At 39.8% G+C, this 72,089-nt stretch overlaps 1 protein-coding gene across 4 annotated transcripts; it reads left to right on the plus strand.

Moving 5' to 3' along the window:
* The first annotated feature begins 14,772 nt into the window (after positions 1-14,772).
* Positions 14,773-59,173, plus strand: FBXO25 (F-box protein 25). Of its 4 annotated transcripts, XM_067544839.1 has the most exons (11): positions 14,773-14,818; positions 20,221-20,366; positions 32,104-32,207; positions 33,320-33,369; positions 36,377-36,469; positions 38,061-38,154; positions 38,958-39,142; positions 44,550-44,732; positions 46,384-46,527; positions 52,751-52,777; positions 57,491-59,173. In XM_067544839.1, exons 2-11 carry the CDS (start codon positions 20,227-20,229, stop codon positions 57,578-57,580), a joined length of 1,110 nt encoding a protein of 369 aa, XP_067400940.1. In that variant the 5' UTR covers positions 14,773-14,818; positions 20,221-20,226; the 3' UTR covers positions 57,581-59,173. The 4 variants fall into 4 exon arrangements, with proteins under 4 accessions (XP_067400940.1, XP_067400941.1, XP_067400943.1 ...); XM_067544840.1 differs by lacking the exon at positions 52,751-52,777; XM_067544842.1 differs by lacking the exons at positions 14,773-14,818; positions 20,221-20,366 and having other exon boundaries at positions 32,121-32,207; positions 36,379-36,469.
* The last annotated feature ends 12,916 nt before the right edge of the window (positions 59,174-72,089 follow it).

The raw sequence follows: 72,089 nt of genomic DNA on the forward strand, positions 1-72,089 counted from the left end.
CTGTGGCCTGCGTTGTGCAGAAGGTCAGACTAGATGATCATATTGGTCCCTTCTGACCTTAAAGTCTATGAGTCTAAAAAAAAAGAGAAGACGGAAGGATGAAGTTGGGGTACTATTGCAGTTGAGATGGAAAGGAGTTTAAAGATAATCTATGTATGGCCCCAAAACTAAATGAATACTTTGTCACAGTTTTCAGTAATGAAGATGATATGGAACATATGCAGGAAGGCAGTACAGCTGATGGAAATGAGTGCCTAGAAATAGAAATTATCACATCTGTGGTAGAAGAAAAACTTAAAGAGCTTAATGCGCTCAGATCGGGAGGACTGCATAATTTTCATCCCAGACTGCTGAACAAACAGGCATATGTGATTCCTAGTCTGATAGCAAGGATTTTAATGAATCTATCTTTTGGGAGTAGTATGATATGACTGGAGAATGGCTAATATTGTACCTACATGTAGGAAATGGAAAAAAGAAGTGATCCCAGGCAGTAACAGATCTATTAGTCTGGTCTCAGTAGTAATGCAAGGTTTTAGAACAAACTATGATGGAAAGAATAATTAAATTCATAGAGGTAATTGGTAAAGAGAATGTAATGCAACATGGATTTGCCAAAGGTAGATCAGAACAAATTAACCTGATCTCCTTCTTTGAAAAAAAAACCCTATTTTTTTTAGATAAGGGAGATGCAGTAGATCTAATATGTTTGGACTTCAGTAAAGCGGTTGACATGGTAATACATGGGAAATTGTAGTTAAATTAGGGAAGTTGGGGATCGATACAAGCACTGTAAGGTGGGGAAGGATTTGGATAAAGGGGAGTAGGCAAGAGGTTGGGCTGCAAGATGAATTATTGGACTAAAAGGAGGTTACTAGTGGAGTGCCTCAAGGATTGGTCTTATTCAATATTTTTATTAATGACCTTGGACAAAAAAGTAGGGTTGTGTTAATGAAATTTGTTGATAAAAAGTTGGGAGGCACCATCAAGACAGAGGAGGATCGGAATATTACATAGAAAGATCTGGATGACATTGAAGATTGCAGTGACAGAAATGGAATGAAATTGAATAGTACAAATGCAAGATCACCTACTTATGGTGTAATAATAAGAATTTCTGGAACAGGCTAGGGACTCATCAGTTGGAAGCAACAGAGGAGGAGAGAGACCTGGGTGTGTGGGTTGATCACAGGATGACTATGAGCCACCAATGTGATGTGGCTATGAAAAAGGCAAATATGATCCTAGGATCATTAGGTGAGGCATTTCCAACACAGTAGTGTTAATGCCATTGTACAAGGCATTGGTAAGACCTCATTTGGAATACTGTGTACAATTCTGGTCACCCATATTTGGGAAAGATGAATTTAAAACTTGAACAGGTGCAAAAAAGAGCTACTAGAATGATCAGGGGAATGGAGGGCCTATCTTATGAGAGGACACTGGAAGAGGTTGGCTTGTTAATTTAAGAAAAAGAAGGATGAGAAGAGATATTACCGCTCTCTATAAATACCAGGAGTAAATACCAGGGAGGGTGAAGCCAATTTAAACTATTTAAGTTAAAGGACAGTGCCAGCACAAGAACAAATGGATATAAACTGGCAATGAACAAATTCAGCCAGGAAATTAGAAGATGGTTTCTAATCACCAGAGAGATGAGATTCTGGAACAGTCTCCCAATAGGAGTTGTGGAGGAAAACAATCTAATTAATTTTAAGATAGAGCTGGAAAAATGTATGGGTCCAATTGAATTATGGGGTTTTTGTGATGGTAGGCAGAAGGATTCAGTAGCCCTGGGGCTAACTTCTGGTTTATGTCTTATGTTCCTAAAACTCATGCTTCAGGGTTTCAACCAGCCACTGCAGGGGTCAAGAAGGGATTTTCCCCCCAATATATTCAGGGTTTTTTTTTATCTCCTTCCTCTGAAGCATCAGGATGGCCTTGGTTGGAATTGGAACACTGGACGGGGGGACCAGGCCTCTGAGGTGGCACTGAGCATTCCTTCTCTAAGGTGCTTGGCTGGCTGGCTCTTGCTCACATACTCAGGATTTAGCTGACCGCTGTATGTGAGATTAGGAAGGAATTTTCCTCAAGGTCATCTTGGCAGTGACCTTGTGCATTTTTCACCTTCCTCTACAATGTGTGGGTTCAGGTTACTTACCAGGATTATCTGTTTCTCACTTAATCATTCCCCTGCCATTATTGAGGTCTCCAACACCTCCTATTCTCTGGCTATGGCACACAACATAATCTCCTGTGGATTGTAATATTTTGGCCTCATTTTGATGTCAGGTGTAGTGTGTGTATGCTGGGCGGTGTTGGTGGCTTGTGATATACAGGAGGTCAGATTGGATGATTTAGTGGTCCCTTTTGGTCTTAAACTCAATGACTCCTGATCTCTGGTAGCTCTCACCTGCCAATCTCTCCCCTTTAGGGCCCAGGTGTCCTCTTTGAAGCTCAGCTGGCAATTAGCTGATCAGTCACATGTGCACTAGCCTCTTCTCTCTGAAAGGGTCAGTGTCATCCTTATTGTTTTCTTAATGTGTATGACCAGGAAATATTATGCTATCGTAATTGTAGCAGATAAGTAACATAGCATGTTCTGACAATGAAGAAATGGGCAAAATGATCTTTGGTAGAGGGTGCTGATGGGAAGTATTTGAAAAACTAACGCCAACAGTGAAGAAAAGTTCTGAGGAGCTGGTGTGATAGGTTGGAAAGTGTACAAAAAATAATCTTCAGGACAGTAAGGCTTTTATCCAAGCTTTGTTCTTGTACTAGTTTGAGATTTTTCCTGAAAATAAATAACCATCTGTGCCAACAAATCTCCAATTCCTTGGAAAAATGAAATCTTCCTGGATTGGCCATCTTTTTCCAACTTTCCCAGTAAATCCTATGATATCTGTCTTTATTACGGCCATGGGCTCTCTGCTGTTGTTTCCTGTTTTCTTGCTGCTCTATCACTTCCTTGTTTCTCACCAATTATAAACATCTCCCCTCTTTGTGATGTCATCATCAATTCCCTGGAGTTTGGATTTAGTCCAGTTGCTAAGTAACCAGATCAGCTCCATGTTATTTTCTGCAATTTCTCCCCTTATTTAAATATAAACAGAGGTGAGTCAACAGAATCCTTATAATATCAGAGGTGACTGTCTCAAAAGCAGTGAGGCTCAGTTAGAAATATCCCAGGGGTGTCCACCATTGTCCTCATTCTCAGAAGGCCGCTCACAAAAATTGAAAGTGAGGGCTGGTGAGCACGGTGCATATTTCAATACCAGGCAGCTTGGGGATCTGATTGCTGGTGGAAAACTGCTACAGGATCACCAAGAGGTCACTCCTGAGCCACATTGAACACCAAAAATAGCTTGATCATATGCCTTTCAACTGGGGGAAAGCACATGAGGAGTTCATTTCTAGCCCTCGGTTATTAGTTGGAGATTGAAATTCAAGTATCTAGAACAAGAAATGGAAGACGTGGACTTTGGTACTGCTCCTACGTGTTTTGATCACTGAATTTCATGCTAATATGTCAAAGCTGTAACAATAAGCAATCTATAGAATTACTCTGACTGTTTCATCAAAAAGTAGGGTGGCTATCCATCTCAATAAATCAGCAGTCAGCCTAGTTTTAATGTAATCCTACACTCTTCTCCAATCCAGCACAAACAAGGGCTCTCACACTAACAGATCCATTGGCTCAGCATTCCCCACTATAAGCAACGAGCACTCATTCAGTGAAACCCTAGTCCCAAATGTTTTAAGATTTGATTAAATATGATGAGTACCAGGAGAAGCCACAGAAGTGTGGGGCAGAACAGCAAAGGTTGGCACAAATGTGCTGGCCAGAGAGGGACTTGGGGAATAGTGGTTGAAAGAGGGTTGGAGTCTTTCTGTACCTTCCCCAATACAGTATACAGAACCTTCAGCACACCTTAGGAGCTTCATGGTGTTGTTAAGTGCTGAGGAATGTTGTTGCCATGAGGTGTTGTTACTGTTCTTAGAGTGCCGACGTCAGCTGCACTAGCAGACAGTGCAGCATGTTAATTCAGCAGACTTCAATGTTATTCATAAGAAAGACCAAAGAACCAGTTCAGCGGCGAAGGCACTCGGCAAGGTTTATTGTTGACAAAGCCCAATACTAGCACCTCATAGGAGCTACAGGTATACTAACTCATGTATGCCTGCAACAATGGCACCAGCTCAGTCAGCCCACCAGGACACTGCCCCCGAGGCTGGCCAAAGGTGCCCCTCCTCTGACTTCTCCTTTTATACATTGATACAAACAAGTTACATAGCACACTCCTGACATGGTTAGTTACCAACCTTACACCTTGTATCTGCTAGCGCGAACAAAACATCCTTATCCATTATCCTGTCATCCCACATCTATCTTATGAGCTGTCGGCGTTGTCCTGTACCATCTCTTAAGAATGCTTTTATGTAGTTACTTAAGAATTCTGGGTGTTCTTGTACCATCCTCTCCAGTCAGGAATGTGTTTACTCGGTTAGCCAATACCTAGTGTGTTGTTATTTTGGCAAGGCCAGGCCTACTCTAGTTCACAGCTTTGGTTCACACTGTTAGTTATGCCTAGGGCTCCAGCAAGGCCTACACATGCTTGCTTCTATGGTATTTGGGAAGAAGGGGAAAGAGGAGGAGGAGAGCCAAGAAGAGGCTGGAGTAGCAGTCACCTAAGTTAGGAAACTGGTCAAAGTGAAGACAAGGGCCAAAAGCTATTCTCTGATATCCAGAATACTGTGGAATTCCTAAGGTGAACAGAAAGCCTTCAGAGGAAGTTCCATTCCTGAAAACTTTAGGAAGTCTATGATAGGACCACTACACTCCTGCAGACCACAGGAAGTCCACTAGAGACCATCCCACTTCTGAGAACTTTAGGAGATTTGCAGAAACAAAGTCTTTCTTCGTAGATCTGTGAAGTCCTGGAGGTTAAACCCACACCTGCAGACTTGAAATGGTTCACAGAAGGAGAAAACTTTCCTTGGGCAACTCTGAACCTTAACAGAAGAATAGTCACCTAAGTCCTTTGGCGTTAGGAGCTACCGGATGATCCCTCTCTCCAGCATGCCCCAAACTTCTGTATTGTCTAGCTCTTTTTGGGGCTATCCTGTATCCCCTGCTCACCTGTCTCAACCTAACTCTCATGTGGATTTTAGGAAGGACACTATATCTAAGCCAGATGATTGGTAAATATTATCAGGAATCAGGCAAATTTCATAATGCTGTTTGGAGCCCTCTTAATAATTCTTCAAATTCCAATATGCTATTTTTATGTTCCCAATCTTAAAATGAATGACTTATTAAATTTGCTTTTCTACATCTCAAACTTCGTGTTCTACATTTTGCCAAGGTCTTTAAAATAAATCTTGTTTGAAGACTCTCAGACAAATTGTTTTGTAGCTAGGAGCTGGCAAAAAAAGTACTAGAATTTCAAACATCAACATGATTATCACCTTTTTTTCTGTCTTATGTCACAAAAATGACTTTTCTGAAGAATGTCAAATGTAGTCAAAATATTGTCAGGTGGTCATAGAATCACATGCCAAATTTGAAGCTGAAAAGACTTTTATTGGTGTACACAGAGTGCCAAAATTATCCTTAAAATGGAAAGGATGTCTCAACACTGACTATGGTGTTGGCAACAGTCATTCTCTAGTAAGTACATTTATTTGGCAAAAGTTTTTGATCCATTTGGATTAAAATGCTGGACACACAAAAGGTTAAAATTATGATAACTGTCCCAAACAACTAACATTCTTGCACTAGAACCAATATAATTACCAAAAGAGGCATGTTGTTATAATTCCTACAAATGTATAACTAAGGTAAGCAGGCTGAAGACAAGGGAAAAATACTGTAATAGTTGGCTACAAGTCAAACTTCTTAATTATTGTCTACAGTCATGGAGGAAGGGGGTTGGCACATATGCGTCACTCCAGCAACTTAACAATTAGTAGCAACCACAAACATATTCATTCAACAACTGTCAAAGGAGAAAAGGAAAGCATAAAGCATATTATCCTATAAACAATACCAATTGCCTGCTTATATTCAAAAGTTAAAACATTATTTACTTGGGTCACTCACAGTTCTGCCAAGATTACAACAAAGATATAAGTAATAGCTTGTTCCAGATAATTAAAAAGATAGCATTCAGTGTGCGCAAGATATTATATTCCTGCTCCCATCATAGTTATTGGATGAAGCATAAAACTACAAAGAGTGCAAACATCTACCTTCCACTCTACCGGTTATTTGGGGTATTTGTTTATTTAGGTTATGACTGTGAAGTTTGACTAGAAAAGGTTTGACTCTAGCAGCTTTTCAAAGTTTTCATCTGCATTATATCTACTCAAAAGATTCTTCTGGACACAAAAATTAATTGTACAAAAAATTAATGGTAGCTTACTGTGACACACTGTACTCCATGTGACACTATCCCACGTTCACCCCATTATAAGATTATGACATATTTTGTGCAAAGCATGCCTTGTGAGGTATCATTTGAAAATGCATAATCTACTGAACATCTTTCTCCTGTTAAAATGTGTGCATCAACACTGCATGTGAAGCTTTGAGATTTTACTTTTGATTGTTATTGAAATATGCTGTAGTTCTGGGTAATGCCCTCAGACCATATTCTCAACGACAAAGGCACACTGGGATGCCAGCTGGGTACCAAAAGGCCATTAGCAATTTAATCGGAGAGTTATAAATAAAGTATTTACAATTCACCTGAAGGACAGCTGGCAGAGCATGTACGCAACGGAACTGCTGATCCCATTACCCAGCAAAGACTTTTCCAGTACAAAAGGTCAGAATATAAGAAGGGTGACCTAGACAAACTGGAGGATTGGGCCAAAAGAAATCTGATAAGGTTCAACAAGGGCGAGTGCAGGGTCCTGCACTTAGGACAGAAGAATCCCATGCACAGCTACAGACAAGCTAGGCAGCAGTTCTGCAGAAAAGGACCTGGGAATTACAGTGGATAAGAAGCTGGAGAGGAGTCAGCAGTGTGCCCTCGTTGCCAAGAAGGCTAATAGCATATTGGGCTGCATTAGTAGGAGCATTGCCAGTAGATTGAGGGAAGTGATTATTCCCCTCTATGCGGCATTGATGAGGCTGCATTTGGTGTATTATGTCCAGTTTTGGGCCCCCCACTACAAAAAGGATGTGGACAAGTTGGAGAGAGTCCAGAGGAGGGCAACAAAAATGATTAGGGGGCTGGAGCACAAGACTTATGAGGAGAGGCTGAGGGAACTAGGCTTGTTTGGTCTGCAAAAGAGAAGAATGAGGAGGGATTTGACAGCAGCCTTTAACTACCCGAAAGTGGGTTCCAGGGAGGATGGAGCTAGGCTGTTCTCAATGGTAGTAGATGACAGAACTAGGAGCAATGGTCTCAAGTTGCAGTGGAGGAGGTCTAAGTTGGATATTAGGAAAAAGTTTTTCACTAGGAGTGTGGTGAAGCACTGGAATGGGTTACATAGGGAGGTGGTGGAATCTCCATCTTTAGAGGTTTCTAAGTTGCGGCTTGACAAAACCCTGGCTGGGATGATTTAGCTGGGGTTAGTCCTGCTTTGAGCAGGGGGTTGGACTAGATGACCCCCTGAGGTTCCTTCCAACTCTAATATTCTATGATTCTATGATTCTATAAAAAAAGGCCTCTGGCCACCTCTCCTCCCCCATCTCTACTCATGGCAACAAGATCTCTTAAAAGACATAGAAGCTTCTTTGAACAGCTGGGAGTGGTCCTAGCTGGAAGGCTTTCCAGTTAGTATGGACTGCTGAAGGTTTTGGGATGAGAGAAACCTTTTTGCTTTCAAATCTTATTTAGCTTGGTGAAGTTCAGGAATTAGATTGTGGTTTTATTATTTTATTTCTTTTGTAATCAGCTCTGATTTTTATGCTTTAATACTTGTAATCACTTAACATCTATCCTTCTCTAGTTAATAAACTTGTTTTATTGTTTTATCTAAACGAGTGTGTTTAAATGAAATGTTTGGGAAAGCTCTACTCAGGTTAACAAAGATGATGCATAATCATTTCCTTTGCTGAAATGACAGACTATTAATGAGTTTGCATTGTTCAGTAGTGCATTGGACAGTGCAAGACGTACATTTCTAGTGTGCAAGGCTGGGACTAAGAATTTGCAGGAGTTTTCCTAAATTTAGTTCATGAATGGCTGGCATTCATATAACTTAGCTGGGAGTGACTTTGCATACTAATGGCTCTGAGTAATCAGAGCCTGGAGAGGTCTGCTTTTCACTAGCAAAGCACTGTAAAAGGCACCCTGGGCTGGAGAGTTAAAGGGACACAGCGGTTCAACAGTCCAAATTGTATCCTTGGGGATGTCACACTTACAAACAAGAGATCATGACTTGATCACATTTACAATGTGCAAGCAGAATAAAATCAAGACCAGTAGTAAATATATTTGGTGCTTTAATAGGGCCAGCTGCACAAAGCTGAAAATGACTATGTGCCAAATCAGCTTGGAGGAAGATTTGAATCAGAAAAATATGAATAATTGGGAAATGTTTAAGAACACTTTACTAGAAGCCCAAAAAGCCACAATCCCAGAATCGAGGAAGAAGGTTGTGCTGGTTAAAAAATTGACCTGGTTTAGAGGGAAAGAGAAGGCAGCTGTAAAAAAACCTATATATATATATATATATATATATAAAACAAATGGAAGAAATGGGAAGTTTATAGTAATGAAAATAAATCAAAAGTTATTAATTGTAGAAAATTGATATGGGAAGCCAACAAACATAAGGAGAAATACATGGCTAGCAGTGTTAAGGAAAATAAGGAGTTTTTTTTAATATATTAGGATAAAAAATATTCCTAACAATGGTATTTTTCCCTTACTAGATGGAAATAGTATAATTATCCATAATAATGCAGAAACAGTAGAAGTGTTCAATAAATATTTCTGTTCTGCATTTGGGGGAAAAACAGATTATATAGTCTCATCATATAATGATAATACTCTTTCCATTCCACTTGTATCTCCGGAGGATCTTAAACAAAAGTTACTAAAGTTAGACACTTTTAAATCACCAGGTCCAGATAACTTGCATCCAAGAGTCTTAAAAGAGGTGACTGAGGAGCTCACTTGACCAATAATGTTACTTTTGAATAAGAATTGGAGCACTGGGGACGTTCCAGAAGACTGGAAGGAAGCTAATGTGTCACTTTTTAAAAAAGGGTAAACGGGCTAACCCGAGTTATTACAGGCCTGTCAGACTGACATTGATCTTGGGCAAGATAATAGAATGGCTGATATGAGACTTAATTAATAAAGAACTAAAGGAGGGTAATATAATTCATGCAAATCAACATAGGTTTATGGAAAATAGATCCTTTCAAACTAACTTGATACATATTTTTTATGAGATTACAAGTTTGGCTGATAAAAGAAACAGTGTTGATATACTATACTTACACTTTTCTAAGGCATTTGACTTGGTACCAAACAGCATTTTGATTAAAAAACTAGAATGATATAATATTAACATGGCACTTACTAAATGGATTTAAAAATGGCTAACTATTAGGTCTCAGACTATAACTGTAAACAATGAATTGTTACTGAGTGGATCTGTTTCCAATGAAGTGCCACAGGAATTGGTTATTGGTCCTATGCTATTTAACATTTTTGGAAGAAAACATAAAATCATCACTGATAAAGTCTGCAATGACACAAAAATTGGGGGAGTAGTAAATAGGTAAATAAGTGAAGAGGACAGGTCACTGATTCAGAGCTATTTGGATCGCTTGATTAACTGGGTGCAAGCAAGCAATATACATTTTAATATAGCTAATGTAAATGTATACATTTAGGAACAAAGAGATTCATAAATGATGGAGAGCTCCATTCTGAAATGCAGTGACTCTGAAAAAGATTTGGTCGTCATAATGGATAATCAGCTGAACATGAGCTCCAAATGCAATACTGTGGCCAAAAAAGCTAAATGTGATCCAGGAGAATCTCGAATAAGAGTAGAGAGATTATATTAACTCTCTATTTGGCACTGGTACTACTGTACTGTGTCCAGTTCTGGTATCCACAATTCAAGAAGGATGTTGATTAATTGAACAGGGTTCAAAAAGCGTCATGAGAAAGATTAAACAATTAGAATTATTATAGTGATAGACTCCAGAAGCTCACTCTATTTAGCTTAACAAAGAGAAGGTTAATGGGTGACTTGATTACAGTCCATAAGTAACTACGTGGGGAACAAATATTTGATAATGGGCTCTTCAATGGAGCAGAGAAAGGTATAACAGTATCCAACAGCTGGAAGTTGAAGCTAGAGCAATTCAGACTGGAAATAAGGCGTAAGTTTTTAACCGTGAGAATAACGAACAATGGTTACTCGCTGACAATTTTTAAATAAAGATAGGACATTTCCTAAAAGCTATGCTCTAAGAATTATTTTGGAAAAGTTTTATGGCCTGTGATATGCAGGAGGTCAGACTAGATCAGTGGTCCCCAAACAATTTAGGTTGTGTGCCCCCTTACTCCTGTCCGCACCCCCCGCATAACCCCCAGCCGGCAGCCGAGGGTGAGAGCGGGGCTGGGAGCCAAGTTGGGGAACTGCGGCCAGCAGGCAGGGCTGGGACATGGGGCCAGGAGCCAAGGCCGGAGCCACAGTTGGAGAGTGGGTTCAGAGCAAAGCTTGGGGTAGACCAGGGCAGCACTCTCTCCCCGCCCCATGGGGGCTGGCCCAGGCCTTGCCATGCTCTGCTAACATTCCTCCATGCCATGCCCTACAGATTGAAGACCTCTGGACTAGATGATCATAATTGTCCCTTCTGGCTTTAAAATCTATGAATCTCTGACACGGGATGGATGCTAATTTCACTTATACCAGTGTGTCAGTCAGTAGAGTCACTTCTGAATTACACCACAGGAAGTGAGAACAGTCCCTTTACCTTCTGTAATAACATTACCCTCTGTAATAAAAGACAATTTCTGTCCTCTGTATCGCATCCCTGCACCTTTATCTCCCATAATATCCAGGGGAATTGTGGGTTTGAAGATTAAATATTAACAGTGGACACTTAATCATTGGCTTCTCTATTGAGGCATCCACCATTACATCAAATATGATGGTGGTTTTGACATGTGGACGTTAGTCCACCAAGAACTAAGAGTGAGTCATCAAACTAGGACTGTCAATTAATGCATGCAATTAATGCAAAACAAATTAACTAGATTAAAAAAATTAGTCACAATTAATTGCAGTTTTAATCACACTGTTGTAAAGCAGGGAGGATTCTTTCTCCAAGAATCAGGCAGCACAAACAATACTGAAGAGGTTTATTCACGATACCGGGAAGTCTGATAAATCAGCTTCAACTTCATGGTGTTACAGTGGTCAATTATATACGCTTTCTTATCAATTACATAGTACATTTTAAATTCTTTATCTATTCACTTACAAATACAGACATTGTTCCATCCGGAGAGACAACAGTGATAATGGTCGTTACATACCATGCAGAGACACTTTAATCACGCTACTTACATCAAGGATGTTAGGGCTACACTCGGGGTGGGGATAGGGTGGAGGAAGAAGGGAGTGGGGAGGTCCTTACAGATAGGTGGCAGATGAGAAATTCTAAAATTCTAAAAGCAAATGTGCTGTTCTCATTGGAATTAGAATCACTAAGAGGACATCTGGCTTCCTGAGCCATCGGATGCTTACACTAGCCATTGTCCTTGAGGCTCAAGTATTTTCGTTAACCATTTACATGAGTTTCGACCTACAACTTGTTAACTGAAAACAACCTCAAACCTTACACTGTTAAACAATAATAGAATACTAAATTAAATTTATTACAAAATATTTTGCATGTTTTTCTACATTTTCATAATACACTGATTTCAGTTACAACAAAGAATATGAAGTGTACAGTACTCACTTTATATTGTTATTTTTATTACAAATATTTGCACTGTAAAAAAGATTTAAAAAAGAAATAGTATTCAATTTCTCAAAAAAAAGTAACAGCTTTTTATAACTTTTGATCTGGGTCTCCCCTGGAATGTATTTAGAAAATTATTACTCTTAAAGATCACAATATTTCATTGATTTTATAAACAATGGAAGTAAACAACATAAATTTATTAAACAATATAAATTAATGCAATAATTACAATTTACATAAAATTTACAACTTTCCAATATAAATGTATTTAACAGTACAAATTAATACAATTACAATTTACAGAAAATTTACAAAGTAGGAAAGAATAATTCTACTGCAGCAATTATTGGGAGAGGCTCTGTGGCCCATGTTATGCGGGAGGGCAGACAAGAGCACTACTGCAGTCTCTTCTGGCCTTAAAATCCATGAATTTGTGAACAGACAAAAATGAATACAGAAATGCATAAAATAAAAGAATTTCTCCATTATGGTGCTGCATAATCCAATCTGCGGAAAAATCCACAGCAAAACAGCACTAACATCTATCCTTAAAAAATATTAAAATGCTATCTTTGTAACTTTTACTACTTATTCAGTTGAACAGTATTTTCTCAAAGTATTCCAAAAAACACTGAAATATATAATAAAACTGTCTTGGTGAGGAACAGATCCAGCAAATCCTGGTTTACAGAAAACTACTTACATGAGAGATTGCAAGATCAGACCTGTATGCAATAAGAAGGACCTTACACGCTACATTTCAAGCTGGGGGTGTGATACGCTGCTTAAGAAGACATGCTTGTGCGAGCTCTGATTGAGATAGCATATTAAAAATATAATGTAGTTGTGGCAGCCCAACCAGCAGGAGACTCTAGCTATCTTGAGTGTGTGCCTATCAAAGACAGGGTGGCTAGCCCCTCTCACTGCCAGGGCTGCATTCTATTTTTAGCATGCTAGCTTTATCAGAACTAACATGAATATGTTTCCTCAAACTGGGAATAACACCCTAGCTTCAAGTGTAGACATATCCTAAAGTCCTGATCCTGCAATCAGCTTTGCACAGTCAGACTCTGATATCCTGTGGAGCTCATTGCAGGATTGTGACCTATAATGCTGTATTTCAGTTGGACTCCATGAAAATTCAGGGACACTCCCTTGTGGAGTCAGTTGCAGGATTGGGACCTCGTATACTGGTAGATATAGTTTTGTTATTCCCCAATGTTGCCATCCCCACATGTATAAATCAAGACCCCTAGAAAATATAAGACTGGCTTAACAAGGGGATTTAAAAAAATAATAATATGTTTTGCATTCTTTTTAGTTACCTTCTGGTTTTTGAGTCTTTGGGCTTCATCTTTTAATTTTTTTCTCCACACCATACAGGCTAAACACTCATTTTTTAAAATGAAAACTGAGATTCTCGCATAATCACATGAAATGCAAGAGCTGGGGTATTCAGAAAATCACCAGTATGTAAAACTTACAACAAAATTGTGTGACTGGCAACAACCCTAGTTATTTTTATATTTGAGAATTTGATTAATTCAATAAATCCAAACATGGCTAGGCATTGATTGGAGTGGTATCAGAGAGCACCCAAACAGGAGTCAGTAGTGGAATGCTAAATTTTACCTGAAAGTATCACATTTATATCTCCCTTTCTTGGTTGAGTGTCTCCACTAGTTTGTTTACATTGCTTCAGTTGCTGGAGTTGTTTACATTGCTCCAATTGCTCTTTACAATTGCTCCAGTTGTTTACATTGCTACATCTCTTTAGTCCTTGTTTTGGATTAGATATGTGCTTGTCAAGCATTTGCTATACACATCCAGTGCTCTGGTGTGCAGAACCCAGGATGGGTCCCACACTGAAAGAACAGCACATGACAAAGTGCCTAAAGCTCTGGGATGAAGACTGTGGTTGACAACTACACTCCCCTGGTACAAAGGCACTCTCCACAACATGGGTAAAGCTCTTTGCGAGGTAGACAGAACTCGCTGAGGGTAGGTTTACCTTGCAATTACAAACTCAGGGCTGGCCTGTGCCAACTGTCTCAGGCGCCATGCTGCTTAATTGCAGTGGAGACGCTCAGGCTCAGCAACACTCCCAGGGTCCTACAGCCTGGTTTCCTCCTGCCCAAGCCTGAACATCCACACCAGAGTTAAACAGCCCACAGGCCAAATGGAGGCGCCCTAGTAAGCTGGCAGAGGCCAGCTGCAGTTAATTGCAGTGTAGACATCCCTTTTCAGGGCCGGGTCCAGACTGCGGAATGAAGCACCGCAGGGCCTGAGGCCATTCACAAACGTCACCACCTCCCAGAGCCTGGGGTGAAGGCTGGGCCCGATACCGCCCCGCCCCCACGCGCTCTCCTAGCGGGGCTAAGTAGCAGCCGCTGCCGAACCCAAGCCACCCTGGATCCCAGCCTCCAGCTCCCAGAGTAACCCTAGGGGAGGGGAGGGGAGCTGGTCTGATGACATCACAAAGGGCCCGGGCGCGCTGACCCCCCCTCGGTGTGAGCAGGCAGGCAGCCGGCTCCCGACAACACCCCCCCCACATTCCGGACCACGCCCCAAGCCCCGCCCCTCCCGCTCAGAGGGCGGGACAGGGCCTCTTTCCCCCCTCCCCCTCACCCGCAAACCAAAACATTGACATGTGCTTCTTGCGCTCCCCCTGCACGTGATGCAGGCGGCTTAGCCATCCCGTGACGTCACAAACACCTCAGCCAATCGAAAATCATTATTCTGGGTAGCAACAGGGGCCGCGGTAACAGGCCAATCAGCGGGAGGCTGGGGGTGGGGATTTCAGCTGCAATGTTAGTTCCGTCAACAGCTTTGCAGCTGCAGTCACTTCTTGGGCTGTGTCAGGTGAGAGCCGCGCGCCGCCCTTCCCCGGGCCCGCCGCGGGGTGAGGCAGCGGGAGCAGTCGGAGGGGGGGGGTCTGCGGAATGGGGCGGCTGGTGCTGAATGGGGCGGGAGGGGCTTGGGAAGGGGGTAGGGGCTGAGCGGGGGCAAGAGCGGGCACAGGGTGGGGCAGGGATCGGGGGATTGGAGCAGGAGAGGGCAGGGTTGGGGGCTGAGGCAGGAGGGGTTGGGACTGGAGGGGGTATTTTTCAGGGGGGCTGAGGCAGGAGGGGGCAAGGATCGGGGGTTGGAGCATGAGGGGGCAGGGTTGGGGGGAGGCAGGAGGAGGAGGGTTGGGACTGGAGGGGGTAGGTATCAGAGGGGCCGGGGCAGGGATGGGGGATTGGAGTAGGAGGGGGCAGGGTTGGGGGGATTGGGACGGGAGCGGGTAGATGTCAGGGGAGTTGGGGCTGAGCTGCAGCAGGAGGGGGCTGGGGCTGTGCAGGGATCGAGAGGCTGGGCTGGTGTAGGAGGGGACGGCGATTGTGGTTGGGGCAGGAAAGCGTGGGGATTGGGGGGCTGAGGCTGGGCTGGTGTAAGAAGGAGTGGTGATCAGGAAGACTGGGCTGTGGCAGGAGTGGGGCAAGGGATTGGGAGGAGGGGGCAGAATATGGGGAGAAGATAGTTGGGATCAGGGGGTTGGGACTGTACTAGGGTGGGGATATCTGAAGGAGCAAGGAATAGGACAGCTGTGGGATTGGATAGTGTGGGAGTGAAGGCAGTTGAGGGAACAGATTTACCCCTAGGTTGTGGAACAGGAGCATATGATTGCTGGATTTAGAAACCGTACGTTTGGGAGCCGACAGCTTAGGGAAATAGAGTGAATGCGGAAGTGGTGAATTAGAGACTTAGAGCTAGTGTCAGGTTGTTAAGAGTGGCAGATGTGCTTCAGGATTAGAGCGAGGCAGCTGGATAGGAGGCCATGACATGTCTGGGGATGCAAGGGAGGTTGCCATGTTCTTTGGTTGCTGAGAAGGATCCAAAGAGTGAGCTGGGCTAGTGAAGGAAAACGAGGAGATGGCTTTTCAGCAGGGAAGTTCTCATGATGCAGAGTCCAGAGTATTGGATGGGAATGGATGGCGTACCTTAAGATCACATCTTCCTAACTTTGTCTGATGGGGGATTTTCTCCAGAACAATGACTCAGTAGCATGATGACATCTTTATCTTGTTCTGAATAGGATTTTAGGTGCTATTAGTTCCATGTGTGATGCTTTATCCACTCCACCAAAAGCAAAACAATCTCAGAAATGCCGGGATGGGTGGGAACCCTAAATAAATTACTGTAATCATCAGGTGGCACTTGCTCTGGGGTACGCTGCCATGTACTTTCCTTCCCTTGTCTTGAAATTCTTTAGCCTCTCAAGATTTCCATTTCTTTTGAGGAACTGGTAGACATATAAAAAGCCAAGAAATCAACTCTTATTTGTGCTTCCAAATGCATGGAAACCAAGGAGCTAAACAATATCTGGTTTTTCTGTAGTGCCAATCACTGCAAATCAAATAATCAAGTTTATTGTAAATTATCTATTGTGTTGAAGTTGGAAGGGAAAGAGAGATGTGAGGAAAACAAAAACATAATGGGTCCGCCGCTCAGAAGTCTAGAGAACTCTACTTTTGCAGTGGTGATGCAATGGAGGTTTCTCTGCATGCGGTAATGAGATAATGAAAATTTTATTGCACATAAGAGGTGTATATAATTGTATAAAGTTCACGCAGGCTGGCAGCTCTTTAACCTGGTGAGTTCAGGAGTGACCAAACTTTGTTCGGGTGAGGGCTGTGTTAGTAATTTGTCAGGAGATGATGAGGATGAAAGTTAAGTCCCAATCCTGTAACTGGACCATTTTTTAATATAGGCCCCCGTTGATTCTAATTTCTTTAAATGCAGCTTCCCTTTTCTTTTGGTATATAGGTAAGAGTTTTGAGCCTGAGATGCTCCAGGAGGGAAACCAAGTCCATAAAAACAGATCACTGTCTAGCAAGCTATAATTTCCATGGTCTGTATATTTCAAGTAAAGATTGGTGAGAACCTGTGTTGCAGCACTTTTAGCCAGAACTAGACAGATATTTTTAATATTGCACAAGATGAGAGTATTTTTGTTCAGTTTTTAAATAGTAAATTCTAATCATCATCTGCTGATCCAATATGGAATTATTGATTTTCTGTGGCTGTCTTTCACTGTGGCTTTCTCCACAAGGGTTTTATTGCTAATTAAATTGGTCATTTCCTAGTGGTTATTGTTTTGTTTTATTTTCCACTCCTGCAGTACAAATTTGCTTACTTGCCCTAAGCATGGGAGATCATAAACGTGCAAGAAAGAAAGCCGTAAGTGGTCCAGACTCTAGATATAAGCTTCTAAAGTTTATGTAGGAGCAACAAAAGTATTGTTTGTCAGTGTGTGCATGTGTCTGCCAATTCCATTAGTATTTTTAAAACCTTTAATCCAGTTATCAGTTTTGTAGAGGTAGAGAAAACATGTACTGAATTTTTATTCCTGATGAAAACTTCCATTTCAATCCTATTGATTTGCAGGTCATCTTTAAGGCTTATAAAGTAATCAAGGGTTTATTGACCACATATACTAAGGCATGTTGTTTTGAAGCATTCACAATTTTTATAGGAGTGTTTGAGAACTTTTACTAAGCAGACTGAGTCAAGTCTGGAGAGAGATGCACTCCTACAGACAGATTTGAAATTGAAGTTCACTTGCTAGAAGCTGCAAGTGAAGAAACAAGAAAAATTAAAGGCAGCAGTAAAAGTAATAACATTGACATTAGTATGAGATTGATTTGAACATGAGAAGTGTTTAAGGCTTACATGTTCTTTTTTTTTTGGGGGGGGGGGGGGTGTGTGTGTGTGTGTGTGTGTGTGTGTGTGTGTGTGTGTGTGAAAACAAAAATTCTATAGTCTATTGTGTCCAACGTGCCACTAATGAATCCAGGAAAATATAACAGCAATTGATGCCATTTATGCAGCCTGTACTATGTAGTTGTGAATCATACTATTTAAAACTCATGGAGGAAAAGATGGCTAACACCTCCCTCAGTAAAACAGTTTAATATTTTCAGTAAAATGAATATGATGACAACCATCATAAGCCTCGTGTTTAATTGACCAAATAAAATGATTAATGTCTCAACTTCCTCATGACGCTTTAGAACTCCCTGGCTGATTGTGTTTTGATATTTGTGTCAAGCTATCATAAGTGTATTGCAGTTCATATTGAGTGTGAAGGGACTTTGGTCAAAGCACACCTTGAACAAAAATAAGGTCTACAGAGAAATACTACATTGAAAAACATAGCTGAAGGATGTTTTGGAAGCACCTAACTGCCTGCAAATGCTACTGTGGGAGTCTCAATGGAAACCTGGCTTAATTTAATTGACAGGGAAGAACTGGAAGTATACATGGCAAAACTGAAAACGTATTAGGAAAAGCTGTTGAACTTTTCCATTACTTAGCCAATGTGATTGATCTCATAATAAGAATAAGAGACTAAAATGTGGTGGCTGGAACATAATCCTGAGTAGAGCTGGCCAAAATTATTTAGTCAAAACAAAAAAAAGAGAACTTTTTGGAAATATCAAAACAAACCAAATATCAAAATGAAACATTTCAAATTTGGGGGCCAGAGGAATAAGGGCATTTAGAGATAATTCACAAAACCCGAGGAGGAGGAGAAGATGGCTTTCCCCCCACCCCTCTTTAATACCTAGTAGCCTAGTGATTTGGTAAATGATGTGGGAGACCCAGATTCAAGTCATCACTCTGAGGCCTGGACTTGAACCCACAGCCCCAGCCCTGGTTTGCATAGTTCCTTTCACCAATATGGTGCAAAATTGTATAAGCAAGTTCACGTAAGGCAGGATAATTGAATTACAGTTTTGTCAGTTTTACAAAATCTGCACTTTTGTCCAGCCAGCTTACAACTTAATTTTGAGTATCTTTTTAATACAAATTAAGATGTTGATTAAAAAAAAAACTTCTGTATTTGTCCTATTCCAATATGTTTGTACAGAGTTAAAGCATGTCTACACTGCCCTGCAGTTTGGACTAAGGGAATTTGAATAACTATGCACACAGAAGTGCTCTGCTATAACTGCCCTGTGTGGACACTGAAGGTGCAAACTTAAATGTCCCTTTGGGAAAACGGGGGAATTTTAGCACAGCTCTTTGGTGCACACCTCCTTACTCCAAACTGTGGGATAGTATAAACATGTTCTTAGTATTTAATTGATTGGGAATTCTTTTGTGTTTCACTTTAAGTTTAAAAAAAACTTTTCATTTTGGATAAGATACCTTTCTTTATATGTCTCAGGAATAAACATCCACTGAATCATATAATATCTTTTGTTCATAAAACTTCCATAGATTTTTTTTTCACCTTTTTTTTTTTTTTTTTATGGGAAGGTGGAACATTCCCAAGAGTTCCCAAATCACACTGTGTAAGTTTCAGAACAGAGAATGAAGTAGTTTTCCATTTTTTGTTTTTGTTTCTAATTTCTCTCTCAACTTCCTTTGTATTGTATCCTCTCAAATAGTAACTCCAATTTGTTATCGTTCATGAAGTTCTCTCACTTCTAGAACACTAATGACCTGTTACCTAACAATCCAGCATGTGCAAATTGCACGAGCAGGAGTTACACTTCGTTTCTTACTGCAAATACTTTGAAGGTGACCTGTGGGCTGAGAGAACTGGGATTTGGGTGTGTGCCTTCTTGCTGCTTTAATAAATAACTGAGTTTAAAAATTTACCCACAATTTTCAAACATATCTGCTAGATTTTTGCCTTAGAAATACCATGAATGTCATGTTAAATCTTTCATATTTTCTGGGGAAAGAACTTGGAAATCAAGAATTGTGAATTGGATGCTCACTAAGTCTGTAATGGAAGGAGCTGTTGAATCTCTAACAAGTTTTTCTTTCATCTTTTTTACTTGTTTGCATTAAATACATGTTAACAAACCAGTTCTTAAATTATCTGAAATAAAAATCGCATCCTTCCTCAATTTAATCAGCTTTCAATTCTATTGTATCTTTGTCAAACTTAATAGTTCTCCATCTCTCTCAGAATTCTAGAAAAAAATAGATACACGAGTCCTGAATTTCTAATGCAGTAAAAAGTTTGCTTTATAAAATTTCAGATCATCCTTTATACATCATGAAGCAGAAAAGGAAACAATATTTTCAATAGACACCGTTAACTGTATAAACCTAATATTTCTGAAAGTAACTTGATTGCCCCCTTTAAAATGGGGGAAGCTGGAGTAATGACTCGGAGGATGAGTGGGAAGTTCTGAAACATTTCCAGGAATATTTAAATGAAATATCACAAACATGGTGAATAAACCACATTTTGCTTACAGGAAGCCATGCCATTTTTGGGCCAAGACTGGAGATCTCCAGGATGGAGATGGATTAAAACAGAAGATGGTTGGAAACGATGTGAATCTTTTGGTCCAGAACTTGAGGATGAGAACAGCCAGCTTAACGACAATATCAGTCACACTGTGTAAGTTTCAGAACAGAGAATGATCAATAGAATTCCACCAGGAAGTAAGAGGAATTGTTTGCTATAACAGCGTGTGTCTTATTCATACCGTGTGACTCTTTTCGTATGTTCTGCACATTCTTCTCATCCGCACTCATTAGCAATACAGAGCTGTAATCATAAGCACCTTGGAAGGGAATGTCAATCAACATTTTGATAAGAGAGGAAATTATTTGAAACTACAACTTTGAGGGGAGGAGGCCAGTGAAGAGGCTCACTTGATATGTGATTAATTCTTACATTCAAAACTTATAGTCTCCTAAAATAATGGGAAAACATTACAATAACTTTTAATCAATATTTTAATGAAGATCAAATGATCATTTAGAGTATAGCAATAACACAAGGTAGTTGGTAAAATTTACCTTTTTTTAAAAGTAACATCTGTCCAACTTGGAATGGTGTTCACTTGCCAAATGGCTGCTCTTGATATCTTAGTAAACTTGGATAATTTACATACCTAATAGTATATTACAAGTAAAAGGTAAACAACTTTTGCAATACTGGAGCAGGATTTTCATGTGTTGGGACAAGATGGAACGGTGTGTTTAGTTTTTATCATCTCTGGAAAACTGGGGTCAAATTTACCCACAGTTACAAGTGAAAGTTTGATGGCCTCATAGTCCTTATTGGAATGTTGTCAGATCATGTCATGAATGGCAGTCTTCTCTTAGAGAGACAAAGTGGGTGAGATAATTTCTTTTATTGGACCAACTTCTGTTGGTGAGAGAGACAAGATTTCAAGCCACACAGAACTCTTCTTCCCATCTGAAGTTTGTCTCTCTCACAAATAGAAGTTGGTCCAATAAAAGATATTACCTCACTCACCTTGCCTCTCTAATATCTTGGGACCGACATGGCTACAACTACAGCCTTCTCTTAGGACAGTCATTAAAACTTATTCTGAGCAAGAGCACTGCAATTAAGACGCTCTAATAATGTAGTATGAAGCTTTCAGAACTGTTGCCCATTTTAGGCCTGATTCTAGCCACCGTTGTTTGTACTTCACTTCAGTACCAAATTCACTTTCAGACAGTATTGATAGCATTTTCAGGATTCAAATCTTAGGCATTAAAATCCACCTAATCCATCAACTTCAGTGGGAGCTGGAAATCTTTGTTTACTTTAATTGGTGTTGGATCAGACCCTAATTTAAAGCTGCCTCATAGTGCCTTTGGCCCATAGACAAACTTCATTGATATTAGGCAGTTCTTTGCAATGATTCAAGTGCATTTGGCCTTTTGGATCTATTGAGAAATAAACCTATTCAATATGTTAGCTGATTTGAGAGTAGAATAGTGTCTATGGCAAATGTTTAGTAAACTTTTGTAATATAAATTATCTGTCTTTCTGTAGTTCTGCTCTTGCTGAATTTGTATTGGTGCCTTTCCCCACAAATTAATCAGAGGACAGTGCTCTTAGTTAGGACTTCCAATGTAACCAGTTTATCATCCAGAGGGAAGGGAGCAAACCACATTCAAATTGTTAGTTCATTGAAAGGTGTGATTAGTGTGCAAATGAGCACAGTGTGCTAATTGATTTGAATCTGGAAAAAATTAACTGAAAAGGGAATTTATGAGCAAATATAGAAAACCTTGCATAACTATTCACCCTGTGCTCTGAAAATGCCTCAATTGGTCATGTGCAAAATGCAATTCTAAACTGTTGAGTGACCAAAGAGTGAATTATGTGCCTGTCTTTTAAACCTGTCTTGAGACTTGTCTACATTTCAGTCCTTGCCGCTTTCTACATACCCTCCTGCTCTATGTGTTTATCTACCACAGACCTTCTGGTTTTTCAGACAATTTCACTAGCGTAAGTAAGAAAGACTTCTGTAACTTCTGGTTTTTTGGAATAGTGTTAAGTTATCCCTTCATCTTATCAACTCTTGTCTTCAGATATCTTCTGGAACAGATCCTTTCTCCTTTGCCTGTATCCCTTAAATAATAGTTGCAGTTGAAAAATGAAAGAAGGGAGATTTAACTCAGAAGCATTTTGTGAAAGACACTATATATGAAATGTTATGTAATACTTGTAGAGAATTTCTTTGTTAACTTAATGGACGTTTCCTAGTCCATGTGATATGAATTATATCTTTCTGTTCATGTAAGCAAACATTTGAATTGTAGAATCATAGCATTAGAAGGGAGTCCAAGGGTCATCTATTCTCACTCCAAGTTAAGGTCTTTGTTCTGCTTATCTTAATTGTAACTTCATATAGTTTTCAGTGTTGACTTAAAAAAACCAAAAACTTAATTACTGTTTTTGTACTTAAGTTGCCTCTTGATAATTAGGAAATGGTCCAGCTTGATCTCTTTGAAAAGAAAACTATAGGATTTCAAGATTGATAGACTTTTAAAGGGACTAATCTACTGCTATTTGAAACATTTTTTTCTTAAAAATATCTGTTAAGATTAATGTGAAACTAGATATATTTATAGAAGGATGATTTTAAGTTTTAATGTTCTAAACTAAAACTGAACTCATATACTTCCAAGTGCTTGCATATGAAATACTTAGAAAAGTTACTGTGGATTTTGCATCTGTCCTGCAATAATTTGTTGAATTCCCTTTAAACTTGAATGTCCATCTATAGAATTCCATTCTCATCGTTAAATATGGTGTGTATCTATAGTTATTTATGCAATATGAAACAATACATCCCATTTTGCTTATTGATTCTACAATAACACTTTAAGCTTCTTTGGAACAAAAAATGCAGAAATTGAAGGATAGCTAATTCCATCAACCCCTTTTTGTTTTTTAAAGCAGGATGTAGCACTGAATGAGGAAGAATAAAGCTTGATTAAATGTGGGACAGTTAATTCCAGCTAATGGAAGTAGCATGTAGTATTGAGCAGTATTATATTTTATTGCACCCATGAATGTGGTATGTGCTCTTTTTATGAAGGGACAACTATGCATGCTGGTCTGGCTGTTCCATTGCAGCTGTGTAAGTGGGTAGGCAAGAGCTATACTTCTCATTTTAGACAAGTTTCTAACAAGTCTATAAAATTAGATGCTTTATTATCCAGAAGTGGATTTACACCCTACCCTATCCCCAAAATCTACGGTAACACTAATGATAGTGCTTGGATGTTTGCTGGCTTTGAGGAGCAGCAATTTCAGGAGAGAATGAAGAATTTTTGTAGGTTTTTATATATAAAATTCATACACTGCCTTTCAAGGACAGTTGCTATGTAATGGTATGGACTATTTCCTTAGGCTTAAATTGCAGTAAAAGATAATTGTGATGCAGTAGGCCCTGAGACACTAATTCCTTCTCTCTAAAAGGCAACATTGGTGGAGGAATGTGGATGAGTGAAGTTGCTTAGCTTGCTTTATGTTTGATAAAGTGAATTAGGTTTATTCATTTTTAAGATCTGTTCTGTTTTTTGGTTTTTATACAGAGATAAATTCATATTACCTGAACAGCTGAAAATTGTTGTACTGTTTACTATTACTGGTATTGTTACATTTGAGGTAAAGTATGGATGTAGGCATTGACTACTTTTGAATCAGAATATTTTTAATATATATGGGTAAGTTAAACACAATGCTTTTTAAGTATAGAAATTTATGAATGAATAAGTTTCTATACTGACTGCCAGAAGCTGTGACTGAATGACAAAGGATGAATCACTCAATAATTATCTTGTTCTGTTCATTCCCTCTGAAGTATCTGATACCAGCCACTGTCAAAAGACAGGATACTGGGCTAGATGGACCATTGATCTGACCCAGAAGGTCCATTTTTGTATTCTGAATTTGAGGAAAATATTCAGTTTTGTCTTTCATTTGATCTTATCTCTGTAAATAGTTTGGGGCACTTATTCATAATCTTCAGTTAAAGGACAATAATTATAATCTAATGGTTAGGGTGGGAGATTCTCTTAGTAATTGAGGGACTGGTCAGTGACTCACTTAAATATCTTATGCCTCAGGTAATTCAGCTGGTAAATTGGGTAAAAACATAACCTAAAAACTGTGGTCTGGAGCAAACAGCCATTTAACTGTAAATAAACTGCATTATGCAGCAACAATTTGAGGATTATTCCTCAATCCTTAAATTGTTGGATGTTGCTTTAAATATATTTATGGAAATTGGGTTGGAAAAACAGGGGCCCCCAATTTTGCAGCCGTTACTCACTAGGGTTATTCATATGAATGCTAGTTGGTGTGAGTAAGGATATAAAATTGTACCCATCACATTCAAGAAATAGAAGTATTTAGAAATGAGTGTGCTGATGGAGACAACAATATCACTTTAGTCTGATGAACAGGGTACTGTTGTTAAGTATGGAAATTAGTGACAACACTTTCTTCTGTGAAATATTAGTGAAAAACACAGAAATATTTTTCTACCTCCCTGACTGCTATAGTTGCCACAGTGTTTACATAAGACCAAATGTGAGGAAAACAGGCACTCTTCATTAAAATCTGGTCCATACTGTAAAAAGTCTGGAGTCCCAGTTTCGACGGTCTTTTTGGCCAAAGTTTCTTCCTTTTAGGGAAGTTTCTCTTCATACAGCCAAGACAGTGCAATTTCCCTGCCACCATGACTGGATGTCCACAGAAAGAAATGCTCACCTGTTCTATCCTAAAACCCTATTAATCTTGGAGCTCAGAGCCATACAGTGCAGGGATGAATTTTCTAGAAGTGAAGAGATTGCAGGGAACCATTCAAGCACTCCTATGGACATTGCAGGTGACTGTCACGCAGATAATCTTTCAGATTGTGTTTTGCAAAAGAAATGCCTAGGAGCCTGTTTTGCTTAGCCTCCAGAATAAGGCACTTTGAGCAAACAAAATGCACTTACACACAAGATAGAAGACTAGCTATTGGTTGAACGCTGACCATATCTTACTGCAGTTTATATGTGCAAATTCCTTCTGTAGGCATATCATTGCCTTGGGAATATAATTTTTTTTCTGGTGGGGAGGAATTTTGGAGAAAACCATACAGTTATGTGGACAGCACAGAATGGCTGAAAAGTGGAAGCTGTGTGTGACTATCTCCCAGATAGAAGAACTTTACCATTAGATTGAGTGCTACTCTTACACCTCGCAGATAAAAGTAAAAGTTCTGATATGTTTTAAGTCAGTAGAGATAGGCTAATAAGGTAGAGATTTCCTCCTTTGTCACTTAAAGCACCTTATTATTAGCCATTTGAAGGGGGGGGGGGAGCACTGATTTCTGCTCTACAGGAAATATCTTGACATAAGTGAGGTGTGTTGTCAACAAAAGAAAGGCTGTGGCATTAGAAAGGGATCTGTAGATTTGGTCCTGGTCTCAATTAATAATACTGGGGCACAAAATAAATTTGCTGTAATTAGTGCATTCTCTTTGTGAGGTATCTCTAGTCCAGCGGTCCCCAAACTTTGTGGGGATTGTCCCCCTAAGGGGGTACAGATGAAGGTCCGGCAGGGCCCAGGCCAGCCCCCAAGAGCTGAGTGGGAGGGAGCACCACTCAGCACAGCTCCACTCCTGGCCCGAGGGGGGTGCAGATACAGTCTATTACTGTAATGGGGAGCATGAAAGGAAAAGTTTGGGGACCACTGCTCTAGTCTGTTGTGTGTTGCAGCTACGTATGCCCATATCATTGTCCTACTCTGTTCAGTTGTAGCTAACAAGATCTTGGTGGGTTTTGGTTCACTCACTTACAGACCATTCAGTTTGTCACTATGCTTTGAAAGAAGCATGCTGCACTATTGGAGTGGCGTATGTCATTTTGAATAATCCTGTCAAGTATTTCTGAAGTTTTAATTACTCCTTAACACAGCTTTAGGCAAAGTCCCTGTCAGAGTGCTGCCACTGCAGTATGACTCTGAAGGAAGTTCATGTTTTTGGTAGTTTGGTGTGCTGCATTATTTGTAGGTTTAAGGAGTCTCCACTTTACCAAGAAATTTGTCTGTACTTTTTACTTAGAATTTGAAGAAGTAGAATTTGCAAAAGCATGGGGGTTTGTCTGCCAGAGCACGTTGTGGGATTAGAGTCCAAGATCTCATGTTCTGTTTAGATTGGACTCTTATTTCAGCTCTGAATGTCTAGAAGTGTGTTTTTGTGACTTGAATTTCTGCAGGGCAAAAGCTAAACATGGTTTTTGCTGAATAGGACAATATTTCTGATGTTAAAAGGATCTTCATCTAAAAGCTTCCTGTACCCTAGGTTAAGTCACTTTAATAAAAGATAGTTTAGCACTGAATGCTGGATTTAATTAGTATCAACAAATAGCTATGGATTGGTGTAATTTAATGTTTGCCATTTAATGCTTAGGCATAGGTTGTTTTTCAAATACAGTTTTACCTGCCTTGGTGATTTACAATATCTAGGCTATTGCTGATGCTGCTTAAGTCTAAACCGACAACGAAAAATAGATTCATATGGCAAACTCAGCTGTTTTATTAGAAGTGAATACTCATGGGTGGTAAAAGGCTTGTATGCGATTTTCCTATCAAAGAATGATGATTGGGAAATAAAAGCAATTTTACTTCCTTATTGTTGTGCTTCAGTGCCATATAGCTTTAGTGATTCTGCTTATCTACACAAGGCTGACTGCCTTCACATTGAAGGCAATCTCAGTTATCAGTGTTTTGGAAAAGTGAGCACTCATGCTTATCTTTATGTCTTTGTATGGTTAGTGTTGCTCTTTCCTCTGGTTATCTATTGACATGGAAAGCAAAGTCTTAATTTAAGAAAACAAATTGACTTTATGCTGCTTTATGGAGCTTTTTCTCATCTTTTAAATAAAAATTAGCTTTTTAAATGTACAGGTGAGGGTTTTTTTGTTTTTTGTTTTTTGTTTTTTTTAAATAAATGTGATTAAAAAGAGGAACGAGAGCAGGAGGGACACCAACTCTTTGCTTCTCAAGAATGTATTAAGTATAGAAAACCATTGCAAAACAGCATGATCACAGCTTCTAATATAGTACTTCAGATACTCTTCTTAGGTCACCCTCTTATCACTGAACTATATATACGTCATTTAAAGTTGTGATGATTTGGGGAATCTATTTATGTAGAACTTACGAATTCTGGTATTTGTTATGAAGTTGTATCATGGAAGGCCTCTATGTGGATGTGAAATTCACCATTTGGTGACAGCTGTAGCATGTCTCTCCCAGACTACCTACAGTGGTGGGTTGTTAGTCCTGCAATGATCACCTAATTCAGGCGGAAGCACCCTGGGACAATGGGTTGGCTGAAGCCTAGGAGAACCAGTTTGATCATGGTTTCTCTGCAGGGGGTTAGAGAAGTGGAGAGTAGAAAATCCTCAGCAGTACAACAAAGGAACCAGTTACTGTTGGTGGGACATATAAACTCAAGAGATTCACTGAGACAGGAAGCTTTGAGCAGGAGTTGGGAAGAAGTTGGCATGCTCTCATGGGAGGGTTGTGTGCATTTGCAAAACCAGCCAAGGCAGAGAAAGCTAGTTGATCTAGGAACACTCCATGATTCTGAAGAGAGTCATGAGTTGCATGAGAAGGATCACAGGCACCACAGAAGGCTCTGGCCAAGCCCAAAGAACTCCAGAGTGGTAAGGAACCTGAGGTAGAGAAATGCTTACAGGTGTGTTCATTGTTTTTTATAGATCTGTATATTTCTTGTGCTACATAAGTGAAGAGTAATGATGTTTTATAATACTGTACAAAGTCTGTCTGTCTGTTTGCTTTCACTATTGTGTACCTCTGAAGAGAGAAACTGCAAACCAGAATGTTTCCACCTCTGGTAAGATTCTGAAGAACACTCAAGAACTGCTGGGGGAGGCAATGGGAAGACAGCACTAGTTTCAGGGCCAAGGTAATTGGACTGCCAGGTTTCCACTGCTAAGAGGGGTGTCAGACATGCGGTCTGTTCCTGGTGGTCATGCCTAGGCTCAAAGGTTGGATCTCCTCACAGCAGTCTGGCAAGTTTCCATCTGGCAGAGCTCCACCAGATCTGTGGCAAGTATTCAAATGTTTATCAATAAGGGATATATTTTATTAGATCTGTTTTTCTCTATATTATCTGTAAATGCCTTTACTCTCTTACTTGAGTGACTTTTAATGGTTATTTTATTTGTATTTTGATATTAATATATAATAGTACATTTCCAGTTTCCTGTCTTGAGTAACTGACTGAAACAGCCTCATGTGACTTACTATTCAACATTATTGGCTGTAAAATCAGTGGGTAATTAAATCAGGCAATAAATTCTGTACTTGATCAGAATTGCTTCTTTTAAAGATGAAAGTGTTTGATATGTGTGGGGTCTCATTTGATCACTTTCCAAGAAGGATTTACTAACTTAAAAGGTAAAAACAACTACTGATCATTTTTAGCAGTAGTTGTGAAAATACTACCCTTCAGACAGAAGTTTCTCTTCTGCAAAATAACTCTCCAAGTCTTTGTTTTGAAGGATTGGATCACTGTCTTGCTAAGTTTTCTCTGCCTTAGACATAATTGTAACACTTTTTTGCTTTTAAATCAAAACACAATATAGCACAATAGATATGATGTTGTAATTTATTTTAAAATGTATTCAAATAGTAGATGAAGCACTTAGATCAAGGCATAAAAGTGTGCATTATGTTACAAACCTCTTTAATTTGTATTAGCATTTTGTTCTTTTCATTTAGCAGAGCAGATAAAACTTTTTGTAAAAATTTAATTAAAAAATCAAAATTTGGAAAACTTCAGTTCTAGGATCTACAGTGTTTTTCTTCCAACGCCCATATTGACAGATCTTTCATTAATTCATTAATCAAGAAAAGTAATCTGGGATTTGGGGGGATATAAAACTTGCTTCAGTTGTTACAAAATACTTGAACTAATTTTTTGGCAGGGAAGCTTAACTGAGTTAACTGAGTAAGTTACAGTTACTGTTTAAGAGTAGATTTTAAGGTCTATTATGTGTACGTGTTTCCATATTGTTATCTTACTGTTATACTTTCACTATCTGGCACGATATGTACATAATGAAGTTACTATGTGAAAGTTAGTAAAAATACTTCACTAAAATGAATTATCCACCTCAACACAAGCATGGTGTTTAAAACATTGATTCTCCTGTTTTGGTTACTTCATAGTGACATATTGATGCAGACATACATTGTTGAGAATAATTTGCATTTAGATTGCTATCCCTCCCACCCACCCCCAAAAATCTCCAGTATAATAATACTTTCCTCAGTATTGCAGAGAGAGCCTAAAATAACTAATGTTGTGATCCTAGTCAGCTAATTTCTGCTACAACCAGCACTCATTAAGAGCTTTACTCAATTTTAGCAATGGTGATTCAGTGGTATGCTGTGTTTCTGTGACACCTAGTAAATGGAAGAAGGTGTTCTTTTCTTTATCCTTGTTTTTTTACTGCAAGAGATCATGTTCCCTTAAAGTACCAAAGCTTGTTACTGGCCTTCCCTTTTCTTCCATTTATTATATATTATTTTGAGCAAGTTGATAGTAATGTGAAACTAGGAATTGTAGAAAAGTGATAAGAGAAGCAAATGGACACAGAACTCTATGGCCAGTAGTGTTAAGAACAATAACATGGAGCTTTTAAAGTATATTAGGAATAAAAAGAATCCTAACAATGATATTGGTCCATTACTAGATGGAAATTATATTATCAATAAAAATGCAGAAAAGGCTGAAATGTTCAATAAATATTTCTGTTCTGTATATGGGGGGAAAATGGATAATATAGTCATATGATAACATTCTTCCATTCAACTAGTGTCTCAAAAGGATGTTAAACAGTAGCTACCAAAGTTAGACATTATTAAAGTAGCAGGTCTGGTAACTTGCATCTAAGAGTTTTAAAAGAGCTCGCTTTGGAGTTCACTGGACCTTAATGTTGATTTCAATAAGTCTTGGAATGCTGGACAAATTCCAGAAGACTGGAAGAAAGCTAATGTTGTGCTAATGTTTAAAAAGGGTAAACAGGATGACGCAGGTAATTATAGGCCTGTCAATCTGACATCAATCACAATCAAGATAATGGAGGAGTTGATATGACACTTGGTTAATTAAGAACTAAAAGAGAGTAATATAATTAATGCCAATCAACATGGGTTTATGGAAAACTGATCCTGTCAAACTAACTTGTTACCTTCTTTGATAATCTTACAAGTTTGGTTGATAAAGAAAATAGTGTGTTGACTGTAATAAACTTAAATTTCTGTAAGGCATTTGATTTGATACCGCATGACATTTTGATTAAAAAAGCTAGAACAATATAAAATTAAATTGACGCACATTAAATGGATGAAAAACTGGCTAACTGATTGGTCTCAAAATGTAGTTGTAAATGGGGAATCATCATCAAATGGTATGTTGTTAGTGGGGTGCTGTTGGGATTGGTTGTTGGCCCTATGCTGTTTAACATTTTATTAATGACCAGGAAGAAAACACAAAATCATCACTGATAAAGTTAGGAGATGATACAAAAATTGGGGGAGTGGTAAATAATGAAGAGGACAGGTCTCTTACACAGAGCCATCTAGATCACTTGATAAGCAAGGTGCAAGCAAACAATGTGTTTTAATATGGCTAAATGTAAATGTATGCATCTAGGAACAAAGAATCTAAGCCATGCTTTCAGGACTGGGGACTCTATCCTGGGAAGCAGTGACTGAAAAAGATTTGGAAGTCATGGTGGATAATCTGCTGCACATAAACTCCCAATGCAATGCTGTAGCTAATTCAGTCCTTGGATACATAAATGGATATTTCAAGTAGGAGTAGAGAAGTTATTTTACTTATCTATTTAGCACTAGTGTGACCACTGCCGGAATACTTTGTCCAGTTCTGGTTTTCAAAATTCAAGAAAAATGTTGATAAATTGGAGAGGGTTCAGAGAAAAGCCACAAGAATGATTAAAGGATTAGAAAACATACTTTATAGGATAGGCTGAAGGAGCTCAATCTATGTACCTTAACAAGGAGAAAGGGTGACTTGATTACAGTTCATAAGTATCTACACAGGAAAAAATATTTATTAATAGGCTCTTCAATCTAGCTGAGACAGATATAACCCCATTTCAATGGCTGGAAATTGAAAGTAGACAAATTCAGACAGGAAATTTGTAATTAAGCATTGCAACAATTTCCCAAGAGTCGTGATGTATTCTCCATCACGGACAATTTTTAAATGAAGATTAGTTTTTTTGTTTTTAAATATGACCTAGGAATTACTTCGTGAATTTCTATGGGCTATGTTATACAGGAGGTCAGACTGGATGATCACAGTAGTCCTTTCTGGCCTTGGAATCTGTGAACCTTTGATATACTGCAGTAGTTTCCAGAACATCAGTCAGTGGTGATCTATGAGCACATAATAGTGGTTTGAAGAAAGGTATTTGATCATATGATTCTGGCTTCTCCTTATTAGTTCCTCCTCCTAAATTATACTTTGCTATAAAAATATTAAATATGTCCCTAATATGAATTTCCTATGGAAGTTATTGCTATATTTGAAACAAAGATGCCACACAATTATGAATGTGAGAGTAGGTGCTGAACACGACAGTTGCTCTGTTAAGGTCCCTGCTGTAGTAAAATTTGGGAATCACCTGATATAATGCATAGGAAGTTGTCTTTAAATTGTGAATTTCCAATTGGCAGAGTCTTTTTTTCAGTAGAGTGAGGTGCAAGTCCTATGTAGTTAAATACTTATCAGTAGTTGGTTCTTTAATTAAATGTGTGTTTATTTCAGCATCTTAACTGATGATGATGAAGAAATATACAGAACTGAAGACTGTGAATTTGCAGCCAAGAAAAGGAAAAAAGACCATTTTAGGAATAACACAAAATCACAATGTAAGATTGGGTTGCTTTTAGTTCTGGTTTGGAAGCTGTTTCATCACTTTAAAGAACCTAAATATTTCTATAAAGCTTACTGACATGGGCATAATTCACTAACACTTATTAGTACTGCTTGGACAAAAACTCAGTATTAACAATGCTTACAGCTTCTCTAAACAACTCTGTCATTAATCATAGAGCATAAGATCTTCATGATCCTAATGAAAATACTTTTATTAATTGTGGTATCACTCTAATAATCGAAGTCTAGTAACCTACAACCCACTGATGCTGCTTTTATTTTATTCTTTTTCTGGAGGGTTTTTACTTTAAACTCAGGTTCTTTTGAATATGTAAACTTACTTTTTAATTACTGCCTTTGTAAACTGGTGCTAATCTTGTATTTAATTTTAACTCAATTTGTCAGTAGTGAAACAGCTCTTGCAAAAATGAATTTTTCCTTATATATATATTTTTTTTAATCACAGAGTTTAGGGTACTTAGTGAGTTGTTGTTTTTTATAAGGGAAAAAAATCATAACTGTGGTGGATACAGTGACCCAGAATTCTTGAAGACATGGAGGGACAGAGAGGGTCATATGGAACACTGTACGGGACACAAATTGCTCATGGTTGAGGGGACAACACAGGGAAACCCTGGAGCACAGAATTCTCCTGGGGAGACAACAGAGTGTAGACGGAATGAGGGTAGAGTCCTATGTAAAATATGTGATCATGTAATTAAAAACTGTATCCAAATGTATACTCACAAGGGGGGAAAATGTAGGCTGCTGGTGCAACCTAAAATCTGGAGTTTCCTTACTTTTCAATGCTTGGCTTTGCAACCTAAATAACTTTTCTTTTAGTTTAGTTTTTTGTATATGTAATGTACTACATGGGATAACATTTTCAGAAGCGCCTAAGTCACTTAGCTACTTTTGGAACTCTTTACCCATCAGCTGTTTCAAACCTTTGTAAGTAGCTTTCATTAAAGCTATTTTAATATTATCTTTAAAAACTTTAATTTGCAAAGAGTTTTATCAAGATCATTTAGGTATCTTATTATTTGGGAAATATTTGTTAATGTGCTGAAAGTTAAAATTGTTACATTAATTTATCTGTTTTTAGGTTTTTATCGTGAAAAATGGATCTATGTTCACAAAGAAAGCACCAGAGAAGTAAGTGTCCTATGCTGTGGGCCAAGACCTGCAGTCCTTATTTACTGGCTTATTATATGTGGAGTTTAAGAACACATCTTAGGCCTTGTCTTCACTGCATGCTAACCTCATGCTCAACCCTGGCTCCCTCCCCCCCATTAACACAGTATGCATTCACACATCTCCATATCACTATCAGCGCTTTACAGTGAGGCAGCCATCACACTCTTAATGATAGGGTAGACCACAAGATAGATATTAATATGTATTGCTACCACAAGGTCAATGTAGTTAAAACATGGGTGTCCATGACTGCTCAACAATTGAGATACCATGGTCCTTCAATTAATTCCCATAAGCCAATTGGGCACTTATTCATGTGCACTACTTTGCCACTTCCTGTGCCCTGACCAGAAGTGGTCTACCTTCATTTCCCTTTGCTCAGTATCCACAGTCCCACCATGCTTGCAGTTTCCCCAGCTAACCTATCTCCAGTGTTTGAAACAGCAGAGCACTGGCCCCTAAGAAGCATGTGTATTGGCATTCAGCCTCCTGGCCCTACGAACGCACCAGAATCTTAGTGCAGCTTTGGGCTGAAGTTAGTGAAACCTGCATCTTTAACTGTACAAAGAGGAATATCAAATTGTAAAAAAAAGTATATCTAAGCAGCAGCTGGCTGATCACGGGATTGAGCAGACCAACAGCAGCGCAGGGAGATGATAAAGGAGCTTAAGGTGAGCTATTGGAAGACCAGGGAAAAGAATAAGAAATCTGGTAGTGCTCCAGCAACATGTTCATTTAACAATAAAATGGACTGTGTTCTGAGCAGCCCTATGAGCATAGGGACCCTTTTCAGCATGGATTCGTTTGTGGGAGCTAGGATGGGCGTGATTCAAAATTTGGATATCCATGGAGATGTGACCTGGCCCAGCCAGCAAGGAGAGGGAGAGGCAGAGGAGGATGTCTCTAGTCTAGTCCATGAGCTTGTCTCGAATTCACAAAAGCTGTTCCCTTTAAATGTCCCAGGAAGAGCTCCCCAGGTAGAGGGTGTCCACACTGAAGAAGCAGAGGAGAAGTTGGCATCTTACCTGATTGCCAACTTGAGACTGCTGCAGATCTGTTGGCAGTTTACAAAGGACAAAGAAACATTCTTTTGGACCATTATTTGCTCTGCCATTTCCGTGCTCTGTCACTTAAGTGCCAGGGAAGCTCCTTACACAGCTCCATAAATGCGTGTTTCTTCGTGTGAAATTTCTTGGTTCCTGGCTAGTCATCCCATGTTGTACTCTCACCAGTGTGTGCTTGTATTCAAACCTGGAAGCAATGGTCAGTGCAGGGGTCATCCACCATTTTAAAAACATCATAGTCTTGGTGCATGCCTTCATCTCCCCTTGGTCCTGTTCAATTGCTGTTGTGCTACTTCTGACTGCAAGCTGCTTCCTCAGTCTCTTCTAACCCTAAAACAGCCACTGAAACCCCTGCCAGCATCTCCTGGCAGCTAGTGCAGAAGCACAAATAAAAAACGCTGCATCCATAAAAAGTAGTAGTTCTTGGCCGAAGATCCATATCTTTGCTGCGTCAGCTTGGTTATTGCCAATAAGCAAATTTTGTGGGCCTAGGCCATTTCCTTCCGCAACCCCAAGAGCGAACAGACTACAAATGCAAGCACAGAGTGACACCGTGAATTGTGGCACTATGAATCTCAGGATACAAGCCAGAGCAACTGTATTGTTTGTCACTGCTACAAACAGTGCCAGTGGAGACACAAGACATGACAACCATGTGCTGATATCAACAGTGATTTGTGTAGTAGTGGGAAGGCTACCACTCACTTACAGCAGATGATTACTTATCCCATGGTTTGCGTGTACTTCTGCTAGAATTCTGCGCCACTGCACAATGCAGAATTTGTGCAGAATTAATGTTCCTGTCAGAATTTTATTTTTTCATGCAGAATTTATTTCCACCAAAATGCTTCCTTTTTCTGGTTTTGCATGTTTAAGATGTGTTAATTTTGTCTAAATGTAATATCTTTGCATGCACACCAGCCTGAACCCACCTGCCTCCAATCCCACCTATCCCCCAGCACTCCCGTCCACACCTGTCACAGGGGCGCACATACCACCTCTGGAGACAAAGGGATGTTGGCTGGTGAACCATATATACAACCCAACCCATGTGTGCATGCACAGACTCTCTCACACTTGCCCCGACACATGTACATTCTACCTGGGGTCACCCTTCCTCATGCTAACCAACCTCTATCCTATAACTAAACTACCGCTAACTCACCAACCCCCTTACTGCTACAGTGGTGTGACCCAAAAATTTTACAAAACACATAGAAGCTTGAACTTGGACAAGATATGACAGACAGATACAAACAGTCCTTAAAGATGCTAGCACCCCCTTAGGCTAGGTTGTTACAATGCTTTTATATAGCATACTTTTATATAATGACTTTGTTTAAATTAAATATTTAATTTCACAGAAATAGAAGATAACTGTCAACAAAGATACATCAAGTTCTGTAGTAATATGCTTAGTAGGGCATCTGTTTGTCAAAAAGCATTTCCTGAATCTCTTTTGTTGTCTGTATTGTTATAGACATAATTGCTGACAGGTATTTGGAAGTAAATTACCAAAATAAATGAAATTGGCATGATTATATTGTGTTATTTTGACAAATAAAATATTGTGCACAGAATTTTTAGGCACAGAATTCTCCCAGGACTATTTGCATGTAATGAAGACCAGGCCTTACTATTGTGTGAAATCACTTCGAGATACCTTTTAGTTCAAAATGAAGCAGTTACAGTTTCCTCATCCTCATCAAAATGAATGCTTGGCCTAGATTCAGGAAAGTATCCCTATTAGGGATAGGCTTAGGCATAGGCTTAACTTTAAGTACATGCTTAAGTGCTTTCTTGAATCAGAATATTAGTGATTGACTAAACCGAATTTTTCTTTGTTTGCTCTTAAAGTTGTTTTTTTTTGTTTGTTTGTTTGTTTGTTTTTTTCTTTCAAGAGACATGGCTATTGCACATTGGGAGAAGCTTTTAATCGCTTAGACTTTTCAAGTGCAATTCAGGACATCAGAAGGTTCAATTATGTGGTCAAAGTAAGCTGCTTATGTTACATATTTCATAAATGTTTTGCTAGTTTGTCTGCATAACTATATGCTGGCAATTTTCAACTACATAAGTAAGCTGTTTGCATAAAAATAGGCATTTAAAAATATATTAAAATATCCAAGTTCTGGAGTAAACTGATTTTTATGTGTTGAAAACTGATTTATTATACTGTGAAACTCCTCAGACTGCAAAAGGAAGATAATAGGCCAGTACCCTTTGCTGATAGCTTTTCAGAGAAACATTAGTGGTAACTTCAGTTACTTTTTGCATTTTAAAAAAAATTCATAAAACAGAACAAATTAAGACTATTAATATTCTGCAAAATAAACTATAATTCATCATAATATATTTCATAAACTTGTTTTAATAATTTTTGATTATGCATTGGTGTAAGCTCTGTAGCATTTTTTTTCCTGAAAACAATGAAGTGTTAGTGCTACGAGGTCTTGTTACACCAATCCATCAGTCTTTGCTGCGCCACACATTTTATAATTGGCAGGCACTTAGTAAGATAACTGGTATGCCCTTTCTATTCTTACAATTTCCTCTAGAACTTTGGGAACAACCCCCAGATTTTTCAAAATCTTCTGGCATTTCCATCTTTCTTAGGTCAATTGTAACAACATTGGAATCTCTCAACAGTGACTGGGTTATGTTAATGCCTTTGGTCCATATATTCCATCTAAAGTAATACAACTCCATGACATTCAGCGGGCCTCACTAGGCAAATGTAATTTACCTCATGAGCAGTTGAATACTGCGATGATGGAATTACAGAAAGCCTTCACATGCTCAGCTGCCCCTCTGAGAATTCTCAGCAGTAGCTCCTTTCAGACAGCTGTGTGGCTTCTGTTAACATCATCTAGACCATTAAGTCCTTTAACTTGATCGCTGTGGAATTATAAGTTTGGCACAGCAATTTAAAATAAAATCAGAATGTTAAAAAAATTTTAAAGGGGAAAAAAGGTTGCTGTGTTTGAAGTAGTTTGGGGATTTTTATTACAGAGGTTCGGATAAGAGCATTCCAATAGTATATCTATTCTTAGTTATTCTACTCTGAGAAAAAGGTTTTCCTTTTCTGGGAACCCCTGGTCAATTAAGGAGAGAGAAAATTATGACCATCAGTGTAGGTGGTCTATCAGAAAACTTAACACTTAAAGCAAATTTTGAATTATGTGCCCTTTGCAGTTGTGTATGGGTACCTTTTCTAGGAACTGACATGCAGAGGGGAATTACAGCATGAACTGCAAGAAATTTAACTATATTTTACTAATTGTAGGCTATGTGGGTTTTTCTCTGAAGCCTATTTGGTGGTAATCTCAGAAATATAATTAATGTTTGTACAGTATACTGAAAATGTATGAATTACTAATGGGAGGTTATTTAAATAGTGAATGGAACTTATATACACTTTCAGTTTTCTTTGATTTAGATCCTATTTTCTCTCCTTAGTTCTGTAGCTACTGAAGTTTTTTCATAAGTCATAACTAATGCTACAGACTTTCATAGAAGAATATCTATCTAAAGCATGCTTGGTTTTGTAGTCCTTTCTTCTAATGTTAATTTTTTCTGTTTTAGTTGTTGCAATTAATTGCAAAATCTCAGCTAACTTCACTGAGTGGTGCAGCACAGAAGAACTACTTTAATATTTTGGACAAAATTGTACGAAAGGGTATGTTCAGGGTTCATTAGTACTGACTGAGTTGCTTTTCTAACCTTTCAACTAGTTTTGTTATTTTATATGTACTGCTTATGTCACAAAACAAAGGTAATGGCATATTTAATTAGTGAAAATCTAATATGCTTAATAACCAGGTTCTTAACATTGAAGCATATCATTCAAAGCAAATTTATAATGTGAAATAAGAGATTATTCTTCATGGTCAGAAGTTCATGGTTTCTCTTTTACTATTCTGTACTCTTTTATCAAATCTAAAAGTTCTTAGGTCAGAACAAAACCATTTCTCTTTTTATTAACATGAACACCTGTGTATGTCTTATTTTAAAAACTCATTTACATGATGAACTAGAACAATTTAGTCCAAATTTGCCAAGTTACCCCCCCAGAGGTATGCAATAGACCACAATTATTCCCAGTGTGTAAAATAAGAAAACTGGGCTCTTGCATAGTAATGGTTTTTTTTAAAGGTGACACCTGTATATGGAAGCCATTTAATACTATCTGCCTTGAAAGTAGAAAATCTCCTTGAGACACTAAGATGCAGCATTAATTTTATTAGTGTGTGGCATAAATGTTGCACTGATGCTTTGATAGCAGTATTGTCTTAAACATCAATCCTGCACCCTTGGGAGCAGCCAGAGCAAATTCCATTGTGGGATCAGGGCATTTATTTAGCAAGTGAAACTGCTGCTCAGCTGCAATTTGAGTTAGTTCAGGTAGGGAAATCTCGATAATGTGGGTTAAATGTTACAAATCAAAAAAGTACCTTTTTTCCCCCCCTCTTTTCTCCCCAGTTTTGGAAGACCAACACAATCCACGTTTAATCAAAGATCTTCTTCAGGATCTGAGTTCTACTCTCTGTATACTGATTAGGGGAGTAGGGAAATCTGTGTTGGTGGGGAACATCAATATTTGGATTTGCCGATTAGAGACTATCCTTACATGGCAACAACAGCTAAAAAATCTTCAGATGAACAAGGTATATTGAATTTGTTAAATCAGAAATATTTGGTAAAGGGGGAAAAGGTGCTTTTAATATGTGTACAAGCAAAGTTTTAAATAAGTCTAAAGCCATTTTTACCTGACATCATTAGCTATTCTGCACAGATGATGACATAAAGATATAAAATTAAAGTTCTTTTTTTACACACTAAATATTTTAATATTCTTTTGTTGTGAAGAGGACAACAGTAACACAAACTGTAGCCATTAACTGACTCCTGACAGATATTCACAGACTTAATTTTCTGATAGCCCAACCACAAATTTCAAAACTGATAGCTCTCTGTCGACATTAATGTGACTATTTTAGAGATAATTATTCTCTGATCAGACACACACAATAACTCTACCTTACTAAGGAAATATGGACCTGAAGTCCAAGATCGGAGAAGAACCAAGAAAACATGACTAAAGCACTGAAGTAGCAATTCCAAAGCTTTGCAAGCCAACTGGGGCTCTTTCTATGAAAATAGGTAACTCATGGACTTCTGGAAGCTTTAAAAGTTTGGATCTGGGTCACAGCTTTTTTTGAGCATATAATGCAGAGAGGTAGGAGAAGAAGCAAAGGGAGGTAATAAGATTTGTGGGGAGGGGGAGGAGGAAGGGCAGACAGCTGCAGGCTGGGAAGAAGAGTCACAGATATTTCTGTCTGCTTCCAGGCTCTTGCCTCAAGTGGCCTTCCCTCAGGCATACACCAGTGTATGTAGGGACGAAGTGCTAGTCTCCCCGCTCACCCAGTTCCACTACCCCAATACTGTGTGCATCACTTTAAGCATTTACAATGGCAATTTTTGAAAATCAGTTAAGACGTCTAATGTTTCTAAGGGTCTGTGGGATGATCAGAAGCAAAACAAGGGGAATAAAAATTGTATTTATTTTTTTAAATTTAAATCAGATTTTTTTGGTTTAAATTGGATTAAAATTACATGCATTTTTCTTTTTAAAAAATAAACCTATTTAGAATTAAATTTGAAACTGACTACATACATTAAGGCTTACATTTATTATAATCTATTAAAATAATTTTAAATAAAATAATATTAAACAGTACACATTTGCTATTGAAGTGAAACCATCAAACCTGTGGAAGTCACTGGCTAAGCACCTGGAACCAGAGTTTGTTGATATGCTAACCCAGCTTCTGACAGCAGTAGTCTCTTCGGCAGGTGGAAAGGGAATATTTTCTTCATTTCACTTCATTTGAGCTTCAGATCAATGACTAGTTCATTCAACGTTAAGAAACTGATTGGGAGTTGAAGAAACAGAAAAGCTTGTTTTCCTCTTCCACTCTATGAATAAAAACTAGGTGTGAGAGGATGAGATTTACTAGTTCTAAAGTCTTGAAGGACATAGTTACTAGACACAATCAATTCAATTCGCTAACTACAGATGATACTTTTTTTGGTTTAATCAGTCAGTTTTAAATGCAAAGCACGCTTTGAACATTTTTTTCATATATATCCAGCACATTTAAGGTAGTTTAATTTATTTAATGAATAAAAATCATTTTAAAATGCTGTTTTTTGTACTTTTAATTGAATTCCAATTTCCATCCAAGTAGAGCTTGATACAAATGACGAGTAAACAGTCATTATCGAATAAATGAGAATGCATCGTTCACCATTTTCTAAAATAAAAAGTGTAAACATTAAGACTGAGTAAAGGGATGTTATGCTATCTAGTTGCTTATATAAATGTGTATAGATACATTGTATCTCCTGGTTAGGAAAAAGAAGTACCAAATTTAATCTAAAGCCTATATTTAGCTGCAAATCAATGTGTGTTAATTTTCACCAACCAATGAGAATCAATCTTTCTTTAGGAAAATAACTAAAAGGTACCAGTGCAAAACATGATTAAAATAGATTATTTAAATCAATCCACCCTGAAGCAAAGTAACAAGATCTTGTCAACAATAAACTAATAAAACTGCTTATCTAATATGCAACTTAGTTTATTTGGTAGAGTGTGGAGAGGCGAATCATGAATTTACTCTGATCATAGAATCTTGAAATCCCCTTCCTATACTAGTCTATATTTTTTGACTTTATCATTCTGTCCTGAAATAAATCACAACAAATTTTGAAATAGAAGATAGATCACACTAAAGAAATGGAAAATTCAGCCTTGAAGATATTTGTCATGTGGCCAACAAACCAAAACACCATCCTACCTTGACAGATAACAATTGCTTGAGTTATTGTTTTCTTTATTTTATATCAGTAACTTCCACTAGAGTTGCTTTTACTTGTTAATACAAATGCAAGATTGGAGTTATGCTCACAGATGCCTGAGTATGATCATCTCTCAAACACTATATGCAATATATCACTACAGAAAGTATATTCTATAAGTAAGACTAATGAGTGTAATGAACTAAATTTGTGGCATTAAGTTAGAGACGTCTAATGGACCTAGCAACCCTAGGGAGTGCAGCTGTTGTAATACCATTGAAGAGAGTGATGCATATGCTCCCCTTTGCATCTGGTCAGTTCCACTAGATGGGGCCACCGTCCTCCTTCTTGCACAAAACACTGTCAGCAGTGCTAGCTCTATGTAGTCCCTAACGGAATGTCTTCTAGTGTGTCTAGCCACCTTCCAGTCCTCTCCCTAGATCCTGATACACAGAGACTCCATAGAAGAGGACTCTGGTCATGGATACACACTCCCTTGGGTAGCCCACTCTATATTCTGCTCTTCTATCAGTGTGGCAAAACCACTATTTCATCTGTTGAGGGCTCTCTGCAGAGGTGGGATTTGCCCTACTTTCTTCCCACCTGCTCTTACATTCCATATCTGTTGTACATCCTATTTAGCTGAGTAGTTGACATAAACTTCAGTGCTTTTTAATAATAATGGTTTCTCTTATTTGTGATTGTCCTATTAACTATAACAAAGTTCGGCAAAGCAGGGAAACTATCGGTATATTTTTAGTGTGTGCATTTTTCTGAAAGCTGGTATTGCAGGCAACTTTTAACTGATTTTCAGATTGCATATGTGCGGGAATCATAGAATCATAGAATCATAGAATATTAGAGTTGGAAGGGACCTCAGGAGGTCATCTAGTCCAACCCCCTGCTCAAAGCAGGACTAACCTCAGCTATATCATCCCAACCAGGGTTTTGTCAAGCCTCAGCTTAAAAACCTGTAAGGATGGAGATTCCACCACCTCCCTAGGTAACCCATTCCAATGCTTCACCACCCTCCTAGTAAAAAACTTTTTCCTAATGTCCAACCTAGACCTCCCCCCTGCAACTTGAGACCGTTGCTCCTTGTTCTGTCATCTGCCACCACCGAGAACAGCCTAGCCCCATCCTCCCTAGAACCCCCTTTCAGGTAGTTAAAAGCCGCTATCAAATCCCCCCTCACTCTTCTCTTTTGCAGACTAAACAAGCCCAGTTCCCTCAGCCTCTCCTCATAAGTCCTGTGCTCCAGCCCCCTAATCATTTTGGTTGCCCTCCGCTGCACTCTCTCCAAATTGTCCACATCTTTTTTGTGGTGGGGGGCCCAAAACTGGACACAGTATTCTAAATGCGGCCTCACCAATGCCGAATAGAGGGGAATAATCACTTCCCGTGACCTGCTGGCAATGCCCCTCCTAATGCAGCCCAATATTCCATTAGCCTTCTTGACAACCAGGGCACACTGCTGACTCATATCCAGCTTTTTATCCACCGTTACCCCCAGGTCCTTTTCTGCAGAGCTGCTGCCCAGCTCGTCGGTCCCCAGTCTATAGCTGTGCATGGGATTCTTCCTTCCTAAGTGGAGGACTCTGCACTTATCTTTGTTGAACCTCATTAGATTTCTTTTGGCCCAATCCTCCAGTTTGTTTAGGTCACTCTGTATCCTATCCCTACCTTGCAGGGTATCTACCACTCCCCCCAGCTTAGTGTCGTCCGCAAACTTGCTGAGGGTGCAATCTACCCCATCCTCCAGATCATTAATAAAGATGTTGAACAAAACCGGCCCCAGGACCGACCCCTGGGGAACTCCGCTTGTGACCGGTTGCCAGCTAGACATGGAGCCATTGATCACTACTCGTTGAGCCCTATGCTCTAGCCAGTTCACTATCCATTTTATAGTCCATTCATCCAACCCATACTTCTTTAACTTGCTGATAAGAATACTGTGAGAAACCGTATCAAAAGCTTTGCTAAAGTCAAGGTATATCACATCCACCGCCTTCCCCACATCCACAGAGCCAGTCACCTCATCATAGAAAGCAATCAGGTTGGTCAGGCATGACTTTCCCTTGGTGAATCCGTGTTGACTGTTCCTGATCACCTTCCTCTCTTCCAAGTGCCTTAAAATGGATTCCTTAAGGACCTGCTCCATGATCTTTCCAGGGATTGAGGTGAGGCTGACCGGTCTGTAGTTCCCCGGATCCTCTTTCCTCCCTTTTTTGAAGATGGGCACTATATTTGCTTTTTTCCAGTCCTCAGGGACCTCCCCCTGTTGCCACGAGCTTTCAAAGATAATAGCCAATGGCTCTGAAATCACCTCAGCCAACTCCCTCAGCACCCTCGGGTGCATTGCATCCGGCCCCATGGACTTGTGAATGTCCAATCCTTCTAAATAGTCTTGAACCTGTTCCTTCAGCACTGCGGGATGTTTGCCTCCTTCCCATTCTGTGCCACCCAGTACAGCAGTCTGGGAGCTGATCTTGTCTGTGAAGACAGAGGCAAAAAAGGCGTTGAGTACCTCAGCTTTCTCCACATCCTCCGTCACTAGGTCGCCTCCCTCTTTCTTTAAGGGGCCTACACTTTCCCGAATCTTCCTCTTGTTGGCAACATGCCTGTAGAAACCCTTCTTGTTCCCCTTCACGTCCCTTGCTAGCTGCAACTCCAATTGTGCTTTGGCCTTCCTGATTTCATTCCTGCACGTTCGAGCAGTGTTTATATAATCCTCCCTAGTCATCTGACCAAGCTTCCACTTCTTGGAAGGAGGGGAGGAGGGGAGTTAATCCTTAAATTTATACTTACTTTTAATTTCCAAAGCTTTTCATCCAAAGCATATCTTTAAGTTCTAAGAATTCTCGTTCACTTAACACCAGAAAAACTAAGAGCTGCAAAACCACATTATTCAGCTCCTGTTCCTAGAGATATTTCATTTTCAATAACAAACTTGCAGAATAATTCAACAAATGTTGAAAACCAAATTCTCAATATATCAAACTGGCAAAAAAACCTGGTCCATTTATTTTTTTTTTTCAGTGAACACACATGTATTCATATAATTATAAAATTTGATATATAACATTTTAAAAGCTGAAATACAAAAAATAAACTCAGGTAGCTTTATTGGTTTAAACCTAAAATTGAAAACCCTATTTATATGTTCTACTAACAACTCCATGCAGTTAAAAGTTAACTCTTATTTTTCAGGAAGTCAACAATGGTCTCACGCTCAGCGATCTCCCTCTGCATATGCTGAATAATATTTTATACAGGTTCTCAGATGGCTGGGACATTATTACCCTAGGTCAAGTGACCCCAACACTATACATGCTTAGCGAAGACAGGCAGTTGTGGAAAAAACTTTGCCAGTATCATTTTGCTGAAAAACAGGTAACACATACTCGCGTGTGTGTGTGTGTGTGTGTGTGTGTGTGTGTGTGTGTGTGTGTGTGTGAGTGAGAGAGAGAGACATTATGACAAAAAATAGTATTAGATGATCTAAGTACGAAATCCTCAGTGAATTTGCCCTTGCTTTAATGTTGAAATATGGCACTGTCAGGAAAATGATCCGGTTTTTTTCAGAGGTGTTCTTTACCCTCAGTTCCCATTGATTTCTGAGAGAGTTGTGCTCTGTAAATCAGCCCAAGAGACTTTATCTGGATCTTTCCTGTGCAGGGTGTGGCGGTGTAGTGGAGGTGGTATCTACACTAAGATTTTTTTACTGTACATTTCCCACCATTCCTGCTGACTCTGGCAGATGAGACTCTCTTTAAGCTTTTGTATATGCATTTTAGATGCCAAGCTAAGTTTCTTCATATATTCTACAAATCTGAACAGCCAGACATGAGCTTCTAGATTATATTTCTGTGCCTAGACCATTATGAGTAGAAGATTTTCTTGGATCCAAATAGTTTCTACCAGGCATGCATTGGTCTCAGAGTTCACCTAAAACATTGATATCATGACCATTTGGTCTTTTAACCTACCCATTCTTTAAACACTCCACTTTTGGGAGTTGGAGGGTGTGTGTGTTTGTGTACACACCTTGCCCTTTAACACGCAAGACCAACACTTTAAGAGCTGCTTTCCGAACATCTGTCAGAAAATCCAGTACTGGTTGGAAGTGAGTCAGAAAAGTCTCTTCCTGTTACATTGGGTGAACTTAGACCATACTTAGAAAATGTGGTCCTTCTTCCATTCCTAATAGTCCATAGAGGAAAATAGTGTAGAACTTCACATCTGACCATTCATGGATTCGTACCAACACTGAGCTAGTAAACTAAATTATTACTTAATGTTGAATTATATGTACAAAATACAGTGCACACTGTTTGAAAATAGATGTAAAGAGATACAGAAAGCAAGAGTGAGGACCTCATCAGATGAATAGTAAGTATTCTATTACAGGTAATTCTAGGATTCTCAAGAAGTTGCAAGCATGAGGTGTATGATATCACTGTTTGGAGAAGATTTAAGAGTGGGGCATTCCAGATGGCACTCCTGCAAATATTAAGGAGATGAGCTTGAGGAGAAATTGTTCTCTAATTATTGGGCTAAGCTAATCCAATTGTACCCATATTTTATTGTCTCAGGATAAAGTCCCACGTTATTATTACTTTATTCCTTGAATGCTTTCAGTGTGCTCTGTCATTCAAAACATCAAAGAAGGCATTTTAAAGAAAAATATTAATTTCAAGGCGGTGCAGAAGGCAGAAAGTAATCAAATCAATAAAAGACTGAAATATAAAAGAATAGTTCAACAGAAATTATTATATAATTGGGTCTCTCTCAGGCTAATATATAGCTTTATGGAATATCAACTTGAAGCTCTCAAGCACAGTTTTAGAGACCCATCCATATAAGGTGATTTATTCTAGTTCAAACTCCTCTAAATATTTGAGACCTTCATAATGAAACTAAATTTAAGTAGAAAAATACAGTTCATCCTTGTCCTGATCTAATATTTAAAATCAGCGTTTCTTGTGAGTACATGGAATTAGCAAGTGAAATTGTTCATTGAAAATACTAATTTTATGTCCAGTTCTGTAGGCATTTGATCCTATCAGAAAAAGGTCACATTGACTGGAAGCTGATGTACTTTGCACTTCAGAAATGTTATCCCGTAAAGGAACAGTACGGAGACACATTGCATTTTTGTCGACATTGTAGTATTCTGTTTTGGAAGGTAAGAACTGGAAATATATAATTTATAATTAGAAAATACTTTGCAGAGTTAGCTACTGAAAAAATATAGTTGATAAGGAAAATGTTAATGTCACATAACTGTGCCATCTCAAGTAGAAAGTAATTGGGCCTTAAATCAAACTAAATAAAAATCTACATCTACAAAGCTTGGTGTGTTTATCCAAAAGAGGATTCCAGATGAAATGAAAATTCAAAAGTTCAATTCTGTGCTATATTTGGTGTTAAGATCTGTACCAGAAAATGATATTCTATGCTTTTACAGTTGTAAAGAAAGAAAAGTGTTATTCCATACCTTCCAGCAGCCTTTTTGTTAGACAAAGCTGTAATGCACAAATGCTCAGGGGCGAAGGGGAAGCAGACAGAGCACTAACTTCAACATTATGGCAGCTAATAAAAAGGATCAATAGTAATAACATTTTACCACAGTATTTCCACAGCAGTGATGTAATATTTTACATGATTTAGTAACCAACTATGTCTTGTGAAAAACATATTAGAAATGATCTGTCTAAACATGCATTTTGTTTCCCTTGTCTTGCTGTTTGATAGTAAGTATATTTGGCCTTGGAGAAGGATTTTGTTTATTTTGGGTAATCTGCTGCTTAATTCTCACCTGAAGTCATCATAATCCTATTTTGGTTTAAAATTTTATGGCTGGAAAAGTGGATTATGATGTCTCTTTCCGACTGATTTCAATTTGCAACCCAAAGACTACAGTAGATTGAGTTCAAATGGAAAATAAGCAAGAGTTGTTTGGAAACCTTGAAAAATCTTTTCCTTAGGAATCATTTTACTTTCATACAGTTTTTTTCCATGATTCTGAAATTCTAAAACATTTACATGAAAGCAATACTGTGTAAGAATTTGTCTGCTCTTTCTTCCCTTCTCTCCCAAAGAAGACAGTTTTTCCTGTGACGCCATGGGTGCTCTGCATGCCTTTGTGTTTTGTCCAATGAGGAGTAACGGCACACATGTCAATAGCAATGTATGAACCATGTCACTCTGAATTTGAATATCTTTATCTTGCCTCCACCTGCAGACCCTACAGGATGAAAACATATACCCAGTATAGGCTTCTGCTTTAAAAGACAACCTATTGATATACAGTTCTTGCACTTCTGATAAAGGTTTGCTAGGGAATAAAAGCTGTCCAATGCAATAGACTCTATCCTGTCACCTGCTGTCTAGTTAGTAGGACACAGTTTTCTCTTTGAAAAATGCAGCTGGTGACGTGACCACGCAGTTATGAGAGAGTTGGGTTTTTTAGTTCTTGTGAATGCTAGTTCTGTTTCTAATTTCTAAAGGCTTTTGCTGTCAGGGTATTGCTGTGTAAGGGGATAACTGATACTATTTGACATTTTGCCTCCATTCAAATGTTTGCTACTATTGTTGTGCTTCAGAGTGTATTGCATTTAATGCTGGGAATGACCAGATTTGTGGTATTCCCAGGAGTCTAGAACTTAAGCTCAAGAATCATGGGAAAGTATAGGAGGAAGCAGAAATGCAACGTACATGGATAGAGTGGCTAGCTACTAAGAATTGTGGAGTATTCCATCCAAGCGTACTTACTGATTCCTTCCTCCTATGATAGGAGTTCTGAGTGCTGCTATGCTGATCAATTCCCAGGCAGGAGTAACAATAAAATTTTGGAGGCACTGGCACTAGTAATTACTGTTGCAGGGCTGCCTATACAGAAGTGGGTTGTTTGATTGGCTGTTTGACTGGGTGGACTAGGCTTGGAGGCCCCCTGCTGGAGACCTCATGTTCCTGGCACACCCAGCCCCAGAAAAGGGCAGTGGAGAGGGTCCTCCAAGCTACCGAGAGAGGTGGCGTGGGACTCAGCCAATCAGGGCCCAGCAGGGCCATATATAAGGGGCTGCAGGAGCTGCTGGGACTGAGACAATCAGTTGCTGGCAATGACCAGGGGAGTGAGAGAGAGTAGCTTCTGGCTGGCTGCTGGGGCTCAACTAAGATAGACTACGGGGAAGAGGCCCAGGGAAATGTGGAGCTGCAGTTAGTAAAGGGATGCAGCATGAGGCTGCTATACTTAAAGGGCCCCTGGGATGGAAGCCAGAACAGTGGGTAGGACCAGGGCCCCCCCACCAGCCACTGGGAAAGTGACGACACCCTAAGAAAGGGAATTAAAACAGGCCCAGGGAAGGGGCTGTCCTTGGAACTGCAGCACCCCAGGGAAGGGGGCCGCACTGGGACTGACTCAGCGAGGAGCTGTAGTCAGCGAACTGAATCCAAGTGGGATGACTCAGTAGGAAGGCTGGGGTCAATGAGGATTCAAATAGAGGCAAGAGGTCCCCAAGAAGGAAGCCCTCGGGGCACTGCTCAATTCCAGAGTAGAAACCTTGCAACTTAGCCGGACCAAACAAGGGTACTGTGATGGGCCCTGTTGGACTGGTTAAAGACTGAGCCCAAGAATGGCAACAGGAAGACACACCAACTGAGGGGTTACTGTGATAGGCCCATGTTGGACTAATTAAGGGCCTGAATTCAGGGAGGGCTGCAGGTTGATGCCAATAGAAAGGGTCCCATGGCAGGTCCTGTTGGATTGCTTTAGGGGACTGAGCCCCAGGGAGGCCTGCAGGACATTGGGGACATTTTGGATTGTGTACCCTGGAAGGGGTTTGTTTGTTTCGCACATGAACAGAGTGTGACTTAGCCAGAGGGTTGAGTTACTGAAGACCCGCCTGACAAGTGGGTCTGACTGAGTGGAGAAAGAACTGCAAGCATGCACACGCTTGGCCAGGGGACGCTCACGAGAGGTGGGTGCCACCCCATTACAGGTTGATTGTGGATATTCATAACTTCTTTTAATAGTTTTTAAACTAGTCTCAAATTAAGGAGTGGCTTTAGTTTTCAGGCTTTCAGAAAAAGCTGATATGGGAAATGTGACAAAAATCCTCAACTTTTAAAATAATTACTAAAGTTCCCTGGTATGGGGGGCTAATTTTTTCTCTGTGCAAAGAGATCTAGCAGCTTGTCTTGGTGCTACTAATTCTGTTTTGTGGGACTGTTCCTTGTTGTGGTGTTCTCTTAAAGTGGCTAGGTCAAAGAAGAGGAGGTTTACTTTTTGTTCTCAAAGTACTTAGGTTTGTTGGCACCTTGATCTCATGAGAAAGTAGGTTCGAAATTCATGGGCCTGTGGGCAAAAAAAACTCTATCTTCTGCATGTTTCACTGAGTTGTTTTCAGTTTCAGTGGAATATAGTTGTCATTGGAGGTCACGATCACGCAGGATGGAGAGGTCCTTTAGTTAACGTGTGACAATCTTGTCAAGACATTTGAAGAGGATGATGAAAACCTTGAATCCAAGGGGAGCTAGAGCAGGAGTCAGAGCACCAGGCCACCACTGTGGCTGAGCACAGAGGCTACTGTATTCTGAACAAGCCGTAGCTTTTTTAAGTCTTGGTTTCGTACTTGGATACAGAAAATTACAATAATCAAGCTTGGAGCTGATGAACATGTCACTCATTAGACACCATGGCTAAATCTGAATAGGCTTCTCATCAGCTATGAGTGAAAAAGGAGCTTTGTGCAGCAGTGGCAATTTTGGCATCCGCAGGCCCGATGGTTGCCGAGGCTGTGAACTAGAACTATCTTAGCTACCTGAAAGCAGATTACATCAAAGGAGGAGGATGATATAAAAATGGCGAGTTTCTCTCACTCCACCAGCATCATTTCAGGCTTTCCAGGATTCTACTTCAGCCAGCTGCATTTCCTCTTGTGATGTCAGCCAAGCTATTGGGTAGCTGGGAGATTGTGCTGTTTGTGTCCAGTGTGAAGGTGCTGTAAACTTGAGTGTCTTCTGTGTGTTGTATACCCTTTTAATTACTCCTCCAACTAGAGATATGGGCAATGTAGCCACTTATCCTTGTGGGAATTGCAATAGGATTGCTAGTGACTCAGACTCTCTGGTTTACATCATCCAAAAGTTGGCAGCTTGAGCAGAACGAACACACACACACACACACACACACACACACACACACACACACACACACACACACACACACACACACACACACACACACACACACACACACACACACACACACACACACACACACAAACCCTTCAAAACATTGTTGTGGGTTATTGATTCAGCACTGAACCTTGGGGAAGAGGGCCATGTACTGAATTAGCATTCCACTAGTGTGCCTATGCCTGATCCTGCTGTCTTCAGGGATCTGGTAGAAATGGTATGGCTGCAGAGTTGTTAACCTCATTACTGAACTTGTGTATACGAATAATCTTTGTTACACTATAATCACCTCCCTAACAATAGTTTGTGATATCAAATAGGATTATGACTTCAGGTGTGGAATAAGCATGAATCTCTCTTAGGATTAGTGATGAGATATAGAGGTTTATCTCTTCTACAGCATTGGAATGTGAACCACATCGGTTCCACCTAATAAATGTTTTCCATTGAAATAATTGGTGGTGTTTCTTCATTTCTAAATGGATTGATTTCTACACTATAACTGGCACCCTTGTTGGCAGAGATGCCAAGAGCTTGATCAGCATGGAGCCTGAATTGCTCTTGGAAGTGCTCTTGGAAGTGGTTTGGAAGTGCTCTTGGAAGTGGTTTTCCCAGACCCTTCAAAAGCTTTTTTAAACCAAAAAAAAAGAGAACCCAGGGAAATGAAACTTCTGCTCCTGTCATCTCTTGTGAGACTTTGTGATCTTTGGAAACCGCTATCTTAACTGGAAAAACAGGTATATCAGTTTAAATAAATGAAAGGTAGTAAACAAAGTTGTGACAAACCATCTATTAAGGTTCAATGTGGTACGAGCTTTTAACTTAGTTTTAATAAAATGCATACAATATAGTGGTTGATTAATATCATTATAGTATCTGTAATTAACATGTATTTGTTCCCAGCTGAAACTTGATTCTTTCAAATATTTTTGGACACTTTTTCTAAGTGTTTGATTTATTCTGTCACTTTAAAATTTCCATATTTTAATTTTTTTTTTTTTTTTAAGGAAAAGCATTAGCTAGTGACTTTAAATTTTGTGTGTGGGGGAAATTGATAAGACATTTACACTTTGTTAAATTATATATTATCAGTGCATACTATGAAGAAAATAAAGGAAGATGTTTTCATGATTGGATACCAATAATTCAAAAGCTGGTCAATTTTTTTTAAAAGGTCAAAGTAATTTTGGGCATTTTGTTTTTATTTTTTACCAGTTGCTTTCCTATCTTTAAAAAGAAAAAGAAATGTTTTTTATCTCTTGTTACCTGAAAGACTCACAGAAAGGAGACTGGCTGACTATACATGGAAACAGTGAAACTGACTGTAAAATAGAGCTTTCAAATACACACAGTAAAGAAAATGATTGCTCAGTTTTCAAGTCATTCAGTTTTAGTGATCTCAAGTGTCACTTTAACAATAATAGTTTTAAAAAACCTTCAGACAGCAATGTGTAGGGTTTTTGTTTATTGACTATGTTCCTTTTAAAAACAAATAATCTTAGAAAACTTAGTAATGGTTTCACTGCTGTATTTAACAACTTCATAGGAAGTGTGATGATATATAAGAACATCTTGTACTCTTTGCTATATTCATTTCCTCTTAATATTAAACACTCATCATACCTCAAATGACACTTCACTTTGAGAAGTGATTTTTCAATAAAAGATTGATCATTTTTAATATATAGACTAAATATGTAATTACTCAGTGGAGTAAAAACTCTGACATCTAGTACTATTAAGTGATACATTTTTGTGAGTGCTTTTTGTTTGTATTATAATTCTTCCATACTATTACATTGTGTCACCAATGTGGATTAATTTATTCCATTGCTGAGTGAATGATACATTTCAGAAGGCCTAGAGATGAGCACGAAAGATGGAGTACTTGTCCCTCTTTAATGGTAATTTTTTCAGTGGCAGGCAGGTCATTTAAGCGCTATGCAGTGACTCAGCTATTTCAAACAGATGATGCGATCTAACACCTGTTCTTACTCCCCTCAGAGTTTTAGTGGTAGGTTGTGTGTGGGCTTTGTTTTCCAACATATTAAAGTAATCTAGTGCAGAATATTCTTGTAGCAAATAATAATCAAAATCATGGACTAAGCTTCTTATTCTAAATGACACCTGGTCCAATAAATTTTAATGTTTCCTCTCTTTTTTACTTTATTGCACTCCTCCTTCCTGCTTCTTCCTTCATGATCTCAAAGGACTACCACCTTGCTTTGTTACTCAAGGTATTTCATGTGTGTTTCATCCCTGCTTTTATCTATGCTCATTCTGTAATGTAGAAGTGAACAAAATGTTCACTTGTAATTTATGTTTCGGTTTGTGGTGACCTGCTAAGAACAAGCTATTCCTGCAGCTGTTGACACTGTTAGATATTGACATCTTCCAACCTCAGCTTTGAACTTTTGTTGTTGTTGTTGTTGTTATTTATTATTACTGTATTGTTCCTCACTGAGACTGTTTCAACACAAGGGACTAAATTCAGCCTGTGCTGTAAGCAGGTGCAGCTATCACTGAACTCAGAAAGTTATGCCCTGTTACACTAAGAATGAATTTTGCACAAAGTAGGCATTAATGGATGTTTCAGCATTCTAGTGGATTAGTTGAACACTGAAATCTAAGAACAGTAAAGGCAACAACATCACAGAATTCTGTCTCTGCGTTATGAAACAAAAGTACTAAAATTACTTTTACCCTACGGAATAATTTAATTACACTTTAACCTATTTTAGTCGAAGACCTTCTACAGACAGTTTCTCTTCCCCTTCCCTCCCTCCCTACCCCCCCCCCCAAAAAAAAACCCCAAAACAAACAAACAAAAACCTAGGCTCCCCAAAAGACTCTTCTGATTGGAGGAAAAGGAAATTATAACATTGCTTTCTGAATGAGAAATTTATAGAAAACATTTACACATTAGAGCACTGTAGGCCCATGGTTGTCATGGGAACTTCATAAATTTGCATTTAAGCTGAAATTTGGGGGAGAAAACAATTGTTTGTCATTAGGTGCTCCTTGTAGATAGTGTACATTTTCTTTCAACTTATGTTTGTTTCGATCTAGTTAAATACATTTAAAGGTTTATTAAAATTTGATCAAAATTGAATCATTATGCACTAGCAAGTTTTAAAATTAAAATAACTCACAGAAGCAAGAGCGTTCAAAATTACCAGGTGAGATACAATGCCTTATCTCTGATTTAAAACATGCACAGTAGCGCTTCAAATCCATAAAGGTCTTCCTTAGTAAAATTGCTATCTGGGTTTAAAAAACAAAAATTGATTTTAGTTGAGAGTCTTCTTCAGGCTTCTCTTCCTGACTGAAGAGAAGCACTTTGAGGGGTAACCTTGTTTGTATGGTGTTGTGAAGAGCAAAACAGCCAGCACCTGACAGGCTATGCCTTAGAATTACATTTAGAAAGACTGTAGTGGTGGAGAGGAACAAAACTAGCTCTTCTCCAAGAATCTAGCTTAGGTAGGCAGTGGCACCAGAAGCTGGGAAATGAGTTCTGGTGGCAATGGGGAAATGAAAAGTGCTAGTTGGCTAGTTTACAGTATCTGGTTTTCAGGGAGAAAGACTCCTCTGCCATTGCAGTTTTAGGAGAGGAGGTATGCAAAACCTAGCCCTCTTCTCAAGAAAGTAACTGAGGTTCAGCTGTCATCTATTCAGAGCCCTTGGGTCTCTTTCTCTGCTGACTGCAACTTCTCCTGTCTTGCCACTCTCTGAAGGCAGTTCAGTTAGGGACCTTATTACTAGCTGTTTGCTTGTTTAGGGCTTTTCTCCATGCTTCACCTCTCATTAAAAGAGCACCCTGCTCTCAGACTCTGTCTTCAAGCAGTGAGTAAGAGAAGGGTTATAAATAGATCTTCATTTTAAATATCTCCTTTAACACTTTTTTTCTTTAAATTCATCCTATGGTATTCATTTCAAAAGTTTCATGGCATCTAGACCTCCATGTAAAATGGATGCATTATCCTTAGCTTGCCCTATTGTCTCTACATATTGCAAAGATCTTGGAACAGGGATGCTATAAATTCTTGCTTCCTGTGAAATACAGTTCCTTTTTTTCCCCATTGAAATGTCAGTGGAATAAATCTATTGACAGTAGTAGTGTGGAATGTTAATGGTAGTGTCTGTATATTTTTTAACATGTATTTATCTTCTTTGAGCCTTTCTGCTCAACACACTTGATTTGCGGTTACACGTAGCATTTTTAAAAGTACACTAAAAAGCAGGTCCTGTTTCTGAGCTTTATGAACATTGTCTTTTAAAATATTTATTACTCTCACTATTCAGACTTGTTCAGGGCTTTGTGCTTATTGCCGCTGTAGGATTTACTTTCAGTCATGGTTGTTATAGGTTACAAAACAGATGTGAGCGTTGCATCATAAAAGTATCTCAAATCCTAAATTATTTCAACAATACAAGAGTCACATGCCGAGGCTAGGCTTGTAATGACATTAGTTTTAAAGCAGGACCTGATGGCTCAGTGGGATAGCATCGATGGAGCCTTTCAAAGGCAAGTCCCCAGTTTAAACCCTGACCAGTCCAGAATTGATTAAAAGTCAGTGACTGAGACTGCCGTATACAAAACAAACTGGTGCTCGGTCTGTCAGCCATTCCTCCACTATCACGATTGGCTGTATCTTCAGAGAAACTGACAATTGGATGGATGCAAATTACACTGTCCTCACCCCTACTACAAATGTTCTGCCTAGAACAAGGTCCAAGGCAATGTGGGAAGCTTGCTCTGCTGATATCCTTGGTGTGTGTGGTTTTTGTTTTGTTTTTGGGTGCGAGGGCACAGTGGAAATGGGACATCAGCCTTGCATCTTGCCCAGTAACTAAATACAGTGCAGGAGATGTCTTGGGGCTGAGGGGTGGGCGGTGATCCAGTTTATGTGATTTCCCCACCACCATCATCACCACTCACCATTATGAAAGTTTGCTTCTTAAAGTGCCAAATTTAGGCAAGCCTTTGGTAGGATATTTTAGTCTCGTTTAATCTAATCATTGAAATTATGCATAGTAAAATACCAAAGGTATGACTGGCGTTTTATGCATGCTTAGCATATGGTTGAGTATTTGCAAGATATATTAACCAAAATGCACATAACTTTAAAACACACCCTGTCTCACATTCCTTCCAAATGCTGTTGCATTTTACATTGGTATAATGAAATGTAAGAAAATAGTAGAATAACCATAGCAGGGAAGGAGTTCTTAAAAATTATCCAGAAATGAGCATGTTGGAATCCTTATAGCTCAAGGCATGAAAATTAGGATGTGGCCCAGTTTAATTATAACTAAAACATTTTGACAGTTTTTGTTTTCAGTTTTCTATCATCCTTCTCCTGGAAAGTAAATTTTCAGAAGATAAAGGAAATGTTTAGATGGAAAAACTAAGAGCACAGCTTGTTGACTATGGATTAGAAGCAGCTTGGGGGAAAGTAGCTGCTTTCACCTCTGTCTCCTGTTACAATTTATGCTGTCTCACATGGCTCTTTGCCCACAGTTTACCACTTAAGCATTAAGAGTGTTAAAAAGTCGAAAGTAATGCTATTGTAATTATAAATGACAAGCAATGTGTATTCCTTGAGAGTTTCTTCCAAATGGCTATATGTGACAGTCCCCACTACCTTTTGAGTCTCTTGGAATGCACAAGGACCTTTTCCCCACTGCAAATACAGCTAGCTCCAACACAAGAACTTTGTTGTAACTGGCTCCTCTACTCCGTGGTATTTGTAGAGGAGAAGAGCCCTGAGTTTCCTGCCCTAGTTTCCCAACAGATCTGAGGAACAATCTGAAGAAACCTTCAATGTCTTGATCATCTCTCCTTTGCAGAAGAGGAAGAGGTAGCACTGAAGCTCTTTAGAAATGGAGCCCATTGCAGAAGGAGAATCTGATTCTGCAGCATGTTCCACTTTTAAAGTTCCACATTATTCCTGCTCTTATTTTAGCAAACATTGGGCTCAACGGGTAGTGATCAATGGCTTCATGTCTAGTTGGCATCCGGTAACAAACGGGGTGCCCCAGGGGTCGGTCCTGGGGCTAGTTTTGTTCAACATCTTCATTAATGATCTGGAGGATGGAGTAGATTGCACCCTCAGCAAGTTTGCAGATGACACTAAGCTGGGGGGAGCTGTAGATATGCTGGAGGGTAGGAATAGGATACAGTCACTTATTTTCTGGTCACTTTATTTTATTCCCCATTCTCTCTTCCAATGACACCAGCCTTTGCAAACTCCTACTTCCCATGCTGCTCTTGTTCATGGTAGATCATCCCTATTCCATCCCCCACCACCACCCCTGTTCCCCATTCACATCCATCATAAAGGCCCACTTTTTCCTCAAGGCCTAAAGCCAGGCAGAATTAGATTAAAGAGTAAGGATTTAAGGTAACTATTTCCTCCGCACCACCCAGTGCATCTTCTCTGCTTTCTAGGTTGTAAGCTTGCTGGGGTACAAGCTATCTCAGCCTGTCTTTTATACAGGGCCAAAAGCCCTTGAGAACCAGGGATAGAAGGGAAGAGAGAATGTGGAGAAGCTTGTTCTGCTATAACTTATTGTTTGTATTGCAGTAGTGCCTAGAAACCCCACTGAGTGCTCAGAACCCCGTTGTGTTACTATAGGCACTGTGTACACATAACAAAAAGATGGCCATTGTCCCAATGAGCTCACAATGTAAATAACTGTATGTCCTTGGCAGTTTTTTCTCTGTAAGGGCCTTGTAGGCTGTGAACCAGAGCTCCAAAAGGCCAGTGACTTAAAAACTGGTATCGTCTGTTGCCCAGCTACTAAATTTGTCTTTTTAAAATGTACAACTGAAGTGTGAATTCTTGCAGTTCTTTTGTTTTAAAATCAATGCTCAGCAGTATTTTTTACTCTTGGTGGGGCTTTTTAAATGAGAAAATAATCTTTTTCCCTCCTCTTAATTTCTCTAGGATTCAGGACATCCCTGCACAGCCAATGATCCAGACACCTGTTTTATGCCAGTTTCTCCTCAGCACTTCATTGATCTCTTCAAATTTTAAGACATGCAGAAACCTTGTTTTTGTTTTTATTTTTATTTTTTGTCATCTTTGTAAAGAGTCATGCAGTATGTATTATGCTTTTTTGTGCAATATCGTTTTAAAATGTACTTCATAGTAAAAAGGGATGTCTAGGAGGGAGAGGGAGGAAAATTGAACAGGTGTATTCCATGTGCTATTTGTGCGCAGAAAAGAACTGAAGAGGAATAAATATCTCCAAAGAAGACACATTCTGTAGCGATGTCTACAAAAGGCTCTTTTGAATCCAAGAAAGAGTACATTTTTAGTCTGCCTTTAAGTCCATTCTGTACTGATGTAACATTTCATTAAGGCTATTGAGACTTGGAGGAGAAAGTTGTTGGAAGGGCTGTTCTTGGAGTGACCAAAAGCAATTTGTCTTAATCCTGGACTCTTTTTATGCCACCATTTTCCAAGTACTTACATACAATTTGCACATTTATAAAGATTCATCTGACAACTTTTTGGACTCCTTCATAAATATCAAGTCAGTTACCAAGTTGATGTTAGTTGTTGAGAGTTTGTGTGTGGAAAAAATAGAGCTGTGATAATCGTTGAATCTGTTATGAAGGAAAACAATCTCTGTACATACATTATGCAAAATTTTATTTTTCTTAAAAGGTATTTTATTAATCACATCAAACCTGTTGAAATACATCCTAAATAGTATGGGGGGTTGTTCAGTGGCTGCTGAAGAATGATGGATTTTTCTGATTGTAGCCACAGTCTTCATTTTTATTTAATTTTTATTTTGTGTTTTGCTGTTTAAACTATTGAAGTAGGACTTTTAGACATCCTAAAAAAGGACACATTACTGAGCTTTAATGAAGAAACTTATTACACTATATTGCTAGACCTCTGGTACAGTGGTACTGTATTGTTCTAGTAACTGAGGCTCTGAGCTGGAAATTATTTGCACTAAAAGTCGGCTGGTTGATCTGGAGCATCTCCTGCTGCATAACCCCAGAGTGACATGAATTCTGCAAGAAACTACCTTCTTATGCCTTGTAAAATGGAAATCATTACAGAGGAGGAGAGGTGGGCTGACCAGAGATTGGGGAGAAAATAACAAAGTTGTTCACAAGGTTTTTTGGAGAGATCATTTTACCAACTGTGTCATGTACAGACAAAATACAAAACATATATCACACTGCTTGTTTTGAATCTAGTTTTGTACACAATGTAATAAATCATGTTTTACTTATTATTATTATTATTATTATTAGCAATTTCTTTTGCATCTAGAAATGAATCAGTTTGAATTTATAGCAATGGCTTTTGTGTCCATCAGCAATACAGATTAGCATTTGCTAACTAAACAAGAAAAATGTAGGAATCTACTGTTCCCATATAATTTTTAATTTATTTTAACAGAGCCAGAACTTTATCAGTAGTGGATTGTGCAGGAAAGAGAGAATATTTAAGTGCTTGAAAATAAAAGTTACTGTGAAGAGCTAAGTGAGTTTAATACCCTGGGTTTAATACTGATGACATGTCCTTATCAATGCAGTTGTGGAACCTGCTCCAAAGAGGATTTTGCCCTGAAGATTAAATAAAAATCAAATGTTGAGCTAATAAGACTTCCTCCTTGCTGCAGTTGGCTTTGGGGGTGGCTTTGGTTTGGTTTGTGTTGTTGGTGTTTGTTTTGAGTCTAACGTTTTACTTCATTTGGTTTTAATAGTCTTGACATCAGTGAAAACTGCCAGCCATTGTTATGTAGTATACAAAAGTAAATGAAATGTTGATCCAGTCACCTGGCACAGATGAGGCAAAACACACTTAGACAGCTGTAGCCAGTTACAAAATTCAAACTAGAGTAAAGTCTGACTATAGTTGAAAAACACTTGGCAAATACCTACAGAACATTTTCTACCATTATCCTGTGGCACTGAAACCTGGTTCCCAATTAAAATACCACCTAATGGGTGTTGGTTGCACTATTTTAATCCCTTTATTTTTATTCACACTTTTACTTTTTTAACAGTAGAGAGAAAAGATCAGTTGCAACATAATTAAGCCCTCTTGTGTGTTCTGCTCTTTCACAAGTTCCAAAAGCAGGTGCCTGAAACCGAAGATCGATTCTTTTCAATTAATCCTGATTTGGCATCCTCAGACAATAGGTTGTGCCTGTAAAGGTGCCTCTGTAAGTATACTCCTTACAGAAGGAGCTGTTTTCATTGTAGGAGTTATGTGGCTATGTGAGAATATGAAGTATGTGGCAGCAACCCAGCCAATGCTTGTTTCATTTCAAAACAAACCGGGAGAAGTGTACTATTACCATGTGTCCTTGAGTGTCCCAAAGAGAATGAGATCAATCACAATGATAACCAATGAATGGCAAATAAGGTGCTTGTGGAAAGAACTGATAGGGCCTTCTATTGGAGTGGGTTCTTACACAAAGCCTACTTTAAAAGGCAGGAGGAGGTAGGTCAGGCTATTTTGATAGAACAAAACAGATGTCAGGTCAAGTTGGGGCTGAAGTGAAGATTCATAACCAACAGTTGTGTGTCCAGTCTGAATGTCACAGGTATTCCCATTTGCCCTCAAATTGAACCTGCAGTTCAAACTCCTTTCAGATTACCCCCTGGCTATTGAGAGCAGCAACAAAGTACATAAGCATAGCCATACTGGATCAAACCAATGGTCCATCTAGCCCAGTAGCCTGTCTTCTGACAGTGGCCAGTGCCAGATACTTCACAGGGAAGGAACAGAACCAAAGCAATCATTGAGTGATCCCTCTCTTGTCATCCAGTCCCAGCATCTGGCAGACAGAGGCTTAGGGACACCCATAGCGTGAGGCAGCATCCCTGACCATCTTGCTTATAGACACTGCTGGACCTGACTTCCGTGAACTTACCTAATTATTTTTAACTGTTATACTTTTGGGCTTCAGAACATCCCCTGGCAATGAGGTCCACAGGTTGACTGTGCATTGTGTGAAGAAGTACTTCCTTTTGTTTGTTTTAAACCTGTGGACTATGAATTTCATGTCTGGTATTTATGTGAAGGGGTAAATAGCCCTTATTCACTTTCTCCACATTGGTCCTGATTGTATAGACTTCTATCATATTCCCAATTACTCTTGTCTTTTCCAAGTTAAACAATTCCAGTCTTTTTTTAATCTCTCCTCATATGAAAGCTGTTCTGAACCTGAATCATTTTTGTTGCCCTTTTCTGTTACGTTTCCAAGGCAAAGGTATATCTTTTTTAAAATGGGAGTGGAGGGTGACCAGCACTGCATACAATATTCAAAGTGTAGGCATAATATGGATTTATATAGGAGCATTATGATATTTACTGTCTTATCTCTCCCTTTCCTAATGGTTCCTAACATTCTGTTAGCGTTTTTGACTGCCATTTCACATTGAGGGCATGTTTTCAGAGATCTAGCCACAATAACTCCAAAATCTTGCTTGGGGTCTAAATAAGCTGTTACCACTCATCATTTTGTATGTATAGTTGGGATTGTTTTCCAGTGTGCATTGTTGCATTTACCAATATTGAATTTCATTTGCCATTTTGTTGCCCAGACACTCAGTTTTGTGAGGTCTCTTTTTGTAACTCTTCACAGTCAGCTTTGGACTTAAGTAGGTTAAGTAATTTTGTATAATCTGCAAACTTTGCCACCTCACAGCTGACCCCTTTTTCCAGATCATTTATGAATATGTTGAACAGTGCCAATGCCAGTACAGATCCATGGGAGACCCTGCTTTTTACCTCTCTCCATCAGAGGTAGGTACCACATGCTTTTCTTCTGCTCCCTGTAGGGCACAGCAAACATGTAAAGTACTTTCAAGAGAAGAAGCAACTGCAACTTTCTATTTTGAATCACACCTCATATTTTGTAAACTTTCCTTTTGGAGAGGGGCTAGCTCTTTAAGAATTGATCCAAATTGGAATAGCTTCAACAGGAGAAAGCGCTACAAGATAGTACCCTATAGCCCAATGGTTAGGGCACTCTTCTCTGCAGCAGAGACCAAGTCCTTCCCCTGGAACAGGAATTTGAACCCTATGTTCTAGGTGAGTGTGCTAATCACTGGGCTATTGGGAACAAGAGAGACACTAACTCCTCAGCTTTGCTTTAGAGAGCTAACCTCATTCCCTTTTGAGGTGCCAGGAATAGGCCACACCCCTCTCCTCAGCATTTCCTATTGGCTAGCATAGGTGCACTCCCTGCTCAGCATACTGAATCCCGTTTTTAGGCATCTAAGTCTCCCCCTGCATTGGGGGAGCCCGGGCAACTAACTCAGGTTATGAATTCTGCTAGGCAGCCAGGTGCCAAAAGGCACTGCAATACACTGTGTTGCAATACCTAAGTCCTCCTTGTGAACCTCACCTCAAAATGTTGGCAAATACATGTCTCAAGCATTTAAGGAACAAACAAGCTTGTTGGCAGCTTAGAGAGAAAACATGAGTTGGACGGAAGTAATATGTTCTGTGACACATTGTCCAACCATCAATATTTTTCTTAAAGTTGGCAGAATGAGGGCTGACAACAGAAGTTACTTTAAGAAAGAAAAGCTTTAGCATCTTTTCAATTGGTTTAAACTAGAGGTTTTTCTTGCCAAAGGGAATTTAAAGGAAAGCCCACTTTTATAGTTTGTTTTATAACTAACACCACATCTCTACATTCCTCTTTGCTCCAGACCAGAGCAACTCTACCTCTTTTTAAAATCAGGACTCTTTCTAAATCATGAATATCTTACAAAAGTCTGTTGCTTGAGAGAAATTCCTATCGATGCCAACTGATATTCAGCTTGTGTGCCCTGGTTTTGATTAGACAGTTTTGGTGGTGATTTGCCTTTTGCCCAATATAGTCTTCTGATTTACCATTTGCAGTACATTTACAACTTGCAATTAAAGACGTCCATCAAGTATGTTATACAAATTACAATTACCCATGCTTTATACATGTGTCATAATACAGCATAAGCAAAAATAGTTTAGAAAGTTAAAACAAGCTAGAACTTAGCAGAGTTGCATTTCTGAATTGTTTGGACGTTTAATGGAATATGTACATATGTATTAAATAAACTCAGCGTGAGACAAGAAACGCTTGGAATGTAAAGAAACTCAATCTGATGGTAAAGAAGCAAGGTTTACTTTTTTTTTGCATTTACTGGATTGCTAACTCTTGTAAGTTTATTGCGAGTCTTGTGATATGTGGTGTTTTTCATAAGCCCTAACTCCTGGAATCAGGCGACTGTGTTAGAACTTCAGCTTTCTTTAAAATTATGTTTCTATCCTTATAGTTGTGAAGAAAAGTTGAAAATGTAACCCCAAAAGGTTCCAATATCAGATATCAAGTAAGAGTCCCCAAATGCATTATTAAAAAAAAAACCAAAATCTTATGATTTGTAAGGCAGTCTCATCATGGGGGGGAGGGTTTGACTGGGGATTTTTGAACACGTGGGGTTGTTGCTGCATTTAGTGGCTCTCAAAGCACTTTACACACATTAGTGAAGCTTCACAGTTCTGGGATGTAGTTATATCTTATCCCACATTTTACAACTGGGTCAACTGTAGGCAGAGAGAGGTGAAGTAACATCCAAAGACACACAACATGTCAGTAATAAAGCAGGGAATAGAATCCACTAGCTATACCCATTAAACAATGGTTCTTTCATCTGTCACTTTCAGTTCAACATCTACATGTTCCCACATGGACAGATGATGAAACGATGGCCTCTGCTACCGCTCATGCCCTACTTCATATTTAATTTTGCAGTGGTGCAACCAGTGCTCTTCATCATATATCACAGTAAATCAGTATCTGGATTAAGAACAGTTGGCTCATGTGTAACATCTGGCAACCTCGGGGCACTTGGCAGAGGAAAACATGTCAAAGAATTACTCAAGTTCACTTCTCTCAGTGACATCTACCCCAGTTTGTCAGAGTGCTGGAACTCTATGTCCTGCTTGACTCATTGTTAAATTTTAAGGACTAAGGAGCATAAAAACAAATGTCTTTCTCCACCCACTAGGACAGGATCTGCCTAAAACGATTGATCCAGTCAGTGCTTCCAGAATGGATAGTTGTAAGCTGCTGTATGTGGGGCTGAATGTGGATGCTGGAGGAGGCTCTAGTTTGTGCAGAATGCAGCTGCCATCTCTGGTAGGGGACAGGCCACCACACATTGATATCTTTGGGTTCTAATTACTCCACTACACCCCGTCTGCTTCTGTTGCCAGTTCATCAGTAATTCCCAAATGAGGACCAAAATTATATTAGTAACCACATTTCCGTGCACAAGCTGCCAAGCCAGCTCTGTTCCTCTGAGACAGTGCATCTTACAAAGACCAGGGTAAAACATATGAGAACCACACACAAATGCTGGGCCCATTAAAGGCAATGGTTTTGCCATTGATTTCACAGCATACAGAATTTCTCGCAAACTGGTCACATTAAGGAGATTTGACTATGAATCAGGTCCCAAAGGAAGTCACCCCAATTCAGCCTCTGACCATTTTTAGGACATGATGCAAGGCCCTCCTTTTCCAGAAAGCTTTCACACCATAATTGGCATGATTTACCAAACATTTCTATAATTGTATATACATATTTAACTGAAGCAGCCCTTCCCATAACAAAAGAAGGAAGAAGAGGAGCAGAAATCTACTAGGGGGACTCACTAAACAGAGCTACATTAGGGGTAGAGACTACAGTATTGGGAAATATAGAAAAACCCTAACAGCCATTACATAGTCCACATTTTCAAGCTGATTCATTCACTTTACTCTTGCTGCAATACTTTACGCTCTGCCCCCTTCTAATCTTGGTGAATTTCTAGCCCTTTATCCTTCAAGATCCCTTGGTCAAATACTTTTGTCTTAGTCTAAGGTAAAGGTGGTTTTTCTAGAGCTGATCAGCCTAACTTTAGATGGTTTTGTTTGTGGAGTTTTTTGGTTTTTTTCCTAATTCACTTTTCAAAGGCAAAAGTGGAGACCCTGTCATTAGCTTAGCATTAACATAGCTGATAACAAATCTGTGCCCTGGCTGCTTCACCATCTTTGATATTCTACAGTATGATCTGATGATCTGAATTTGTGTTAGCTGTCTGGTTACTTTGCACGGTGCTTTAAAAACTTCATGTAAATCTCACACGCATCGGCTACATCATCACTAGTGACTACACCTGTCCATGCATGTGACTGTGCCAAAAAAAACCCCCTACTGTCCACCTCTAAACCCCGAAACACATAGCTGACGGTGAGTACAGGGCAAGTAAGCTAGCAAGCCTGCGGGGTGTGTCTAAGGGGACGTCTTGGGCCATGGCATGTCCCTGTATCTGTGCAGGGAGCACTGTGGATGGGGTGAAGGGCATGAACAAGGTTCTGAGTTTCAATAGTCCCCCATCCTCAGGCCTCTAATGCACTGAACCCTTTTCTGCCTGACCCTTACCCCACCTATAATGGTCCTTGTCTGTCACCCAATTTTCACCAGTAATAGCAAGCTGTTATGACCACATCAAAACAGCTTTCCATGCACTTTTTAATCAGTACACATGAACATGGATCCTACTCTGAGAGCAGCCACCTGGACCACCAACCACACCCAGTCCTGATCAGCGTGTGGTTGGGGTACACCAACCGCCGCAACCTCCCTCAGAGCAACAGGCACATACACCTATACCTGCAGATTTCAGACAGGCTGGAGCAGGTGGGCATTCAGTGGACTCTGGCCCAGTGCTGGGAACACACCAAGTATTTGAGGCTTATGTACAGAAGGGCAACTATTCCTTGTACATGTCCCCTCTATGATGAGCTGGACCAGGTGCTGTCAAGGGCTTCCAGTGTAGAGCCTGAAGTTTCTCACGACCCCCTCCTCAACCCTGCCAGCCTCATTGTCTGCTGGGATGCCAATGGGGGCCAGGGTGAGGTGGCATCAGGGACTGTGGAGGATGCCCTGGGAGACGTGGAGAACAAGGAGCATGTGATTCTGCACCTCTACCCAGAGAAGTTGATTGAGGAAGCCCTGCCTTCTCATCTCCACAACAAACTTGAACCACATCAGGACTCACCCCCCACCCACCTACCCCGCCACCAATATCCACTCTTGCTCTGGTACTATAGTCCTGATTTTAAGCCCTGTCTACACTCAACTTCAACCCTTACAGTGTCCCTGCGCAAAACACATCTATAAAGTCAGTGATTTTATTGAGTTCCAGTTAATTATTATTATGCAGTTAGTAGTTAGTGTCCTAACTATTATTAGAAAAAGGGCAACTAAAATGATTAGGGGTATGGAGGAACTTCCATACAGAAGATTAGGGTTGGAAGGGACCTCAGGAGGTCATCTAAACCAACCTCCTGCTCAAAGCAGGACCCACCCCAACTAAATCAGCCCAGCCAGGGCTTTATCACGCAGACCTTAGAAACCTCTAAGGATGGAGCATCCACCACTTCCCTAGGTAACACATTCTAGTGCTTCGCCACCCACCTAGTGAAAAAAGTTTTCCTAATAGCCAACCTAGACCTCCCCCACTGCAACTTCGGACCATGGCTCGTAGTTCGATCATCTACTACCACTGAGAACAGCCTAGCTCCTTCCTCTTTGGAACCCTCCTTCAGGTATTCGAAGGCCGCTATCAAATCCCCCCCTCCCTTTTCTTCTGCAGACTAAACAAAACTTGCCCCACAATCGACCCCTGGGGCACGCCACTTGATACCGGTTGCCAACTAGCTATCGAGCCGTTGATCACTATCCATTGACCAGGATGATCTACCCAGCTTCTGTCCATTTTATAGTCCATTCATCTAATTTATACTTCTTTAACTTGCTGGCAAGAATACTGTGGGAGACTGTATCAAAAGCTTTGCTAAAGTCAAGTATTTCACATTCACCGCTTTTCCCACAGCCACAGAGTCAATTATTTCATCATAGACGACAATCAGGTTGGTCAACCCCCGGTGAATCCATGCTGACTGTTTCTGATCACTTTCCTCTCCTCCAAGTGCTTCAAAATGGATTCCTTGAGGACCTGCTCCATGATTTTTCTGGGGACTGAGGTGAGGCTGACTGATCTGTAGTTCCCTGGATCCGCCTTCTTCCCTTTTTTTGAGGAAGGGCATTATATTTGCCTTTTTCCAATCATCTGGGACTTCCCCCAATTGCCACACGTTTTCAAAGATAATGGCCAATGGCTCTGCAGTCATATCAGCCAACTCCCTCAGCACCCTTGGATGCATTGCATCTGGCCCCATGGACTTGTGCACGTTCAGCCTTTCTAAATAGTCCTGAACCTGTTCTTTCACCACTGAGGGCTGCTCACCTCCTCCCCATTCTGTGCTGCCCAGTGCAGTAGTCTCGGAGCTGACCTTGTCCATGAAGACAGACACAAAAAAAGCATTAAGTACTTCAGCTTTTTCTACATCTTCTGTGACTAGGTTGCCTCCCCTGTTCAGTAAGGGGCCCACACTTTCCCTGACCTTCTTGTTGTGAACATACCTATAGAAACCCTTCTTGTTACCCTTCAAATCCCTTGCTAGATGCAACTCCAATTGTGCTTTGGCCTTCCTGATTTCACTCCTGCATTCCTCAAACAATATATTTATACTCCTCCCTAGTCATCTGTCCAAGTTTCCACTTCTTGTAAGCTTCCTTTTTGTGTTTAAGCTCACTGAAGATTTCTCTGCTGAGCCACGCTGGTTGCCTGCCATATTTGCTATTCTTTCTGCACATGGGGATGGTTTGTTCCTGTGCCCTCAATAAGGTTTCTTTGAAATCAAGCCAGCTCTCCTGGCTCCTTTCCCCCTCATATTAACCTCCCAAAGAATCCTGCCCTTCAGCTCCCTGAGGGAGTCAAAGTCTGCTTTTCTGAATCCAGGGTTCATATTCTGCTGCTCTTTCGTCAGGATACTGAACTCAACCATCTCATGGTCACTGCTGCCCAGGTTACCACCCACTTCTGCTTCTCCTACCAATTCTTCCCTTTTTGTGAGCAGCACATCAAGAGGAGCTCAGCCCTTACTTGGTTCCTCCAGGACTTGTACAAGGAAGTTTTTCCCCAACCCTCTCCAAAAACCCTCTCCTTTTTTCCCCTGCCTGTTCTTCCTGAACAGTTTATATCCATCCATGACAGTACTCCAATTATGTGAGTTATCCCACCAAGTCTCTGTTATTCCAATCACATCATAGTTCCTTGACTGTGCCAAGACTTCCACTTCTTTCTGCTTGTTTCCCAGGCTTCTTGCATTCATGTACAGGCACCTTAGATAACTAGCTGATTGCCCTACTTTCTCATTACAAATCTGGTGACCTCACCTTTTGCACCCTCCTCCTTGTGCTTCCTCCTGGTGTCCCATTTTCCTAATTACCTCAGGGCTTAGGTTTCCATCTCTCGGTGAACCTACTTTAAAGCCCTCCTCACTAGGTTAGCAAGCCTGTCTGCAAAGATGCTCTTCCCTCTCTTCGTGAGGTGGAGCCTATCTTATAACATCCTGAATTCCAGATCCAAGCAAGTAGCACATTTCTTGAGTTTCCCGATCTGGATGGCAGATGGATGACTCCATTCTCCTTAGGAAGTAGTCCCCAACCACCATCACCCATCTCCTCCTCTTAGGAGTGGTGGTCATGGAACCCCCATCCGTAGGACAATACATTTTATGCCTTCCAATCAATGGTGGTCTCCTTCTAATCCCTTCCCTCAGATGACTCTTCCATATGAAGAGAGATTAATAAGACTGGGAATTTTCAACTTGGAAAAGGGACAAGTAAGGGGGGGATATGACAGAGGTCTATAAAATCATGACTGGTGTGGAGAAAGTAAATAAAGAAGTGTTATTTACTCCTTCTTATAACACAAAAACTAGGTGTCACCAAATGAAATTAATAGACCCAAGTTTAAAATGCACAAAAGGAATTATTTCTTCACACAACGCATAGTCAACCTGTGGAACTCCTTGCCAGAGGATGTTGTGCAGGCCAATGGGGTTAAAAAAAAAACTAGATAAGTTCATGGAGAATAGGTCCATCATAACTATGAGCCAGGATAGGCAGGGATTGCTGTTTGCCAGAGGCTGGGAATGGCTGATGGGATGGATCACTTGATGATTACTTGTTCTATCCATTACCTCTGAAGCACCTGGCATTGGCCACTGCCGGAAGACAGAATATTGGGCTAGATGGACCTTTGGTCTCACCCAGCATGGCCGTTCTTAGGCATTTCACAGAAGCAATAAAATAGATTATCAACGAACAATCTTTGTTCATTTCTCAGCCAGCATGCAGGCAGTGATGGTACCAGGGCTGTGTGGCCCAGGGAAGAAGGGGATGAGTTTAGAAAGGTCCTAGTTGAGGATGGATCATTGTAGAAAACATATAGCTGTGTGCCTAAAGTTAGTAACAACTGTCTTTTGTCCCTCGGACGGTTATATAGTTTCAGTTCTTCTCCCACTAAACCCCAATCATATTATCCCCTTAAAAACAGAAACCATCCAGAATGGAGGCAGGGGTTGAGGTGAAGGGTGGGAAGGGGAAGGGATTGGGAACACTTTGTGCTTGTTTGAGGAAAAGTTAGTTACAGCAGTCCTTTCTCCCTTGGAAGATTACAGAGTTTTTACTATTCCTGTTCCTGGTGTCTGGCTTCTCCCCACACTGAGCTATGCTGCACAGAATAGGGGTGAGAAAAGGATCCTGTCTGGCAGTTGTATAAACACCAGGTGGCATCCTTTTGCAGTGGCGAAGCAAGAGTTATAAGGTGCTGACCTGAAATTTCAAGGATCAAAAATAAAGTTGTGCTGTGTCTTTTTCTTGCTCTGTTTAATTCATCGTTGTTAGGCAGGCAGAGGGGCAGGATTTTCTGGTGATGCCAGGATAGATAAGAGGGGGTGGGCGGTGTTTGTGGTTCACATCTCCCTTTCCATCAAAGCTTCATATGCTAGTTGGGAATATAGTCTATTTCCAGCTGACTTACCTCCCAGTTCTGGAAGCGTATTTCAGCAGATTTTTGTTGTAGCAGAACCTCCAGCTGCATCTGAGGTTCAATGCCAGTGCAAATCTGCTTGGTCCGTCATCGTTGCTGACCAAACTCCTCCATTCAGCAATATGTAAGGGATACCCATTAGCAGAAAATCTCTGGCATAGATTGCCATGTTTCCTCCACGGGAGTGGAAAGCCACCTCTCTTTTCAGCATGGGTACCTTGAAATCATGCTATGTTCTCCTCAGGTTGCTCAGCCTTTAAAGAAGAAATTGCGAACTGGTAACCTAGCCCCTGGAAGGAACTGCCACCCCATCCTCACCCCTTGAGACACTATGAAATTTTTAAATTTTAAAAAACATTAGTATATGTATCTCACCCTTAGTAGCCTCTGCTCCTTCCTCATGGGCTGCAAAAGTTGTCTGAAAAACCAGGATAGCCTAACGGTCACATTTCTGGAATGCTGAAAAGTATCAACATCGTGGCATTCTACAGAAAACTTATGTTGTGGGGGGAGGATTTCTCGGTTTCTTCCAAAGGACAAAAAATAATGGTAGCTTTGTCTTTGAATTGGCAGGCTATTTGGCTCCCGAGAGGGAAACCATTCCACCAGGAGGATAGGAGCAGCAGCTGAGAGATAGCAGAGGGAGGAGAACCCTGGAGGACCTGCTCATTGGCATGGACAGAAGAAACCAGGAGCTGCATGAGTTCCTCAGGCCATGGGAGGATCAGATTTTACAGCAGGAAGAGACACTAGTGAATCAATTCACAGAGCAGGTTGCACAGAATAGGGAACAAGAGCATACCATAATGGAGAGGCTGATAGAACTGACCTAACAAATTCCGGGTCCACCTGCTGCCATGGCCACTGCACCTCTCCATGAATCGCTGACACCATCTCCTTCAGCTGCCAACCAGGTTGCTGCTGAGGTAGAGGACCCACTCTGCCCCTGATTAACCACAAGGAGCCTGCAGAAGTTCTAGGACCACACCCTCCATCGGCATCCTAAACTCCTCACAGGGGGACCCTGAAAATCCAGGAGGGGAACAATGAGCCAGAAGGACTCCCTAAACCCCACCAAGTGCCCACCCCCCCCAAGATCCAGACAGGAGATGTCATTAAAAAACAATTTGCCCCTGTTGTTCCCCCCTTGTCAGGGGGAGGGCAAAGAGACAGGTGTAGAGACTCATGGAGTGAGTTCCATTATATTTTGCTGGTTTACATTGCCTTTTAAAAATATTTCAATTACAGATTTCATATAGTACTTTTAATACATTATAGTTTTCCTGACTTGTGTGTGGACCCTCCTTTTTAACTATGATGGACGTAAGATGTTTTCAGGTTCAGGATTGGGTCACATGAATGCCAGCACATGAATTGGAATAGTGTAACTGTCTGGTGCCATCACAGTGCAAACACTTTTGTGTCCACCCCACAACGACAACCCCGGCCCCCCCACTCCAGATAAGAAATATCCAAAGCTATATGGGAAGGATGGGGAAAGCATGGTTAGTGTTATGTGCTTACAGAGAGCACTGCTAGTTCTAAATGCAGCAGAACTCACAGTACAAAAAAATGGGTAGAGAAATGTCTTTATGGCTTGGTTCACTTGCAGAAAAACAAGACATAGTTCAAGTAACAATACCAGCATCTGCCATTATCCAGTGATTAAACAGCTCCTCTTCCCCCCTTCCAAACTTTGAGCAATTTCAGTTTTGGGATTAGTGCTCCATAACTGCTGCTAAGCACTGCTGACAAAGAATGGTTTACAAAACAGAATGGGTGCACGCACTACCCACATAAAATAAATGTTGATAAGTTCATTAAGAGAGATTGAGTGCTCCCGATAACAGAGGTTTGTAAACAAGTGCGAACATCTAAGATAAAAGCATTGCACAACAACTGCTGTACCGCTCACCCGCAACCCTGCACAGCACTAACCCAACCCTAAAAATGATAACCCAGTGGAGGTGCCCTGTTACAATTGGCTGTAATTTGTGAACAGTCACAGCAATGAAGGACCAATGAGCTTTGGCTATAAGTGAACAAAACCCTGTAGCCTCACAAGTATGTGCCAATGTTCCATCATGTGCTTTTCCCCCAGCTGCATAGTGGGTGACGATGTCCCTCAGCCCAGGCAGATGTCGTTCTCTGCCTCCTTGCTATTCCAAGGTATGTGCACGTATGGCATCCCTGTGACCCAGGACCAGCATGCATGTGAGTGGAATCTAGCTGCCTGTATAGAGTTTGTAAACCAGACTTGGGGCTTGTCTTCACTACCAAGCTATGTCGATCTAAGTTACACTAGTCATGTTATGGAAGTAATGTAACTTAAGTCAACGTACCTTAGATCGATTTGCAGCGATGTCCACACTACGCTGTTTACGGGAGACACTCCCCCATTGACTTAGCATGTCTTCACCAGACCTGCTAAATCGATGCCACTGCATCAATGGCAGCAGTGCCAATTTAGCACAGTAGTAAAGAAAAGCCCTTGTCCTATACTCACTTCAGATGCAAGTTCTTCCCTTTACCTTCACGAACATTATTGAGAGCACAACAGGCGACAATTA

Source organism: Emydura macquarii, unplaced genomic scaffold, assembly GCF_026122565.2.
Source record: "Emydura macquarii macquarii isolate MOO-44397 ecotype Brisbane River unplaced genomic scaffold, CSIRO-AGI_Emac_v2 contig_1027, whole genome shotgun sequence".
In the NCBI taxonomy this organism is placed as follows: domain Eukaryota; kingdom Metazoa; phylum Chordata; order Testudines; family Chelidae; genus Emydura; species Emydura macquarii.

What these genes read in the sequence shown, in the direction of transcription:
- FBXO25 (XM_067544839.1), top strand. Translation starts at nt 20,227, where the DNA reads ATGCCATTTTTGGGCCAAGACTGGAGATCTCCAGGATGGAGATGGATT. An exon ending in ACAAAGAAAGCACCAGAGAA is followed by an intron (nt 33,370 to 36,376) that starts GTAAGTGTCCTA and finishes TTTTCTTTCAAG; the next exon opens with AGACATGGCTATTGCACATT. An exon ending in ATCATTTTGCTGAAAAACAG is followed by an intron (nt 44,733 to 46,383) that starts GTAACACATACT and finishes TTTTATGTCCAG; the next exon opens with TTCTGTAGGCATTTGATCCT.